General features: G+C 43.7%; 4 protein-coding genes across 4 annotated transcripts; 3 read left to right on the top strand and 1 right to left on the bottom strand.

The window, feature by feature from the left end:
* Positions 1–13,895: 13,895 nt before the first annotated feature.
* LOC115390760 (arf-GAP with dual PH domain-containing protein 1) lies at positions 13,896–33,318 on the top strand. Its single transcript, XM_030094757.1, has 11 exons — positions 13,896–14,367; positions 16,695–16,825; positions 17,585–17,676; positions 22,451–22,533; positions 22,648–22,760; positions 24,854–25,000; positions 25,732–25,815; positions 25,929–25,991; positions 30,163–30,234; positions 31,869–32,100; positions 32,839–33,318. The coding sequence occupies exons 1-11, from the start codon at positions 14,280–14,282 to the stop codon at positions 32,865–32,867; spliced, it is 1,134 nt and encodes a 377-aa protein (XP_029950617.1). The 5' UTR covers positions 13,896–14,279; the 3' UTR covers positions 32,868–33,318.
* Positions 33,319–37,066: 3,748 nt separating this feature from the next.
* Positions 37,067–38,140, top strand: uts2r4 (urotensin-2 receptor 4). The gene has a single exon (XM_030094758.1). The coding sequence runs from the start codon at positions 37,067–37,069 to the stop codon at positions 38,138–38,140; it is 1,074 nt and encodes a 357-aa protein (XP_029950618.1).
* Positions 38,141–42,638: 4,498 nt separating this feature from the next.
* Positions 42,639–45,450, bottom strand: lgals2b (lectin, galactoside-binding, soluble, 2b). The gene is made up of 4 exons (XM_030094418.1): positions 45,418–45,450; positions 43,904–43,977; positions 43,648–43,819; positions 42,639–42,923 (listed from the first exon to the last, which is right to left on the bottom strand). The coding sequence occupies exons 1-4, from the start codon at positions 45,418–45,420 to the stop codon at positions 42,777–42,779; spliced, it is 396 nt and encodes a 131-aa protein (XP_029950278.1). The 5' UTR covers positions 45,421–45,450; the 3' UTR covers positions 42,639–42,776.
* Positions 45,451–46,905: 1,455 nt separating this feature from the next.
* Positions 46,906–59,189, top strand: LOC115390820 (GTP-binding protein 1-like). The gene is made up of 14 exons (XM_030094829.1): positions 46,906–46,955; positions 47,183–47,373; positions 48,188–48,299; positions 50,169–50,349; positions 50,924–51,107; positions 51,827–51,991; positions 52,060–52,183; positions 52,663–52,777; positions 53,264–53,408; positions 53,745–53,927; positions 54,087–54,222; positions 54,307–54,485; positions 55,639–55,770; positions 57,249–59,189. Exons 2-14 carry the CDS (start codon positions 47,185–47,187, stop codon positions 57,378–57,380), a joined length of 1,977 nt encoding a protein of 658 aa, XP_029950689.1. The 5' UTR covers positions 46,906–46,955; positions 47,183–47,184; the 3' UTR covers positions 57,381–59,189.
* The last annotated feature ends 11,665 nt before the right edge of the window (positions 59,190–70,854 follow it).

Below are 70,854 nucleotides of genomic sequence, written 5' to 3'. Positions count from 1 at the left end.
ACAACAGAGCCAAGCACTGTCAGTGTAATTTCCTTAGATGTTTTATTTTGCAGGACTTAATGAGGTCCTTTGTGGGCCAGCAATGATAATTACATTTTTTTGTTGTGCATGTTTTTAGAGTTTAGGAGACATGTTAATTACACGGTTGGACTCCAGGCAGCTGAAAGCACAGCCTCCAGTTTCAAACTGGATATAGATCTTGCTCTAAAGCAGGTGCCTACAGCAGCGTCTATTGGAATTAGGTAAAGGTCGAGTGTTTCCTGCAGGTCAGAACAGCCCCAGAAGGAAAGGCCAGTCAGCAACAAACCAAACCTCTGTTCACCACAGTAATGAGCACGAAAGCAGCTCAGTGTCAGTATTATTACCCTGCACTGGCTACACATCACAGAAACTTTCCCAGAGCAGCCAGACGTTCTCACTGGACTCCCTTTCATCATTGGTTGCTGCAAACATTTTGAGGTCAACAGTGATCAAGTCATCCAGCGCATTTCCACACAGCAGGAGTTGAACAGAGAGCAGGATAGTTAACTCTGAGTTTTCCATGCAGTGGTAGCTGATGCTGCATCCCTTCACCCTGCGACCGGTGCTTCACCTGTAGAACGCTCTGCCTATAGATAGTGTGAGAGTCATGAATATGCTGTGACGCAATCAGAAAAAACAGAATAAAGTGAAAAGTGACATTTTTCACGAGACAATCGGCTCTTTCCATGGTGCTGTGTAGAAACCTCACCTTGCAGAGTTTGAACTGATTCCAGGCCGGACTTGGTCCAGTAAACTAATGACGGAGCGTTAATTTGCAAACATTTAGAAATCTGTCTTTATATTTCTTCTCACAATGCAGACTGACTTCATGTTTTATTTACAGGGACATTTCAAACTATCTCTGCTGTGATGCGTTTCATTCAAGCACTCACTTCCTCTTCTATAGCCGAGACAGTTGAGTCTGAGACATTTCACCACCTTTAGTCTGTCCATAGATAAATTATTCAGAGATGGTATAACTGTGTGTTTGTTTTGTTTTTAGTCGAACTTTAGTTAAGACTAGAACGAGCTCAGTTGCATGTCATTTTATTGCGTTGTTTTACAACTAATATGATATTTAAGAGATTCCTGGAAGTTGAACAACACTAACAGTTCATTGCCATGGTAACTTTATAAGCAGTCTTTATGCAAATTCATTGAATGACTTTATTGTTGTTGAGTTGTGGAAGCAACCACATCGAGATAGTAATTACTTGCTGTTAAAGACAGGGCAAACAAAAAAGGCCATCTTCACTAAAACTGGGTGTAATAAAGAGTAAAAGTCCTCCTGCATTGGCCTAAAGAGCTAAACAGATGAAATGCAAAACAGATAAATATAGCTTGTGGCTGCATTAACATTTTCTGGTAATCTGACAGATGGCTGTTGGATAAAAACTGTCTCTGAATGTGGATTTGCATTTTTTCATTGATCTGCAGCAGCTGCCAGAAGGCACCAGATCAAACATGTGATGACCGGGGTGGGAGGAGTCTCTTCTGGTGGCTTTTGCTCTTTTAAAGGTAACATGCTGTTGCAATAGCTTTCAGTGATGCAGCCCATGATGACCTTCATCTCTCTCTGCAGATTTTACATTTTGGCCAAATCGGTATGCGCTGCTGTGATAATGGGAACCACATTTAAATTCCAACCAGTCGCCTTTGTGTATTCACCACCGTCTGTAGATCCAGCGTGCTGTTTCGGGAAGGTTTGATCGCAGTAGGGCCAGAGCACCGACAGGATCTGATTAGAGCAATGAAAAATAACAAGAGCAGGTTGAAAACCATAAACCTTCAATGTTCAGGGCTGTTTGACCAGCAGCAAGGCCTCCCCAGTGGCCAGCACTCTGGTCTCACAGCGAGAACAGTGTACCTTCAAATATTGGCCAAACCTTTCTGTGTGGAGTTTGCATGATCTTCATGTGCATCAGTCGGTTTCATCCAGGTACTCCAGTCCTCCCGATGGATTTCTCCATTTCCTTGTAGTGGATGAAGCAGCTGGATGGACTGGAGTCCGTTCAGCAGGCTGAGCTGAAACCCGCAGTCCAGGCATGAAAGTTTATCTTCTTACAAATGACTTGTAAAAGAGGGATTGTCCGTCAAGCGGAGGGTTGACGGTTCACTTCTCATTCTCTCCCCTGTACAAGTTTCCTTGAGCAAGAAACTGAATCCCAAATTGCTCCCCATGAGTGGATGTGTGCCGTGTGTGTGTGGATGTAAGCGTAACACACTCTGGGGCACTCAAGCACTGTATCAGTGAAATCCATTTACTATTCCATTTTATTTATATAGCGCCAAATAGAAAAGTCATTTCAGGGAGTTTTACAGAGAATAACAAACAATTTCACATGAGAAAGCAGGAGACGGTGGCAAGAAAAAAGTCCTTTAACCAGGAAGAAACCTGAAGAACCAGACTCAGAGGAGACGTTTTGCTGTTCTGGTTGCTGGTTCAGGATCGATTGTTCGATGACAATACAGATTGTGGAGAGAAATTAAAACTCTGGTTGGAGAAACAGCAGACAGATCCACTCACTGCAGATGGAGGAGAACTGGAGGCTCAGACCAGGAACTTACAGTTCCACTGTCAGACATCCTGTGGGAAGGAATAGAGAGAGTCAGGAATGTTAATGACAACTAACATTCATTCATTCATTCATTCATTGTTTATTTATTTCATTCTTTGAAAAAAAATGAAAAGGAGCAGAAAGAAGTAAAACTTATCGTGTCTGCCCCTACCAACACAAAATAATTGACAAAACAATAGTTTACATCAACATCATCAAACTGAAGAGGTATGAATACCTTTGCATGTCGTATTTTTTTCGTCTTCCTTCCCCTTCACAGATATGTGTCATATTGAGTACGTTGATCACACAAAAAATCCCAATAAATGCAGTTACATTTGTGCTTTCACAACCTACTAAATTAAACAGCTTTCATCACAGCTTAATGTACCTGCACAATGGGGGGAAACAAGACAAACAGCATTAGACTTGTGTCTTTCATTCTATTTGGTTTTCATTTTAAAATAATGTTCTCTGAGAGTTAGAAGAAAACAGGGATGATGAAATATCCTGTAAATGTTGAACATCACGGAATTATAACAAGCCACCGTCGCACAGCATGTTGGTGAATAACTTCACCACGTCTGTCCTCAGATTAACAGCTGAATTTTATAAGAAGCACATGGATAAACAAAAGGAACGACTGCGAACAGCAGAGTGTGGTAGAGAGCCTGAACCGGAGCCAGATGTGTGGAAATGAAGACGTCAGACTCTTCCTCGGAGGATGTGATTAATTCCACAGCGTCTCATAAAGACACCTTGATCTGCCTCCTGTCTCTGCTGCCCTGTCAGAGGAGCGAAGACTGGATTCATGCAGACGGAACTCACTGCTGTTTATCCAATGTGGGATGAAGAGTTTGGAATTGCTGTACTTGTATTCTACGTCTGACTTCCATCTTTTGCAAATGAGTACGACAAGGCCTTATTTAATTTGACATAGTGACAGAATTTCATTTAGAGTAACAGAGACTTGCCGTTTCTCTGCATACTGGTGCAGCTATAGACCACTCTGAAGACCTTTCATGACATTTGGAACAATAAAAATATTGAGCACAAAGACATAGCATCATTATGTCGTCCCATCATCCCACCAAGGTCTGGAGTGAAATGGAGGGACGTTCACCAGACAAGAGCTGACCCGCGAGACATGCAGTTCACTGGCAACACATGAGACACACTCCACACCAGAGAATGATCAGTACACTGTCATGGTCGTTCCTCCTCCTTTCTGATGGAACTTCCACTGGCACTCACCATCTGAGCCGAGTTTCTATCTTTTTCTTCACACCATCTGAGTTCTCTCTCCTCCAACGCTGGCCTCGTTGTACGTCTCCAGGTGTGTTGGGGTCTCCCTCTCTTCCCCGGTGGGTTCCACTCAGGGGTCCTCCTGGTCACATGTCCGTCTGGTCTCCTTGGCTTGTGGCCAATTCAACCCAGTATGAATAAGGACATGAAAAAGCTCAAAACTTTTAGAGGACATGGATTCCCGATGCCAAGAGGAGCATGGAGAATCCACATGAATCTTAATTGTAAACAAATTTGATGCTCTTATTCCAGTTCGACCCAGTTCCTCCATCTCCTACCCCGGCTGGGGCGGCCCTGGTTTCTCCTCCCAGATAGACTCCCAGATAGCGGCTGGTCTTCTTACACATTCCTGCCTGGATATATTTGTTGTGCCATTCTTTCCTGGTTGGTAATCTTCCATTGATCTTCAATACAGATTAGAAAAGACTGTCGGATCTCAAGGATGGACCACGGGCACCGGCGAACAAACACCTGGAAATGTCATGTTTTTGGTTCCCCTCCAGGTCTCAGCACCACAGAGTACTGCTGCTACGGCCGTTTTAATGGAGAGGACAGACACTGCTGAGATGAAAGTATAGTCGAGACACATTTTTTTCATTTGTATGAGCATTTTCTTTTTCATTCATTTTTTTTTTTTATGCATGCTTGTTCGCTTGTTTAGCTGCTGCTTTTTTCCCAGTTGTCCTCAGAGTACCTTGTAAAAATCATGTTACTGCTTTTCCACTTGGTTTCTGAATGTAATCTAAACATCAAAGTGACATTTTTGAGATTAAATAACAAATTCGAACTTACTTCAGAAAGAATTCTCTCCTCTTTTCCTCATGGACCACCCATGCTAATGAGCACAACTCACCATGATTTTTATGCAGATCTAAAGTTGTGTCTTTATCACAAAAATCACTGAAGTGGCAAAGTTTCCTCTGAAAAAAGAAGCACAACAAAAGGAAAGCGACGAAGACAGTCTCGCTCGTTTGCTGCGCCTAATTCTTCCCCAGTCTGACTGGAGGCGAGACGTTTAATTGCGCAGGCATGAACGTTGTCTCTGGAATCAATTACAGGCACTGACTGAAAAACAAGGAAGTTGTTTTCCTCCTTCCCTCCTCCATGAAACTCAGAATTATCAAGTGTTCGATCTTGCTCAGTACACACACACTTTGGATCGCTCAGCTTGAGTTGTGCTCACCCTCCGAGCGAGTTGAAGAGAAGCTGTGATAATGAAGTGAAGGAGGAGGACGAGAGTTGGGTTCGTTTTTTGCCTTGTCTTGTTGTCTTGTCTTCCCTCATGTTGCTTGGTGTTGATTCCTGCCTCCAGTCCAGTCAGAAGCCATCCTGCCCTGCTCCTCCAGTTTTCCCAAACTCCTTATCTTTGTCTATTAAGTTACAACTTGACTTTTTTCTCCACAGGATTTCGGATTTGTTTTGTTTCTTTTTTCTTTTCTGGGAACTTTTCTCCTGTCAATAAATAGTGTGTTTTGAGGTCACTGGAGGAATCTGCATTTGGGTCGGATCTGTCACCACGTGGAGGACAGGAATGTTCTCCCTGTGTGGGCTTCTGTCACGGAGCCACTGGTCTCTATTGGCTCATGACAGTCCTGCTTTGGATCAGTGCTGAGGTGAGAGAAAGGTTTTCAAGTTTCTTGAATTGCATACACATATTTCATTTTTATTTTCCATGTACATAAAATGTCAGGTTTTTCGGGTGAAAAAGAAAGGATGTTGCTGGAAAAGTTTGTTTCATGTTGGTTAACGGTTGAATCTTTTTAAATAAAAAGGCCATTTGCACACGTCGGGACTTCGAATTGTCGATCTTTCTGTTTTAGCCCTGTTCATCGTGAACTCTCTATTCTAGCTTCACTCATCTGCCCTCTTTGTGGGTAAAGGTCATTTCACCTACCTGCTCGCCACGTGGTTTATAAATGCACATTTATTTTTACACTCATATCAACTAAACTTTCTCATATTTACAAGTGACAGAATGCACCACACCTATTTAAAGATACTGTCATAAGCATAGTGTAGTGCAGTGAGGCAGTTGTTTGCCTGAATAGGAGAGAATTGAAATGAACACACAGCAGTTCACATTTAAAAGACCGTGTTAATGTCACATTTCTCCGGTGCTCTGGCTGATTTCTACTTTCCAGTAACCCACGAAGCTTTGCTCCCAGCAGATGCTTGTCAGTAAGTCAGTAAGTAAAGCTGGAAACCAGGGAAATAACGCCTTCTGGTTGAACTGAGAACAACTGTAGAAATATCACTTTGCCACTTCCAAATGATTCCTCCATCTTCCCACCATCACTTCATGTGGAGATTTACCAGTTTGCACACAAAACAGAGTTTCAGGCTCCATTTAGGGAGCAACATTTTCAAGTGAAAACAGAAAACTGTCCGTTTACACCAGAACGGTGCTTGGAACTGAAAAAAGCAGCTCTTTGAAAAGAACTTGTAAAAATTGTTCCGTCTGTGTGGATCTGGGGTAAAAATCAGGCTTTTTGAAAACGTTGCCACTGTACACCTGCGCCACAGCCGAGGTAAATAGTTCTTCTGCACATGTTCAAGTAGACTGACAACAACGTTTTCCTCCAGAGTGTCGTGACTTCTCTAAAACTGCGCTCCTTCCTCTATCAGAGCCTTGATTTGTGATTTTAAGCTGCTAATGTAATAAAAGCTGCACCGTCACAGGAAGGACGTGGTGGAGGTTTGAATGGGAGCGAAGAGCCGGCCGTTGGGATTCTTGCTGACGTGGAGAGGAGGAGTGTTAATGATCCCTCTGTATGCAGAGGCTACGGTTCAAAAGGCGCCAGGATGATAGGAGGTGGCAAAACCCCATTAACTCCATGACAGAGTCTGCCACAACTAATACGCTCTCTTCCTCCGCCACCTTGTCTCCCTTCCTTTTGTCCCCTCTCCTCTGGCCTCACCTTCTCTTTTGTCTGCCTTTTATTCAGAACATGCTCCCGTCTCCCTTACGCTTCCCTCTTCCTCGAGCCTCGTTTTCTATCTCCTGATGTATTCTCACCTGCTTGTCAGGTTTCCTTCAACTTCTCCTTCATTCATCCAGGTTGTGTCATTAAGTTTCCTTACTTTCTCTTTTTCTTTGTATTTTCAACCTGCAGCTTCAACTTTAACAGAACCGACTTTTTTATTAACCAGCTATTTATTCATGCACTCCCAATACTCCACTGTCCCGATGGACAGTGACCAGATGAAGAGCGACCCCCTGGCCCTCCCGGTTGGGGTGGGACGGTGGGTTAATAATTCGCTCCTGCGTTGCACTGATACAATTTCCACCATAGAAACTAAAATTAATTGATCATTGTCTTCTTGCCTTTCAATCCTGCATTGAAAGACCCGATCGTACACCTGGACTGCACACAGCGCCCGTGTGAGTTTATTCATTCTTTACCCAACACGCAATTAATGATTCAGAGACTTAACTTTCTTAATTACAGTTATAAAATAGAATCACGCCTGTGCCCAAAGCTTTATATGTATCATTAATGGGATTTAAATTAGAAGTTGTGGACATTTATTCACTTTTTGAATCCTCCCTAGTTGTACGACTTGGTTTGTGCATTCATATCATCCTAAATGGTCTAGAAGGTAATTTTTAGAAAATTATATAAATTGTATTAACATTATCTTTGGGGCTCTCATCCCAGCCAGTCATTTTAGTAAAATGGATTGAATAGAAAATGGGTTTCATTTGTACAGCTCTTTTCAACTGCTGCAGCAACCTGTGAAGCATTTTGTTTTTGTTTCATGTTCACAGTCGCACACCGACGATGGCGGCTGCCATCCAAAGCACTCCGTCCACTGGGAGCCGTTTGCTTTGGGGTCTGTTCACTTCCTCAAGGTCACTTCGATATATACAGGCGGGAAGATAGGGATAAAAGATGAAACCCTGCCCCTAAACGACAATCCTCTCCTCTAACTGAGCCACGGGAGCCCAGATCACCTCATCGGCCAAAGCTACCAGTAACTAGTAGTGATGGTCTCACTGTTTTTCTCAAGGGCTTTCCAAGTTTATTATGGTGAGACAGAAGGTCAAACTGCTGGAAGACCCGATTATACCACGACTTTTTCAAGTGAAGACAGAAAACTTTCACCTCTGCCTTTTCCATGTAAACTGACATCGTTTTCAAATTGTTGCTGTATAAATGTAAAACTTTCTGAAGTGAAGATGCATAAAAGATGTTTTAACTTGAAACGTTGTGTGAACAGAGCTTTCAGTTCGTCTCCTTATACCAGTTTGAGTTCTCTTCAGGAAAGTCTTCAGAAGCCAGATGCTTTCAAGAAAACGTGTTTAGACACCTCTTATACCGGGATTTCTAGGAGAACTGTCAGTAGCTGGAGAATAACAGCAGCAGTTTCCTACTATCTTCCATCACAAATCAATCCAGGAACAGGCAGACCGTGCCCTTTAGACAGTACCTTTAAGATGAATAAATATCGGCCAAAACATGACATTTAGTTACAGGAAATCACTGAAACTGACTGCAGCGACCTCGGTAGGTGTAGACATGTCCTTTGGTCTCTGACTGTTGAGGCAGAATCAAATATCCAAGGGGACAATGTTACACATATTTGTTAAAATTCATATTTTATTTTCCTTTTTTTTCCCGGTCCTCTCAGAGACCAGCTATTCTAAATGTTTTAAGTTAATCCACTGAGCAGCAACAACAAATCATCAGCAAGATAATGATACCATCAGGAGAAGAAATAAGTCAAAAGGGAATGATGGAATGAAAATAAATGGTGTTCGGATGGAGTAATGAGCGGAGGCTGAGTGGTGTACAAATAAACTGACTTTAGGGAGTTGCATTAAGTGGAAAATGTCTTGTCATCTGAGCCTCATGATTCCTTCAATGAGATTTTAATAAATGCAGAATTTACTTTTATGCAATTAGTGCTTTAAGCCTAAGCATCGACCTCAGCTGTGTTCAGAGTCAGGGATTCATGCAAAGAGACAAACGTTTTCTTTTCTTTTCTTTTTCAGCGTCAAGTGAATCAGTGTTGATCCGAATATAGACTGAATACTTTGAGGATGGGATGAAGGAACTGGAACTGATAGAAAACGTCTCAGCAGTGGTTTGTTATCCACAGTGCACAAGCATGGCTTTAAAAATAAAACGGCGGCTCACCCCGACGTGACGCCATCGTGCATCAGTAGCAGCTCCGCTTTAATACTTAGACACCGATTCCGTTTTTTCTGGTTCTTTTATTACAAAATGTGCATGTTTCTCAGTTGGGGTTTGTCTTTAGCTACAAAGTGTTCATAAATGCTAAGTAGTCAAAGTGAAGACATCATGATTTGTCATGAGTTCAGGTTCAGTTTGGTGAGATTTACCAGCTCGCTGTGTGCCACACACACATTCCAGCTCTCTGTTAATGAGTGTATCAGTCATACTTCAATCATGTGTAGCATGTAGCATCTCTGATGTGTGAGCTCCAAGACTCTTTAGCATGTAGCATGTAGCATTAGCACAGCTCATTAACTCCTCCTGGATCCACTGAGCAGTTGAACCGGTGAGCGACATCCGGCTAGCTGTGTCTGGTGAATAAGTCGCTGGCGCTGAATGACGAGGATTTCTCTTGATATTTTGGCAGAACATGATTTACAGTCTGTATTACTTCCATCATTCTCGTTGATTTAAGGAAACTCCAAACACACATCGCTTGCTGTCTTGTGCTCTACCTGCTGGTGACGGACGGTGACGGACGCCGTCTTGACAGGTTGTGTTTGGAGTCATTCATGAGTCCAAGTTGAGCAGTATCAGATCCAATGCACCCATGTTCTCAGCTCCTTGTATTAAAAATAAATATTTTTAACTAAAACTGGTCAGAGTAACTGAACTTTAATAAAGCTGTCTCTCCTGATCGACGTTTCTTGGCTTCTTTGTTGAATGGTGGGTTTCTTTTGAGCATCAGGCCCTTTCTTCTGTGTTGATCCAGAGCCTTAATCCAGGTTCTCTCAGCTTTCTCCCTGCTGTTATGGATGGCTAACCTCGGTTTCTCACCGGTGATTCCACAGAGGATGACCTGCTCAGCCACTGCCCTGTGAAGCCTCTGCATGCCAGTCAGGCCCTGATTAAGCTTTCATGTTTCTCTTTCTTCCCTCAAAGGTCGGGTGTGTCACGTCTTCAAAGGCACAAGTTCAGCTCATTGTTTTATGGTGTGAACTGAAGACTTCTGATGCGAGTGGAGGTTTATTTCGAGATTCATCCGGGCTCATGGTTTCTGCTGGCACTGAAGTGAATGCAGCACTAATGGCGTCTTTCTTTGGTGACAGTTTAAACATTTTGAAAATGCTTCGACTCCATCTCTGTGGACATGGAGGAAAGAGCAACTTTAGTAAACCGTTCTTCTGCACTCTGCTGTGTCCATCGGGGTTGATGGACAGCAGCATCATTTACCTCCAGACTCCCAGTCCATCTTCTGATGGACTGTGTAGTTTTACAGTTAAGAGTCACTCTTAACAGCAGTCCGACTTCATCCTCTGTCTATACAAATGGCGCCCACTAGTGGCAGGCATGCCAACCACATTGATTTAATCATTTCTGCCAGTGAAATTGACATCCGTTTCAAAATGTTGGAGTGTAAATGCAAGACTTTTCTGAAATGGAAAAACAAAAACGAAGCATTTTCACTTGAAGCATTGTCTCGTAAAGGGAGCCTCAGCCAGTGCAGTGAATCATCTTACAGTGACCATTTTGGCGGTTTGATTCTCCAAGTCTTCCTGACCCTGTGTCGAAGTATTCCTGAGCGAGACGCTGAAGCCACAGTGGAGGCAGCTGCTGCATGAGCGTGTGAATCTGACTGAACGTGGAGAACATTTTGTTTCTCCTAAAGCAGTGAAGTGGATCTATAGCATAAACAGACTGGGAGCAATCGGAAGCTTTTACAGTTCACGTTTTTCTTCCTCGAAAGTTTTGACATCAGTTAAAGAATTCTCTCAGATGTAGAGTCTAGAAGCGTTTAGTGCCCGACACACGGGATCGATTTAAACTTTCCTCAACAACTGCAGTCGTCTAATTTATGGCTTCAGGTCAGAGAACTGACCGTGAGTCCAGACTCAGAGGCAGGTCCGCAGCCGGGCCATGATATGTCAGAAGCGCCCAGCAAGACACATACTAATGGCCCGGACTGGCTGCCATTTAGGCCCTGTCATACCCGGCCAGCTTCAAAATGCCACCAGCAGCGTGCATAAATCATCAGGCGGGGAGGCGGGAAAGAGATGCAGTCTGCATTTTCAGCTCTGAATTGTTGTTCGGGAAAACGCAGCCATACATTAGGACTGTCAAAACACCTTTTCTGGTTTTTTCGTTTTAACAGAGGCCGACGCATTTAGTCACCTTCAGCTGTGGGGAAAAGACGACCGCAGGAGAGAAAGAGCAGATCCAGACCGTCGCTCACGAGGACGGATGAGAAACTATCAGAAACCCAAAACAACTTAATGGAGCTGTTTATCCACTGCAAGCCGTTTGAAGGGTATGATAACAGATGAGGGCCGCTCTCATCCTCCAAGCAGACTCTGACTGAAATCCATCAGGTCTTTTATAACATCGAGCTTTAAAACTGACGCAGAGGAAAAGAACATTTAACAACTGCCTGGTGTCAACAAATGATCCGAGTAGTGGAAACTATGCTTGTTTTTTGTTCGTTTTTTAATCAAGTAATTTATTCCAGGCACGTGAAAGGATATGCAAACAAATATCTCTATCAAAGTATGCACATGCCTATCTAGCAATACACACTTAAATACACACACATATCTAATTCAACATGTGAGATGGAATCAGTGGAACAGTCGGATGATCTAAAGAGCAAAAACACTTGATAAAGATGTTTCCATTCATGCACTTTCTGTTCGAGGTGGTTGATACACTATCCTGACTGTGAAGTTTGTAGTGTTTAAAAGGAGCCACACCTGGAAGACACAGGTCTCCTGCTGAACTCATCCAGGGAGGAAAGTGATTCACTGTTGCCACCTTCTGGCCACAGGAGGGAACAAGCTTTGAAAGGTTTAGGATTCTCTGTTTCAGCCTCCCTCTTCCTGATTTCACTGCTAAAGAAATCCTCAAGTGGGAAGAAAATAGGCTGATATGTGGAAACAAGGACTGGGATCCTCACTTTTCCCTGGTCTTTGGACACTTAGTTGACCTTTTACAGGTTCTGTCATGATGAAAAGTGACTCCTTGTCACAGATCTGTCAATCCCATCTATCTTAAACATTGTATTGATCTTCCTTTGACAGTTTCCAAATGGCATGAATTGGGTGGTGATTAGATTGAGTGATCATTTATTCCCTTGTCTGGTTTTTCTAAATATTTTTGTGATTATACAACTTATCTGGGTTCTATGAGTCCCGCTGTCCAAAAGCATGCATGCGAGGTTAACTGGTGACTTTAAATTACTCTTAGGTGTGTGTGTGTGCGTACATTTTTCTATACTTGTGGGGACCACATGTCCCCACAAGGATAGGAAAACCTGGCACGATGTGCCTTGTGGGACCTTTTTCCAGTCCTAATGAGGGGAAACAGTGTTTTCTTGACCATGTTGTTGTTACTGAGAAAAAAGTAAAAGGTCAAAAACATTTCTTTAGGGTTAGGCTGTGTTGTGGTTAGGGTTAGGGTTAGGATAAGGGTTAGGGGCTAGTAAATGCATTATGTCAATGAGTGAGTGTGTGTGTGTGTGTGTGTGTGTGTGTGTGTGTGTGTGTGTCCTGCGATGGACTGGTGACCTCTCCAGAGTGAATCCTGACCCTACAGCTGGGCTTGGCTCCTGCACAGGATGGAGAGGTGCAGAGGACAGATGGTGTGTGTGTTCACATGTTGAAGAGTCATTCAGTACATACACATAAAAGTTGTTTATGCGTGCAATCATGAAAAGTCATTTTGAAAATGACTGTCAAAAAAACAAAAAGAAGATAAAATGTTTATTTCAGAATCATTTTCACCATGGAGCCACTATAGAAGGGCCAAAGAGCCACATGTGGTCCCAGAGCCACAGCTTGAACACCTCTGCTCTACATGTTGATATTCAATATTACTTATTTAATATTTATTCTTAATTGTTTGATATTTTAACTTTTGATTGTACTTGTTTTATTTCGTTTTGGTTATTTTGTTCTTTTTTATGGTAAGCATTAAAAGTAAATACATTTATCTTATACAGATTATGAAAGAAAAACAAAAGAAAAAGCAAGTACATACCATGAAGTAAAGAACAGGAGTAGGTTGAAGAACAGTGTCTTATTTAACCCCTACCCCATTCCCGTAACATAAATACAATATTGTAAAAACAATATATCGTAAAATACATAGATGACCTTATGTGACTTAAATCATACAGTGTGAAGAGAACACAAATATACATCTTAATTTTCACACTCTTTTTCATATAATTGCATAATTGACTGTTTAAACTTAAACTTAAATTGATCAATATTTAAACATTTTTTTCATTTTGTTGTCAGTTCCATTCCATGTTTTAACGCCAGCCACAGAAATACACAGAAATATACTTGTGAGATTAATAAAGTATTATAATGTACTGAGTGAAGGCCCGGGGTGTTCAACCTACGGCTCTGGAGCCACATGTGGCTCTTCAGTCCCTCTGTAGCGGCCCCATGAAGCTTTCACGTCATGAAACGTGAATAAATATTCAACTTATTTCAGAATTATTCAACTTGGTTCTAAAGGGGCTCAAATAAAGGTGCAAGTAAAAAAAAAAGGAAAACAACAAATGGGGGGGGGGACATATAGAACAGCTTAAAACTGAAATGTCAAGAATAAAAAAAAAAAATGGAATATGGCAGGAAAAAACACAAAGCTGTTTAAAAAGAGGTAGACTGGTTTGCGGCTTGGAAAGTCACTGCAGGTCTTCAGTTGATGGAGGCTGCAGACCCTGCTGTTCTCCTGCTGGCCTGCAGGCTCCGCGGCTTTTTGCACGTCGATCTAACCTCCAATTATGCGGAAAAGCAAGTTGGAACAACCTCTGCTGCAATTCACTTCACTTCCTCCTGCGTGGGTCCAGTCTCTGCTGCGTAAAGCGCCGCTCGGCTCCAGGACGGTGATCAGGCCGGGAGGAGGAAGAGGAGCCACCTGAAGCCGCGCGACACGTCCCGGTGCCTTCAAGGAGAAACCACAATGGACTGCTGCTGGAAAACTTTCTGAAAAAGAGAAGGAAGGGACGTGATTTGTTGTTTTCCTCTTCTTCTGCGCGTACCTGTGCGGACTTGCCTGCGCGTCAGAGCGCGTGGAGCTGCGCGCAGCCCGGTGGACACACCTTTTTTTTTTCTTTAAACGCGGAGCCCCCACTCAGAAGTCTTCCTCCTCTCCATTTCTTTCCTTTTGGCTGTCTGAAAGCGGAGGAACGCGCGAGCTGCACGCCGACATGTCCGCCAACGAGAGATCAACGCGCGCGCTCCGAGAGATCCTGCTGAAGCCTGGAAACGACGCGTGCGCAGACTGCGGCGCGCCAGGTGAGTTCCAGTCACCTGTGGACGGAAAAGCGACACTGTGGACCTCTTGAAACGGGTTGAGGACGCGCAAAGCAAAGCGTTCTCACTGGAAACGTGTCGGAAGGCGAAACTTTGCATCTTCAGCTGAAATATTTGCGTTTTGTCAATGTTTTGTGTTTACATGTCATTGACATGGAAGGTTCAAGTGGAAACATTAGGTTTTGAGTTTCTGCAGCCAAGTTTTTTGTTCCTATGTCGTTTCAAGTGAAAATGCAAAGTGTGGCAGGAATGCAAAGTTCTGTTTCATTTGAAATATCGTGTGGATGTGAACGTTTTGAAAAACAAAAACTTGAAACAGACAATGGAAACATTTTTTTCTGAAAATGAACAACTTTTCTGAAACTTGATAAGTTTCTGCCTTTTTCTAAGACGTATTTCTCCAATGTCAGTTAAAGAATTCAGTGTTCGTTACATGAACTTTACCATGAAACAACACATGTTGTAAGATACTACAGTAGTGGATTAATTTTAGTAGGGAATAATGGGCTGATGAGCAGGTGAAGCCTCCCTGGAGTTTCCAGGTGAAGCTCTGCAGAAGAAACCTTCATAGCTGAGCAGGTCTGAACATGTGGAGACGAGGACTTGAACCCTCATCCTGCTGAGCACAAGGCATCTGAACATCTCTGCAAAGAAGTGTCATGCAACATGTTGATTTAAGATAATGAAGATGGGCGATTTCGTTGTGTTAATAGTTCTGTTTGGTGATGGGGGTGTAGTGTAAAGCCCTGTTGCCTCACATTCACAAGCACCCTGCCTCCAGCTGAATAATGAAAGCCTTAATTAACATCCCACATGCAAAATTCACTTTCTGATGGTTGTTTAGCAGAAATTGTGTTTAAGGCGTCAGAAATTAGGAAAGTCTGTCTTCTTCTTCTGGCTTGCTCCACTTTTGTGCAGATGTTTGCTCAAACAGGCGATCAGAGTTTTTCCCCTCAGGATGTAAGTTACCTTTTACCTCACATTCTGCGTCACAGGACGTTGACACCTCTGTGAAATTGTTGAAAAACTGTATAATATGGGACTTTGTGTTTTCAATGTAGTATTAGATTTTAAAAGTCTTGTTATTTATAGTAGAATAGCTGCTCAGCTGGAATGACATCACTTAGAAGTTGCCTGTCTCTTTATCACACATGTATTGTTTAATCCCTTCACCCAGATTGAAGATTTTAAAAATGCTCTGACTCCGTATCGTTGACAAAAAGGGAAAACTTAACTCTTCTGAAATGCTGCTAATGTGCACTCACATCACGGCCGAACTGTACATGTGTGAAAAGATGGACCAAAACAGAGTTTCATGACTCCAGTCCATGTTCTCCTGGGACTCCGTAGTTTTCTAGCTGAGTTTTTCCCGTAATAACATCCCAGCCTGGTCGTCTGTCCATACCAAATGTCTGCGTTCTCTCATTGTTAATGTTTATTCCACTAATGCTAACTTAAATTCCACTAACTTGTGACTGAGTGCAGGCGGTTCAGTCAAATCCTCGTAAACATCCTCTGCAGTGTCGATTTTCTTGCTGTACTGCCCCCCATGGGCTTTTTTTTTTTTTGTTTTGTTTTTTTTTTTTTAAATAATTTCAGGACCAGATGTCAAACAAAGAAAATCTCACCGGTTTGTTTGAGGTCCTTTCTGAAATACACGAGACGTTTCTGTCATTGTCAGACACTGTCATGTGTGCATCACACAATGCTCCATTATCGTCGTCTCCCTGATGCTGCCAATAAATTCAGGCAGACGCTCCAGCCAGCCAGGCACATCCTCGTCTGAGGTTTACGGTTGGGACATTCACTAGAGCGCTCCTCGCTCAGACGTCTGAGGTTTGACGCGACGCAGCAGACGCTGTCTCTCACACACAGAGAGGTGATCTGTTCCCCGGCTCGCCGTGCAGAAGGTCAGCAGGAAGTTAAGACAGGTGCGGTTCCTGCTAAGACGATATTTCTTGAAGTGGAAGAGGAAGAAGACAGAGAAATTAGCCTGTTCGATTTGTGGCTTTGTGACAGCGATGGAGGTGAGGCCCCACGCTTCACACGTACAGCTCGTATTGATTTGGGTGAATTGATTTCTCTCTCTAGTAAGTACTTTGAGTTGCCATTATCCAAAGTACAGAACTGGCAGACAGAGTCCTGAATGTGTTGACGTTGTAGGAGTTAAATAGTCTATGATGACGCGACTGTTCAAGATATCTTGTGATAATAAAGGGTCGTCTTTCAGGAAAACGCTCCATCACCCTGACTTTGCTCTCCTCTCCCACACTTCATGAGCTTCATCTCTCCATCCGTTCCCTCCACAGATCCCAACTGGGGTTCCTGCACCTTGGGGGTCTTCATCTGTCTGGCCTGTTCTGGGATCCACCGCAACATCCCCGACGTCAGCAAGGTGAAGTCCCTGAGCCTGTCCCGCTGGGAGGACCACGAGGTCCAGGTGAGGAGCCAGAGCCGGCAGCAGTCACACATTACCTCCTCCAGGTGTCAGGTCCTGTTGGGTAACAGCATCAGGCACCCGGAGATCGCAGTGGATTCTCTAAATCAGAGAGAACCAAAAATCTGTTTTGAAGCCAAAATAAAGAAACCTCACTAAGGCTCCGTTTCCATGACAACGTTTCAGGTGGTAACTTAGTTTTTCCGTTTCAGAGAAGTTGAGCGTTTGCACGTCTTTGGATTGATGTTCTGATTGAGTCTTATCTCGAGCAGCTGCATTTCAGAAAAGTTTCCTTTTCCCCGTTTCCACAGAGAGTCAGAGCGTTGTTGAAAAGTTCCACCTTGGAAGCCAGTTCAAAGAACTGTTGTCATGTAAAAACTGACACCCCAAAACGTAATGAACAAGAATATGAAAACCTTTTAAAGTGTTTAACTGTAAATATCTCTTTCACACACATTCGGCTACCCGGTGTTTGAGTGGAGATTTTTTGAAATCAAGACATCATTCCTGATCTGAGGGAAACATATTTGAAACATTAGTCCGTCTTCTCTGTGCCTGGTACATTACGCACCCCCCCGTTCAGGAGACTTGGGAATCAGATGATACATGATAAGGCCTCTCTGCACGTCTATCTCTTCAAATATTTGTAGTATTTATAATCTTGGCTCGGGGTTTGTTCAGGGAATCCTCTCGTCCGGTCGAAGCTGTAAAGCCGTGCGGCTCTGAAGCAGCGTGTTGTTAATTCCATGTGTGTTTTATTAGTTCATGGCTGAGAACGGAAATGAGCTGATGAAGAGTAAATACGAGGCTGCTGTTCCAGTCTACTACTACAAACCAACCCACAAAGACTGCCAGTGAGTAACCACACCTTCCGCTTATGTATCCACTCCTACACTTTAACGAGTCCACCTGTGCTTACATGTGTTGTAGCTTCCTGCAAAGTAAACACTTTCAGATACTGAACATAATTCATGCTCTTACAATGCAGCATTTATCAATGTGAAACCGGTACCGTTGAGTACCAGTTCCGGGTATTGGTGCCGTATCGGTTCAGATGTGTACGGTACCCATTCCTAATTATTTTTATGATTATTGGATGAATCGTTTGTTTGTGGTTCAGCCTTTATTTACCCAGGAAAGTTACTATGAACATATTTTCTCGAAGAAGAAAACAAAAACGCGAGAATGGGGCATTTTACAGCATTTCATTAAAATAATTTGTCTAAGACATCTTAAAAGGAACAAAATGAGCTGAATTAATGCCTAATGAACAATAATTAGACACAAATATAAACCTCTGCCTCAACCTTGTCTCAAAATGTTCTGTGAAGATGCTATCCTCCCACGTTTGGCCAGTTTATTAACACAAAGTTTTCAGATCACACGTCTTTCTGAGGATTTTGTGGGGAATTGCTTTCACACTTTGGATGACTTTTTTCCTAAAGCTTTCTTTTCTGATGAATTTATTTTCTCCTGTTTCTTGAACGTTTCGCCAGCTGCTTCCACCATCTTCCTGACGCCGTTGGCCGTGCTTGATTGAACTGATTGTTTGTTTGGACCTAGAGTATAGGTGATGAAGTTGGATCACTGTTACGGCCGATTCTCAGCTCCTGCAGTTCAGAGAAATGAGTCGTAGCTTTCAGTACTGCTCAATCATTCTGTTCTTCTGTCAGGCTACAAGGTGTAGATCACTCCTGGACACCGTATTGCGACTCATTATTATTTTAATAATAATTGACTCTGATCAAAGTGGTTAATTATTAACGTGAAATCTTGACTGAGTCGCACTTTGCTCACAAACTATTCAAGTTGCAATAACATTGTTTAATATCACAGTGATAACATACCGAAGTCAATACAAGTACTTAAAGAAGGGGTCAAAGATAAGGCCCGTGGGGTCAAAACCAGCCCACAAGAGGCTCCAATCCGGCCAAACCAGCAAGAAATTTGTAAGAATTTCAAAGCAAACAGGTTTTTTTGTTTTGTTTTGTTTTGTTGCTAATTGCAAAAGATTAACGGACACAACACGAACTGAGACCTGAGCTGAGATAACAGCGATGAAAATTAACTAACTGGCATTGGCCTCAAAGCCAAGCTGTCAGGGTGAGTTTATAACAACCAGCATAATGCAACGGCTATAGGAGACGTTTTACCCCAGAAGGTTTCATTAAAGGTATAGTGGACGATTTTCTCAAAAGTCGAAGCCAAACGTCTGTTACTTGCTTTTTGAAAAACGCGCACGCGCCAGACCATCCTACCTGCTCTGCTGTTTCCTCCCGAGGAAACGTCTATCAATGTCGGAAGCGTGCGAGCACGAGCTCATCTCCCCCGGGCGTGCACGGCTCTGTTTACAGCTTCTGCAATCGGCCTCGCTCATAAAGCTTATTTTCCGAAACAGTTACAGTTTCATTATGTCAGACTCGCCATCGGTAAGTACTGGCTGAAACCGAAGCTCACGGGCTCCATAAACACTCTGAATGCGCATGCGCAGTAAACGGGAAGGAGCGCGCTTGACGGCGTTACGCAAGCATTTCTCCAGCGTGATTGACATGGTGGAGGACCAATAGTTGAGATTCGCATCCCGCATCCCATAGGCTGAGAACATCGTCCACTATACCTTTAAAATGGGATTTATTCAGAGATTGTTGTAATCTTGGATTGTAATTGTTTATTTTTGTGAAAATATAGATGTTTTAATCATGGATACTCTGCGTCAAAAAATTAAAGGTTATTTGGGACTATTTTACTGTTCTGATCTACTCAAGATTGAGTTTGGCTGTGTGTGGCCCCTCAATTAAGACGTGTTTGACAAGCCTTATGCAGATGATGTTATTTTATATGTGGATTTATCATTTTTCTTTTATATCAAACATTCTGTAATTTGAAATTTGCATGAATGCAAAGTGAATGGAAACAAGTCAGTTTAGTCCAGTCAATCTCTTGAAATGTCGGACTGTCTGTCTTTCCATGTCCCTGTCTGTCTATGTCTGTCTGTGTCTCTGTCTGGTGCATACTGATATCACAGTAACGCTAAAGTTTCAGTACATACTGCCTCAGTTTGGAGTGGCGTGATGGATGCCTCAGTACAGGCCCAGTTTATTGCTGTTTAACTGAAATCTTGGTCTAAATGATCCCTTCAGTCATTTAACGATTCATTTTTGGAGTCACTGGAAGTTAAACCTAATTGTTTCACCTGTGTTGGATCATAGTTTTCTTCGCCCTTGAGGATTCAGCTTTCTGCTGTCACATCCGAGCGTCTTGTGCTTCCTTTAGAAAGGCCCCAGTGAGAAACGCCCATTCAGTCCCCGTCGTGCCTTTGGCAGCACTGCACATGTCTCTTGGATGTGTTTCTTTTTTGGGGATTTTCTGCTCCGCCGCCCGGCAGATTCTGCTCAAGCTTGGTCAAGTCATCCAGGGCGTGTTTGATTCATTCCACAGATCACAGTTCAAGCTCTGACTCTTGATTTCTGGCTCAGGCTCAGCCTGATCCCAGCTTGTGTTTTGTTGAGGGTTAATTGTGCTGCAGGCGTTCAGTTTGCATCATATTTTCATATCTGTAGTTTCATCTATTACTCACTTCCTGTTGAATGATTCAATGAATGGAAATGAAAACACAAAACATCCATGTCTTTGTCTTATCACTGTTTATTGTTTGAGTACTCACAGCTTTAATATGAAGGATAAGAAAGCGTATTTTATTGATCCTCTTGGGGAAATGGCGTCTCGGCATTGAAGCCATGCTCTTCACTGTTTGGCCGCCACGGTGCGGATCCTGGGGTCAAGTGTCAAGTTCAGGGACCCACAGCAGTAACCTGCGAATTTCAGATCTCACCTCTGATTGTTCACCTTTTTCCATTCTGTTGTTGTGTCAACAGAGTCTTTGCCTGAGTCAGTTTGACTTTGACTTTCTATAATTAAAACCCCTAAATTTTGCAGAGCGAGACAATTTATAAAGTCTTTTTTGAAAGAATGTTGAAAATTGACTCGTTGAGATGCATGTATTGTAAGACATGGTGCACTTTTGAAAAGGTAAATGTAGATAGGACATTTAAAAATATATAGGTATATAGGATCTGTTCAATATAAAATTAGAAGTGTATTTGAAAGGATTAGTTTAAAAAAGCAGAAGAAGTGACTGTCCACATGGGGAGTTCAAAGAAGAGGGGTGGAGTAGCAAATGCTGGTAATTCTTCTCAAACATTAAAAGTGACAGTAGTAATATGAACTCTTTACCTGAATTCACTTTGATTGTCTCCACTCCAAGCTTTTCGAGTTCTTCTGCTGGGTCAGATAACCAGGAGAGTCGTGTTGCCTGTTCACACACTCTGCTTGTGTCTCAATCTCTTGTAATGTGCCGGCCTAGAATGTGAGGAATGTGAGGAATGTGAAGAAAGGGACGTTTGGGAACGAGTCGAACATCTCAGGCTGGGTGTAAAATGCAGTCGGACCCTCGAGATGCGTTCATGTGGGGGAAACGGCAGGTTTCTGCCCTTCAGAGAGTGAAACTGAGACAGTGCAGAGGTACGAGGGTCAGTTCATTCAGTCGACATGAGCTTCACCCCTGAAAGCTCCGTCTCCTCCAGCTCTTCATCACAGTCCTTCACCTGGGGCTTTATGTCCTCTTTTCCTCCTTCCATCTCATGGCAACTTTTAATTTCCTGCTGTCACAGACTGATTCTTAATTCCAAGAGACACGTTCGCAATATAGATCTTTTCTCCACATTTCTCTTCATTTCGGATCTGATTGGTAACAAAAAACCACGAGAACAATTATATGACATGAAGATAAGAGAGTAATACCACAAAGGAAAAGTAAATCCGATGTTTTAAAATCAGAGAAAAAAAAGTGAGACAAAACTAGAATGATAAAAGTAAAAGTATTTAGTGAAAATGATAAAGATAAGAAGAAGGAATCACTTTAAAACTACAAACATGCTAAAATGATTGAAATAAGAAAATCATTTATTTACTTTATGAATTTCTATTTCTTTCTCAGAAGGTTGTTGTTGTTTTTTTGCTAATGGCTCAGATTTAAAAGCACCCATCTCCTCCTCCCGTCCTTTTACCCTCCAGGTTCTCCAACTTCCTCCCTCAGGCCAAAAACATGCATGTCAGGTTAATTGGTGACCCGAGATTGCCCCCAGGTGTGCATGTGAGAGTGCACGGTGGTCTATCTCTGTGTTGGCCCTGAGACAGAGTGGAACTGTCCAGATTGAACCCTGCCGTCGCCCAGAAGCAAGTGGGATTAACTCCAGCACCTCCTCCAGCATCCCGCCACCGCGACAGGGATAAACAGCTCAAGAAAATGAATGAACGACGAATCACAGCAATGATCAATACGCATTAAGGTTACACAATAAATGGCAAATAATCAACGTGTATATTGCAGCTATTGTGACAAACTGAACTGAGATAGAATTAAATACTTTTATCCTCTGGGAACTCAAATGGACGCAATCCTGAATATTGAACTGAAGGGAAAATCTGCCAGGCTGCTTGATCTGAGCGGTTTCCTGCTCTGATTCTGTGCTAATCGATCCGCCCGTCCTGCCGCTCAGCGCCGGTTTCAGAGTGGAGACGGTTTGCAGCGCCGTGGCGTTGACGTTTCAACGCCGTGTGTGTGTTCAGGGTGCTGCGGGAGCAGTGGATCAGAGCAAAGTACGAGAGGAAGGAGTTCTGCGAGCCCGGGGGGAGGTTCACCTATGAGGAAGGTGAGCGCGCACAAACGCACACACACACACACACACACACACCACACACACACACACACACACACACACACACAGTGTGCTAGCGTGAACTAACCCTGCCCTCCCACCCTGCAGGAACTCGAGACGGCATGTTGCTGAAAAGGGGGCGGGACAACGGGCAGTTCCTGAGCAGACGGTTCGTCCTTTCGGAGAGGGAGGGGACGCTGAAGTATTTCACCAAGTATGACGTGAGTGGCCCTTCAGCCGCAGAGGCATTTACCCCCGTTTCCATGGAGATGGCGTCTGTGTTTCATAGAAGTTGTGTTTTTTCACCGTCCCCACGGAGTGGGAGTCAGACGGTTTTCTAAACATTCTGTTTTCCCTCATTCAAGCAGAAAAGTTGCATTTTCCCTGACTGCGAGCGCCGTCGTCATGTAAACACACACCCAAAACACGGCCAAAGTGTTCCGCTGTTGTTTAAATGGAGCCTCAATCAGATCACAGAGTGTGCTGCAGACTTGATACATGCACACACAACCTCAGCTGTGCAATCAGTGTACCTGCCAGGAGACGGCGGCGTGCACGGCTGCTGCAGCGTGCTCAGACAAGCTTAACCAGCAGTCTGCTCTGTGGACTCACTCGGATCTACACCACCCAAACCAATTAGGCCCGGAAGCAGTGCCAGCGCTTTGTTAGTCACAGTGAAACCAGCTCAGGGAAACTGGGAATAACGTATTTAAAGGGAACTGTCACTCTGCTTTGTGAAATCTGCATTTCCGGAAGTGTTTCCAGCTCACAGGTGAATGTTTCTCTTTCCACTTGGTATTCTCCGAGTGAATCTGCCGACAAACAGGCGAAAACAGAAGAGAAGCTGCAGTCGGGGCTGTGATAAAAGCAGAAACGGTGTCAGCCGCCGCCGCTCGGCTGCTCCGGGCTCCTAAAGCCTTTGAGCTGGCTGGGATTCAGAATGGGTGCAGCATCGGGGCACGAGTCGAAGCCCTCCGCCAATTTGTCACCTTCAGTGTTGACAGACACGAGTGAATTATCATCACAAGTGAAATCTCCTGCAAATTGCCAAAGCTGTGTGTGTTTTCCCCTGAAAACGGAGGAAAAGAAGCAAAGACCCGGACGTGGGCTCGGCTTCCTCAGTTCCACAGCGTGGCGCTTCGCTGGGATCAGTGTGGCTCCTCAGGAATGATGGCCACCGCTGACGCTCAGATAATCGCTCCTGCTGTTATTTTCATGGATGCTGAGCCGACCCTTCTGTGGTTAGAGGCTGTGGTAGAAGAAAAATCCTTTCCTGCGTCATTCAAGTTCATTTTGTGAGCCTGAGCCTTGAAGTGATCACAGAGAGAAATACTGATTGACACTAAAGATCACAAGGCGTGGATGAGTTCAGCGTGGAGTGTCAGAGTCCTAGAATCTAAGGCCACTCTGACTTTTATAAAAACATTGCTCTAACCTCTATGAAAGTGTCACACTAATGTTTTACTCCCATAATAACATTATGCTCCGTTTGACCCCACAGCGCCCACTAGTGGCCCAACATGCTGACTACAGAATTTTCAAAATGTTACGATACGAACACGAAACTTCTCTGAAACAAGAACGAGAAAAGCAATAGATTTTCACTCCAAGTATTGTCAAGCCGCCGGGGCTTCAAACAAATTATTGCAGATGCTGTAATATCTTTGCTAAAAGGTTGTTTTGGGTTTTTTTTTTTGTTTTTCAAACATGTTGGATCCTAAATCCCAAAATAGTTTCTGTTGATTTCTCTTGTCGGGAGTTCTATAACTGTTTGAGTCATTGATTGTTTGCAGCAAATAAATACAAAGCAATATAGCAATTATTCCTGTGTGAAGCAGCTTCATGCTGGAACGAATGAAGGGCTGGAAGCAGCGGTTAGTTTTATCATTACTGCATCAACATTGGCTGATTGTGGCGTCTTACTTTCCGAAACGCCCATCTGTAACGAAGAGGGCACGATTATCTCGGCTGGACTCCAATTATCTTTGTGTGAACTTTCAGATTGCTGCTGCACTGAGCGGTCCACTGACAGCTATCTCATGGTCGAGAGTTCAGCAGGATTTCAAATAAGATTCAATCCTCAATATAAAGTCATTTATCAGTCTTTAGGTTTTTATTTTGCATGTTTGTGTGCAGCATTTAAAAAAGCTCTCTGAACTTCAGTTTCTTAGATCTTAGAAGATCCTCATGGCCTAGATACCAGGTTGTTTAGCTGTGAATTTTAACAGTCATGCATGTGCTTCTCTAAAACTATCTGAGTTGGGAACAAATCGACTCAGACGTTTGACATGACCACGTTTCCACGTTCTTTCAGGCTAAGGAACCCAAAGCCGTGATCAAGGTGGACACCATCAACGCCACCTTCCAGCCGGAGAAGATCGGAAACCCCAACGGCCTGCAGATCACCTACCTCAAAGACTACAGCACCCGCAACGTCTTCGTCTACCACGACAGCGGCAAGGTCCGCCTCTCCGTCGGGCTGTCAGCCTTCTCAAGGCCTCGGAAGACTCATTTTTTCCCGTTTGAACCGGAACTGTGTGGGACGGCGAGATATATTTGAAGGTCGCTTGACGGAAGCCGTCGCCTCTTTCTTTCCCCGGTCACTCCTTAAACCAGCTCCGGGTGGCGTTCGGATCAAACTCCGCCGCCGATCTCGTCAAAACACTGAGAAAGTTGTTGTTGAGGGAAAGTCTGCAAACCTTTGCAGAAGCATCTGTGGCTGCCGGTGGAATCCATTAGCGGATCAGGCTGATGCACAGCATCCATCTCTCTGTGTCTTTTGTAAACACGCTGAAATATATGAAGCAGATCCGCGTCGCCGTCGGGAGGAGGATTTATCCGTGGCGTTCTGAGACGTGTGAGTCTGGGGAAAAGTCTGAGTCACAGTCGTAGAATAATGTCTCATTTGGGAGGTCGTTTTTCCAAAAGAACAGTTTGACTTTTCTTTCTTAAACACCTCGAACTCTGGAGCTGAGTTGAGTAATCTGGTTCGATTTTGAGCTAATTCTATATCTAACTGGGAGCTTTGTGTGAGTGTAGAAGTCGTGTTGTTGCTGTTTATGTTCCTTGTATTTGACTGTCGCTTGTTCAGCCCACCTGTGAAGCTATCCGTCTGTAAAATCCTCTGCGACTCTTTGTCTGAATGACAACATTGTGAAGAAACGTGTCTTTATTCTTTTCCCTCTTCCATAGGAGATTGTCGACTGGTTCAATTCAATCCGAGCAGTTCAGCTTCACTATCTGAAGGTGGCCTTTCCCGGGGCAACCGATGCCGAGGTGAACACACACATACTCTCACACACACAATATCTCTATGTACAGTATATATGTCTCCTATATGCTTCCCAGGTATCAACCAGTGACCTGTTTTTGTTGCTGGTTGCTTTCAGCTGGTCCCCAAACTCACCAGGAATTTTCTCAAGGAAGGATACATGGAGAAGACGGGGCCCAGGGTAGGACACCCCTCATCTAAAGACATGATTTAGATACACCAGAGGTGTCACACCGGTTTTATTTCAGGGGCCACGTACGGCCCAATGCCCGGCGAGTGGGTCGGACTGGATGAACTTTAAATTTAATTTGACATTTGTCTTTGTGGTGGTGCAGAGCACACGTCAGGGGTCTGAAATCTTTCACATAACAGGAGCTGTTTCAGTCCATTTCCTCCAAATAATATTCAGCTGGAGCCACAAAACATGTTAAATCATCAAGCAGTTTTATGCAGATCGTGTCACACGGTCCGAAAGAACAGAATGATCTTCAGCTCCTGTGACAAAATCTGAAAAGTCTCTAAAAATCAATACTTTAAAGGCAGGAACTGGTTGCTTGGATGGTCTAAATAAAACAACTTTACTTCTGAGATTTCATGGAATGGAAGGCAAAGTATTGACATTTCTAAGTAGAAGTCTGCATACATGTTAAAAACAGACTCTGATGAAAGTAAAGTATTGATTAAATATTCGATATGCTAAGAGCTGCGATCGCAACGTGACTTGGATCAACAAGATTTAATGTTTGGATTTGGACTTCCAGTGTTCTTTCACTTCTGGGACTCAGCATTTTGTTCTGGGATTTATTTATTTTTTTATCTGACGTTTCCATCAGCAGCATTTCTTATCTTTGCTGTTTTTACATAATTTTTACTTGGTTTTTGGCGTCTGTCTCCTCTGTACCACGTATGATGCAACATTGGAGAAATGAGGTGAAATAACGATCTGTCAACGCAGGTCTGAGCGCCGGAGCGCAGTCTGATCGGTTCACATGTGGAGCAGCCACATTTTACAAATTGATCTCACAATAACGCGTATTTCAGATATTATTCAACATGTCAGAAAACTGGCTGGCCTTTATTTTTAAAAACCAAAACCAGGAAGTTTTAGCATTCAGACATTATCAATGTAACTTTTAATTCCTTTATTGACCCTGTTATTGTCACTACTGTAACTCTGGATCATTGGTAGAGATTAAAGTCTGTAATGATCCAGTTTGACGAGTGTAAGGAGAAGAAAATAGGATTATTTGTGTGGGTCAAATTGAGAAACAGAGCAGGTGACAAATCTGAGAAAATCAAATCTGCTCAGTCAAGCGAAGTGTCTGATAGTCAGTGATCAATCATGTGATTTCAGGGATGGCAACTTAAATCAAGTTTAGGTCAAATATCTGATATTTACTTTATAAAGATCTGCAGTAAATAAAAATCTAACTTTCAGGCTTCTTGCTGTCAAAAGCAACAAGTGGTGTACAATTTAATGTTCAAAAACACAACTGGGCTAAATGCATCTTTTGAAAATGGTCCAGCCCAATTTCCATATATATATCTGTCGAAAACGCAACTTTTTGGAAAAACCGGAGCCGTAACTGTTACTGTGGCCTTGGTGCACAGTAGCAGCGTTTAAAAAAAGTGAAGTTTTGCCCTCGTTTATAACCTGTGGTTTCATGATAAAAACAAACAGCCCAACATGAAAACTACACAGTGAGCAGCGTGAGGTGGCACGGTGTGGTTTGAGCTCAGCTGTGACGGAGAGAGCAGGGAGCACCTGCAGTGAGTTCTAGTAGCTGGCCGGGTTTAACAGGGGGCAGCTCCAGGGACGAGCGAGCGAGGCTCCGGCTCTGGGAGGAGGAGCGAGCGAGGCTCAGGCTCTGGGAGGAGGAGCGAGGCTCAGGCTCTGGGAGGAGGAGCGAGCGAGGCTCCGGCTCAGGGAGGAGGAGCGAGCGAGGCTCCGGCTCCGGGAGGAGGAGCGAGCGAGGCTCCGGCTCCGGGAGGAGGAGCGAGCGAGGCTCCGGCTCCGGGAGGAGGAGCGAGCGAGGCTCCACAGAGACGACAGCAGGCGCCAGGCTGACCTGCTGCAGCGGACGACTGACGAGGAGAACTTCAGGCTGGTTGTAAGGCGGCTTTGCAGGGTTCTCCAGCATTTACGTCCAGCAGTGTCTCAGACACCAATAAAACTCTGGGCTGTGTCTGTCCTGTGCAGGAGGACTCACATGAGAGAAAGAGTAGCTACACAGTGTTTCTGCCGTGTGAATGCAAAACATCCGAAATGGAAATGTAAAAACGATACGCTGTCAGTTGGAACATTGTTGATTAAACGGGGTTAAGCTGGCCAAACCTTTAACGATAATGGAAAATCTCTCATTCTTTACCAACAATATCTCTGATTTACATTTCGGTTGTATTCAATAAGGAAGTGAATGAAGAATAATAATGGCTCCTGTGTGTCCCTCCTTAATGTCTGTGATGGACAGAGAGAGAGAGGATATAGAACAGGTTGGCTATGGGAAAGAGAGTTAAATCCCACCTTTATCTGATTTAATAATGTCTAACACAAAGTAAGTCAATGGTAGCATTTTCAGAATGTGAAGATGCGTCATTGCTTCTGAATCAAGGAGAAAATATGTAGTTTTAATCATTTGTGTGTTTTTTAGTTAGCCTGCAGTCTGTCGGAGCGTCTTTGGAGCGAATGCAGCTGTTTGAACCTTGAAAACTTCAGGAATGACTGGAAGAGGAGTTGCGCTAACAGGCTACCTGCTGCTTCCTCCTCCACCTCACAGACCTGCCGCTCTGTAAACCCGCCTGTCCGGCTTTCTAATGAGAAATGACTTGTTTGAAGGCAGACATGTGTTTCGATTGGGGATTTGTTGCACCTTGTTCCCGATGCTTCATTTGGACTTTATTGTTTTTGAGTGTTTGTGTTTTGATTAATGGCAAAAAAAGCAAACTTATCACCTGCTTTCACTTTTTTTTAATCATCCTGCAGCCTCCAGTTGTACACTTGACTTTCTCAAGATGTATAATAGAAGAAACTTTGTTTTTGTTTGTCTTCAGAAAACGGTTTGTCTTTGTGTGTTTTAGCAATCTGAGAATTGAAAACATTTCCTCCTGTGTCGCTGCAGCAGTACTGTAATATCAGCTGATATTATCGACACAAACCTTCAGCTGGAGACGAATCAGGCTACGAGATGAAAGATCTGGCAAACTTTCCAGAAAGACGACGAGCCAGTCGGGCGCCGTCATTCACTTCCTTTACATCCGTGTGACACATACTTGTGGTGAAGAGCAAAACGAGTCAGCCGGTCCGTCCAAAGTCGTAATGAGAGCATCAGACACTTTTACGAGGGCGATTTGGCAGCAGGCGGGATCTGAGTGATTCTGCCAGGAACTGGAGCTGCTCGAGCAGCCACAGTGAATTCTGGGAAGGTACCGCGTTGCTGCTGGCTTTTGAAAAGCTGCGCCGATGGAAACTTTTCACTGTGACAAGTTTCTCTATGAAGGGCCCGCGCCTTAAATATGAAGCAGCAAATGTTTGCCACGCAGAAAACAATCCGTGGTGACAGGAGATCTTCTCAGTCTGCCGAAGAAGAACATTAACACTGACAGAAGACATCAAGTGAAAATCACTCGACAGTAACAGTTGTTTTCACCGACTCACCTTACCGGCACTGTGGCTCTGAGGCTCCTTTAATCACAACAAGCTCGATGTCTTTCATGAAAGCATCACTGATTCCTCAGCTTAACAGCTAACGCTGCTCTCTTAGAATTTTCTACAACTTGCCTGGTGGTTTGACGGGCCAGATTCAAGCCTTTTCTGGCCCGCAGGCCTTATGTTTGACACCCCCGGTGGATGACGGGGGCGTTAATGAGCAACCCGCTGGAAGGAATTTGACCCGTCAATAAAAGTAACGTCGAACGCTGTCGGCTGAAGATCAAAGCTGTGAAGCTGTTTTGGTAAAATGTGAGCGGCAGCAGCATCTCAGTCACACCGCCTTATTTCCACAATGGAAAACCTCCTCGTTTCTCTGTCCACTGAGCAAATATTTAGGGGAAAATACTCAGAAAAGGCCCCTGAAAACAACCGGTGATTAAGAGACGTTTATTCTGGAGACGTATGAATAAAATTAACCCAACACCCGATAACGTCCCATCAAAGGGAAGTGATTTCCTCATTTTCTGCTCCACGTTCGACATTCTCAGATCAGGAAACTGATGCTCTCCTGTAAACCTCAGAAACTCGGCGTGACTCACTTCTCGATGTAAACCTCAGACGCACGCCACGTTTCGCTCCGGCACAATGGCGCTTTGTGTTTCTCCCGCCACACGTCTGACTGCGTTTCCTCTCCTCCACGCAGCAAACGGAAGGCTTCAAGAAGCGCTGGTTCACCCTGGACCACAGACGACTCATGTACTTCAAAGACCCGCTGGTAAGGCGTCTGCACACATCACAGACCGCAATGCTGCCGCGTGGAATCTCCTGACCGCACATTACCAAACAGGGATTAGGAAAGCGCCGTGATGGATTCTTGCGCTCTGGAGAGAGAGGGACGAGCGCCGCAGAGGGCGGGGGAGGGTCTGTTCTCATCAAGTCAATTAGATGGTCTTCAACATAAAGTGCTGCGTGGCGTTGTTTCAGTCCCACTTTAAATAATCACACGTGGCATTTTTTGCTTTGACCTTGCAGAAGGGGTTTCCTCACCGTGGAGTGAAATGAAAACCTTGTGTTCAACTTTCATTTCATCTACGATCGGCTGTTGAGAGGAAGATTCTATTTACTGGAACCATTATCATGTAGACCGAAGGAGACTGACTGTCTCGTTCTGATCTGAACACTCATCAGATCAGCTCATTGTTTCCGCTGATGTGAAAGTTCAGTGAAAAATGCGATAATCGAAGGTGGCGAGTGACCGGAATGTCCGGTGTTTCCCTGAGAGCGAAGTGGTGAAATGCAGTGTGGAGCAGGAGGATGTAGAGGAATCTGCCAAAAGCAGCGAGGCAGAGAATAAATGATGCATGGACAAAAAGCTGCAACATGCACGTGAGTGGAATTGGTTATTTTGCACTTAAATGCAGTGAAATGTATGGTGGTTCTTTTAGAGTCACTGAAAACTAAACAAAATTTTAAATACAGTTCCCACGGAGGAACTTATTGATAAAACTGGATTCATTCAACTGAATTTTCAGTTAGTATTTTCAGTTATTAAAGGACTATCTTATTTATTGTGTTAAAGTAAAAAGCCTGTTTGATTAAATAGTCTTTCCTCTGAAGACAGTTCAAACAGCGTGAGTGAGTCGGTGACGACGCCATCGACTAACACTGGAACCGAAACTCAGACAGGAAGAAGTCTGGCAGACCCGAAGCCACAATCAGAGTCACACCGCCACTTTCTGACAGTTCAGAGTGTGTGTGTGTGTGTGTGTGTGTGTGTGTGTGTGTGTGTGTGTGTGTGTGTGTGTGTGTGTGTGTGTGTGTGTTCTCGTATTTCTATCCTTGTTGGGGCCAAATGTCCCCACAAGGATAGCAAAACGTGAAACGACATGCCTTGTGGGGACCTTTTTCCGGTCCTAAGTAGGAGAAACAGTGTTTTCTTGACCATGTTGTTGTTACTGAAAAAAGTAAAAGTGCAAAAACATTTCTTTAGGGTTAGGCTTTGTTGTGGTGTGGGTTAGGGTTAGGGTAAGGGTCAGGGTTAGGGGCTAGACATGAATGGGAGTCAATGGATGGTCCCCACAAGGATAGAAATACGAGACTGTGTGTGTGTGTGTGTGTGTGAGCAGCTTCAAGCACAGAGAAGAAGTGCTGGCAGACGTGTTGCTGTTGGTGGTTGTTGTCACCAAACCACAGAACGATATTATATAAACATTAAAAATGACGAGTACATGGACAAAATGATTACTTCCCCAGACGGTTTTTTGTTTATTCACTGCAACAGTTTTTAACAGAGATGTGAAAAAAGCATAAATTCAAAAGTGGGAAAAAAAATCAAGTGGAAATGTTTCGTCTTGAACCGAAACCCAGTGAAACGCTGACCTTCGACCTTCATTCCCTCCGTGTTTGAAGGACGCCTTTGCGAAAGGTGAAGTCTTCCTGGGGAACAGGGACCACGGCTACAGCGCCTCGCCCGGTTTGCCCGCCGGCACCCACTGCAACGGCGCCTGGCAGTACGGCGTCACCATACAGACGCCCGACCGCTGCTTCCTGTTCACCTGCGAGTCGGAGGGCGACCAGCAGGACTGGCTGAAGCACTTCAACGACGTCATGAGCGCTCAGATGTCCCCCCAGGAGTACACCAGTGAGAACTTACTCATTTCAAATGAAGCATTGAGAATTTCACAGCGTCTGTCTGGATCCATGTTTGAGAGGAAGCTCTGGGCCGGGCGCGTCGGTTCATATTCCACCGGAGAGCTCTCCCCAGAGGCTTGATTCTCATTCTGTTACATTTCCACCAACGCAGAACTGGCTCTGTTCTGGTTTGTAAAACCAAGTATTGATCTTAATACCAAAAAAGGCCTTGTGTTGGGAAGTCACAAACATTATGACCTGAAAAACAGATTGTGATGATGATTTTCACTCCTGGAACTTTGGTTTAGTTTAGCAGTAGTTATACAGCCAGGGTTGTGAATATAATCAGTGTTCTGTTTACATGGAAACAGCAGAAATGCTGAAAATGATGCAATTAGCATATCGGGCCACAGGTTCAAGTTGAACCTTAACTATCAGTATTTGCCCCTTGAAGGATGATTAGTTGTGCAGCAGCTACAAGAGGGTAGAGTACAGAGTTACTTTATTGATTCCAAACTGTAGAACAAGAATGTAAAAAACACAGTAAAAGCAGTAAAAACAGCGATAGCCACATTGGAAGAAATTTGTTTTCAGTGGCTCCACCATTGTTGTGTAAGCAGTCACCCAAAACACTTTCCATGTTCACTTGGGAATGGAAAGTTCCTCAATAACTTGACTTGTCTGTCAAAGTAAAATTCTTTTTTTTTTTTTTTGGCTCTAACTTTGTGCTCTTTCCTTTGTTTTTCAGTGGAGGCCTTGTTCAAGCACAGGCCTTGATGGATCAGCAGCTTCTGACAGACGACCCAACTCTGCCGTCAGAAACCGGAACACCGTCACTGATATGGTCACACTGGAGCTTGTTGCTAAACCCCAAACACACGGCCACGAGGTTCATCCAGAGCACACGGGAGAACCAGTCCAACGATGAGCGCTACTTAACTCCGAAATCCTGTTGGTGACAGATGTGGAACCATACTGTGTGCCTCATAAGCACCGAACATTCTGAACTACAGGTTTTCCTTTGTGTTTCTGTTTGTCTGGATAATAATCTACGGTCTCCTTTTCATCATGAATACCATCCATGTTAGGTCCTGTCCAAAAAAAACCAGTCAAAGGAAGTATTTATGTAGATTTATGTTAAAATGATAAAACAGGCTTTTTTTTTGTTCAGTGAGATCCTCTCAGGTGTTTCCAGATGTGATAACTATAAAGATACAGACCCGCAACACTAAATATTTACTTGTTTTTTGTTTTTTTTGTTTTTTTTAATTAAACTATATAGCAGGGGTGGGGAACCCTGGTCCTGGAGGGCCGCAAACCTGCATGTTTTCCATGTCTCCCTGCTTCAACACAGCTGATTGCAATGAGGCTCGTTATCAGGCTTTCTGCTGGACTTGGCCATGAATCTTGATTCGATTCAGGTGTGTTGAAGCAGGGAGACATGGAAAACATGCAGGTTCGCGGCCCTCCAGGACCAGGGTTCCCCACCCCTGCTATATAGCTTCATAATGTCATTTCCAGTTTACAAACTTTTTGATCCAAATTAAAGTACAATTTTCATCAGTGGCTTTCAGTATTTCGCTCCGACACTTTCAGAACCCCTGAATTAGTCTAATACAGTGGTGTGAAAGATGAGGCCTGTGGGCTGAACCTGGCCCACAAGAGGCTCCATTCTGGCCCGCCAAACAACTAGGAATAATTTAAAAGGAAACTGTTTTTAAGAGATTTCTGAAGAGTGTTGGTCGGTAATGACCGGTCTCGGACCTGCGCTGAGATGTCAGCGATGCTTCATGGAAGCTGTCAAACTGGAACCAAGCCTCACCTCTATCAGGGTGAGTGTGTAACAACATTTCACTTAACTGTAGAAGATATCTTTACAGTTGGCTTTATTTTGAGATTGTAGTCAATTTTGGAAATATTCTGTGCCATAACAAAAAAACAAAATCTTTAAAAGGTTAAATTTAAGGGGTTTTCTGGCTTATTTTACCACTCCTGAACTAAACTGCATGTGGCAGCCCTGGTCTGATAGTGAGGAATCCTGAGAGTGACGCACTTGACTGTTCAGAGATGCTGGGAACACTACAGGCCTGCCGGCTCTTAGCTGGTGTGGTAGCGCCTCCATGTGGCAGGAGGAAGGCTCAGTTCATCACAGACATTGGTTCAAGTTTCCTTTTTTCCCCCCCATCTTGTTTTTCTTTCTGTCTTTTTTTATTCTTTCTTTTTTTGGCTAAAAAGGTACTCTTTATATTAATTTGTTCATCTTTCAGGTATTTCTGTGTTTGAGCGTTGCAGATGGACATGGAATATAAAACTGTTAATAACCTTTAATAAATATAGTTCTGCCAATTGTCAATGGTTTGGTCTCTTTATGTAGATAATATCTAAATTTCTAATTTTGAGCCTGAAAATTTTTCATTTTTATGAATTAATGCTGCTGAAATATCTAATTCCAAATCTTTTTTGTAGATAATAATAACAATAGTAATAAGTTTTATTTATAACGTACTTTACATTTGAGGACAAATCTCAAAGTGCTACAACGGGCACAGATGATATCAGTTGTGTCCCACCAAAACACTCTGGTATAAAGTCAAGAAAAGCTCTGGTATTATTATCACATGGGAACCTCACTGCGCAATGTTTAGTATGTCCACACTCTCACATTGTAATATTTTAACATCTTTCTCCACAAATTCGAATTCTTCTCATACAAAACGGATTTTGAAGCTTGATCTCATTTTCCAACTTCGCCTTTTTTTGTAACGTTTAAACTTTTACTAGTTCAATTTATTAACATTCTACAAACATGCATATTCATGTTTTTATTCATTAATGATAAATGAGAATGTGTTCACACATTTCACAGGTTTTCACTCAAAAGAACCCAAACACACTTTAATTTATCACTTTTTATCACATTTATCACTTTACCATTCAAATCATTGACTGTGTCCAACTCTGGAACTTTATGGACAGTTAATGCATTTAAATTTCTCTTTTATACCTTCTACAGGATAAATTACTTAAAGATCTATTGGCTAAATAGTACTTACTGAATCTGAGTTGATATGTTGTGACTGTTTTCATGAACTCAGTGGCTGGTTAATTTTTTATTATCTTTATTTATTACTGACACACAGATACCACTTTTTAAAATTCCAATAGTAACGCTTAGCTGTTTGCCGATACTGAGTATTGATACTAGAACTCCTTAAATGCCATAAAACTTCATAGGTCATACAGAAGCGATGTTTGAAGGATGCTCGTCACCATGAACCACCTCCACAGCGTCTGTTGACGCTACACACACCTCCAGCAGCCTTACAGGCTGCAGTAGGCTGAGCATAGAGTGAAGCTTTAGTCATTGTTAGCATGTAGCATCAGTAGTGTGTGAGCCCCGGAGCGCTTTAGCATGCAGCAGAGCTCAGAGCTGATGAGCCAGTTCGGGCTGACTCTGTGTTGATTAACTCGTTGGTGTTGTACAAAATAGCTTTTGCCCCTTCTCTCGGCATTTTAAGTTTGAAACAATCTAAAAACCACTTTCATCACTCGTGCTCTCTAGTGTACCGGAGACGTCGCACCTGATACCCTGCTGGTTTCAGTGCTTGCCTGTTGATTTTCATTCAGGTAATGTTGAGAGAGGAACGGCAGGTCGTTGATTGCTACAATGGGGAGGATTTCATATACGCACCCTGGGGTTCTTCCCTATACTGCACTGCTTGTAATAATTTCTTTTTACTCTGCATCATACTGTTATTTTGTGCAAATAAAGAAGAAACAGAAACTACTGTCAGAAAAACGAAATTGAATTGATTGGTAATTGTACAACCACTATTCTGCAATGACCCATGTCTAAAGTGTCTGGGTACTCTCCGTGTGTTGTGTCTAGTGACAGGCAGCTGCCCTCGTCGGCCTTTTCATAGTGTCCAAAACTGCACCTTGGTGCTTGGAGACCGCAGGTTGAGGCCCGGCAGGAATACCTCATAAATCTGTGGGCTTGTGCTAGTTTTTCACCCTGGTGTGAAAAAGGGAGGACGGAGGAGAGAAGGGAGGCGAGGACTGTGATCAAAAATACCCCGTACGGTACGGTTCTGAGGGGGAAACCAAGAGTCCATCGGCCACTGAGGGAATCCATCGAGGTGTAGAACCAGCTTCACTGGAAATATCATGGATGATTTGGATAAATCAAAGGATCTGTACCTTCATCTTTTCAGTGCCCACTTGAGGAACAGCAACATAATGAACGGTGACCTGCTGCCTGACCTCTGCTGAGTAAATCCCACTTCGACGAATCAAGATAAGAAGTGAAAGATTTAAAAGAAATCCAAGGAAGAGCTGGTTTTATTCCATCTTGTTCTGTGGAGACTGCTTACTTTGGGGCAAGTAAAATCTTTATAGACACATTTTGACACTGCTGGACTTTATCAGTTCCAACAACAGTTTGTCCCGTTGACAGGTGTGTGAATCCCTGCTGCTTCGAAATGAGCCATGTCAGATGTGCTCCAGCCCTGCGTCCAGCACAGAAGTCCATGTCTCTCCCTGTAAGTGAGACATTTTTTGCCCTCGTGGCTCAAACCTCTGCTGGAGGGTCTGTTTGAGAAGCACGGGGCCACATCAATGAAGCTCTCGTATTTGGGGAGTAATGCTTGAAGACATGTCAGAGGACAACTTTCATCTGAATGCATTAATGCATCTGTTGATGTTCCCTGCACTTAAACTTACTTTTTTGATTCACCTTTAATAATCCAAATCTGCTAACTGGACAATGTTTGCTATGCATTTGGAATTGCTGACAAATCTTAATTTGACGACTTTTGCCATGTTCTGCTGCCATCTTCAACCTGTTCTTCACCTCATATCCTTCAGTGTGGATCCAGAATTGAAGTTTTTCTGGAGCCACCCATCGAAGACCTCCCTTTAAATTTGCTCTCTGAAAACTGGAGCATAATCTCTGATCTCACATCTGTGAACCTGCAATGAACTGCACCCCTAATGCCACAACCGTGCCCCAGCTGGGACTAGGCCTGAGCCCAGTGCCCGAAGATGGAGGGTCGCAAGAAAGTGCCAGTAATGCTGGAGGCAGCGGAGGCCTGTGGGTGACCTCGCTGCTGGGCGCCACGCTGATGATCATGTGCGCCATGGGTGTGGCGGGCAACACCTACACGCTGGTCATCACGCGCTCTGCAGCCTTGCGCCGGACTGGCTCTATGTACGTCTATATCGTTAACTTGGCTCTGGCCGACCTGCTCTACCTGTCCACCATCCCCTTCGTCGTCTGCACCTACTTCGCTCACGACTGGCTGTTCGGGGAGGCCGGCTGCCGCATCCTGCTGAGCCTTGACCTCCTCACCATGCACGCCAGCGTCTTCATTCTGGTCGCCATGAGCCTGGAACGTTATCGCGCCGTCGCCAGGCCGTTCAGCGCGCACAGGTCCTCGTCCCGCAGTCGACGGCTGGCCGCGGGGATTATTTGGGGCTTAGCCTTCGTTCTGACGCTCCCCATGATGGTGATGATCCGCCTCAGAGAGGGCAAACCCACCGTGGCTGGTTTGGTGAAAAGAATCTGCTTCCCGACCTGGACCCCCGAGGCCTTCAAGGCTTACATTACCGTCTTGTTTTTCACAAGCGTTTTAGTCCCTGGACTGGTCATCGTTGGACTGTATGCAGGGCTAGCAAGGCGCTACTGGGCAGCACAGGCTAGCTTAGGAGGAAGCAGTCGCTCGGCCCGGAGGAGAGGACTGAAACAAAAAGTGGTGACGATGATCTTTAGCATCGTCGTTGCTTATTGGGCTTGTTTTTTACCGTTTTGGGGATGGCAGCTAGCCAAACTTTTCTCTCCGGAGTCCCTCAGAGCTTTGTCTCCAGCTGCTCATAACTACGTCAATTTCTTCGTCACGTGTCTGACGTACGGGAACAGCTGCATCAATCCCTTCCTCTACACTCTTCTGACTCGAAACTACAAGGATTACTTAGCCCAGAAAGGTCAGTCAGGAGGATCGAGCAGAGTCGATCCTGGGTCAGTCGTAACCACGCCTCTCCAAGAACTTTAAGGGACATACAAGTACCAAGGCATTCACTGGTTTTGATCTTTGAATTTTAACTCTTCAAGCTAAGACATTTTCTGCACATGTTCTCTGGATTGACTTGTTGGCTGTTTCTTGGCCGTCGTTATGTGAATGCTCTCAACTGTGTAATTTTGTATTTCAAGAAAAGAATCTTTCCCAGTTCACAGCTAGATGCATGAAACGAGTACATAAATATAATGTTTCCAAAAGATTCAACTTGTGTTCAAGCATTTCATGTGTCACTGTGTTTAGTAAAGGACATTATGAGAATTTTTTAAGCTATAAGTGGGGTGCTCTTGGAAATCTAGTTAAGTTTTTCTTTGTTTCTAAAAAGAGGGAGATAAGAGTCTCATATAAGGCATGGAGGTAAATAAAGTCACAATTTTATAATTGCAAATATTAGTTTGAAGCTATATTAATTTTGTTCCATCATATGAAGTCATAAGACTTTCAGCTGTTTGTGATTTTCTTTATGTGTTTCTGTTTTTACGTGAAGTATAAATATGAATGCATTGCTATTAAATGTTGATTTGTGTTAACAATTTTCAAAATGTCGATGAATTTCTACCTCCATTGAGACTATAATCTGGTCCACATCAGGAGGACAAGGCTCCGTTGACACACATATTCTTTTACGTTTTCATTTCAGAAAAGTTCTACCTTTTGCAACCTTAATGTTTTGAAAGCCATGTGTGTTTGGAAACTACAAAAGGCTGAAAATGATGTAGTCAGCATGCTGCCATTGTTAATGTTGACATGCTGAGTGCATGGACATCATATGGAGGATTACTGTCCGTTTCCATGGAGACAGAGTCAGATCGACATCAAAGTTTTTCTTTTCTCCATTTGAAAATGCTTGATGATTGGAGCTGTTTTCAAAAAGCAGTGTTTCCCGCTGCTCTGAGCACTGTTGTCATGTAAACGCAACAGCAAAACACAGAAAAAGCTTTCTGTTTCACTTGAAAACACTGTGTGAACAACATCTCAGTTTGGTTAAATTTCACTCTTCTTACACTTTGCACCACCAAAATGTTTGAGTTGAATTTCAGCATCATCTCTGAACTCATATTTTCTGACCTTAAAATTCAAATTTCTATTTAACAATTATATACTGTGTTCATGTTACGTAAGCCAGTTCTGATCTAGAGATTTCTTTTTCTAATGTTTTGCATGAATCTGTAACTTTGTCTGCAGTAGCGTTTTTCCTGTTTTACAAGAGACTGTAAGATCTGTTGAGAGCAGAAACTCAGCAGGCGTGTGGACATTAAAGTGTGACTGCAGCTTCTCTGAGTGGCGTTCTCGCTGGAGTGAAAGACCGACTGACTCATTTTGTTGACATAGTTAGTACAGATTGTTACTGATGTGAAAAAATAACAAAAATGTATTTTTCTTTTCATTTTCACAACAAATAAACTTTGTCTGGCGCAACGTATTTTATCTGACTTCCAAAACAAAGGGAATACAGCTTACATTACAATTTTACCTTATTTTGCTTGTTTTAGCAATCTTTTGAAAGTTTCGTTGGCAGCTATTCCAGCAGGATTCTTTCAGTTACCTGACCCAGTATTGAGGCTGAGGACTCAATGTCTTGGACTTATTTTGGAATTTTTCTTCACTTCAAAGTGCCAAATTAGTCATTTTGTAAGATTCCTGCGTGTAATATGGTGAAAAATACAGGGAGCTAATCCAGAATGCAGAGGGGAACAAGAGATGCATGCAGCTCCAGAGGGAAATGTTGAAGTTCTGTGCAACAGATCCTTAGGAAAAAGCGTGTTTTCTCTCTCTCCCTCCACAGAATGTGGTAGCATCGTGCCACATTCCTCAGCCTCCGGACACAGATCTTTTGAGTGCTCCTGCAAATTGTCCGTGAAAGACTGCTCCACATCTCACCTCTCCTTTATAGAGTCCCTCTCTGTGCATCACCATCTTCAGTCCCCCATATCCTTGACATGAGCAATGGGATAAATCGTGTTTGTACTGTTTGGACAGAGTTAACATCAAGAATGACGTCAAACGTACTTCAAGAAATGTTTTCATACAGATTCTGGTTTTTAGTGCATCTTTTTTTAGGTGATTTAATACACTTTCAGTTATGGTCACTCTATAATTGCAGCATTGTCTTCAAAACAGTGCAATCTGAAATTACAAAGCCTTCAAAATAAACAAAGAAACCCAAATGAAGTAGGAATTAGTCAACTTTTGAGAATTTGCCTCATTTTTCTAACTTTGTGTAAGTCGTACGTCCAGCCGATGGTGGCCAGTACACTCATCTAGGTTGTAATGTTGGCAGACCAGGCAGCATTCGGACTGGTGAAGCCAACAGCCTCAACAAACTGGTACATTGACTTTTAGTAAAGAACTAAATCTGTACGATCCTGATAACCTGATAAGCTGAACTGAAAGCTGAATTGATAACCCCACACATGATTTGCTTCTGATGAGCAGATCATTCTGCCCAGCTACAGAACAGAATGATTCAGATGCTTCTTCCCAGCCAGCATGCAGGAAGTCCTGCTGGACTGAAATATGGGTCCTGTCTGTGTGGGTTTGTCCTCGGGTTCCTGTGGGCTTCATGCAGTACTACGCCTGGTCTCTGGTCTTGGTTGGGCCCACCAGGACGACGGGAGCAATTTGAGAGACAAGCTTGTGACGCCTGAGCTCAGTGGCTGAGCCAGCGCTGTGTTGGCCCTGAAACCTCCGCAGCTCAACAAATCAAGCATGCAGATCACATGATCCACTCACAATGTGCTTGGGCTTCTCTCTCCGTACAGCAGGCAATGTCACATCACCCCAATTTTAGCTTCTCGCCACCGGCGGCCTGCATTTCGGAATGATTCACTACCCTTAATGGAACGACTCTGAGAGCAGGTTTGTGAATATAAATATCTGGTACCAGGCTCAGACTCATGTCAGCCGGTGACAGCTCTCCACAAGCTGCAGTCTCTTTTCATTCTGCACACTTCCTCTGTAAACGAGGCATGATCACCAACCAGCGATGAAATTCACCAGTTCAAGCTCATTTAAAAAAAAAAAATACATCTTCAGTCTGTTACTGTGTCTCTGGACCACTGTGACTGTCTCCCTGTTATCCCCCTTTCCCACTGCAACTAGCGGGTCGACCCGTGTCTGCGACCCGCTAACTATCGCCTTTTTAGACGCCTTTCCCACTGCTTGCAGACCCGGGTCTCACCTCGCTGCGTTTTCCCGCACTGATGGTGTCCCACGTTGATGACATCATCAGCGCGACGGAGCAAAACGAAAGTAAACAATGCAGCAGAAAACAGTCCCTGTTACCTGTAGACGAATCTCCTCTTCCCCGCGGATCAGGGGAAGCTCTCTGGTCTCGCTTTCTTGCCACTGCTGGGTCATGTTGAAGGAAATCTCACGCTGTGTCCAGAAACAACAACTAGCGCGCTAACATAGCCGCGCTGCGTCGACGTCATCATGTAAGTTCCCGGATGTGTCCCTCCCACTAAAAGCCGCTACAAACTCACCCGGCAATTTACCGGGTCGATTGCAGGGCCAACGACCCGGGTCGAAATCCCGGGTCAAACCTTTTCCCACTGCCATGACTTAGCGGGTTTAAACGGGTTTTTTGGCCAGTGGGAGAGGGGTATTAGTAATGCTTATAGTGTATCTGTGTGTACTGTATTGTCTGGGCATGTGTGTGTGTGTGTGTGTGTGTGTGTGTGTGTGTGTGTGTGTGTGTGTGTGTGTGTGTGTGTGTGGTTTCAATCAAAAAACAAACAGCACCACCTCGTGGCCTGGCATGTTCACTACATTGTTTTTGGTTTCTGTCGTTTCGAGGAAACGGACCTTATTTCCCAAATGTTCTCGTGTTAACGTGAAAGTTTTGTGAAAATGCAAAACGTTTTCACTTGAATCCGTGTGGTGTAAACAGGTTTAATATTCTGACTGATACAGGCTGCTGGATTTCTGATGTTTGATTTGTAAAATGTGTCTTTATACTATAGCCTGCTAGCATAATCTGGAATCTGTTCTAATCTGAACTTAACATTCTCTTTTACCCTCTTTTGTATAATTGTCATTGTAAATATGAACTAATTAATCTTCGTGACTTGCTTGGTGAAATAAAGGTTAAATAAACTGGTTTTAAGATATTGATGATTCATTTTGAAGCTCATTGACCTTCCATTCCGGAATTGCTGATCATTCAGTTCTTCGGGGATCAAGGTGTCTCTTTCAGTCCAGGAGCTTTTGAATCCCTGCTTAAGATGCTTTTTTGACAATTTTTAGACATTTTACCAACATGTACAACTTCAGATTCACTCCACTTTTATGTCATTAGTCCAATAGAAGTGTCTTTATTATCACATGTAAATGTCCTTTATAGGGGAATTTGTGTTGTGATGAAGAGACAGAAAACAACATTTTCAGTTTTCCTTCCGCTTTTATTAACAAACCCACTGACTGATGGGATGCAGAGCAGAGCCAGCGCTGCGGCTCCACCTTCAGTCGACTTCCTGCCAGTACAGCACCGGCAGATCCGCCTCAGATGGTGGGATCCAGTGGATCTGAATTCAAGCTCTCAGTAATGTGAAAACAGACTAGGAGAAAGAGGAGTGGTGCCAAAGGTCAGGCGTCGGCAGCAGGTCACCCTCTACTTGATCTTGATGCCGACGATCCTGGCCCCGCCGGAGACGTCGAAGTACTGGTACTTGACTTCTCCCAGCCGGTTGGGGAAGTTCATCATGGTGCCGTCGGGAAGTTTGATGTAAAACTGCTCCATGTTGAAGTTTATGTAGAACTGGGACAAAGACGGAGACACAGACATGTCAAAATCTGCAGAACCAGAGACCGAAGCAGCAGAACGGACCGTTTGGAGCAGGAACGTCAAATTCATTTCAGTCCCGAGGCCACACGCAGGCCACACTGGGAAAATGGGGACATAATTACCTTTTAAATTAAACTTTAAAGTGTTTTTCTGTTGTGACGTCGAGGACAAGTTTCGGGAAAATCAATGTTTTGCTAAATGTTTTACAGTTCCAACTGAAAATGAAGACAATCTCAACATAATGCCAATTGAATTATACCTTCTGGTGCAAACTTCAGTGAGATGTTCATAAAACTTCTATACTGGCTGTATTTTGCATGCACATTTTTCCAAACTCGCTCTGAGAGCACAGATTTGAGGCTATCACTAGCCTGCTAGCAGTAAGCTAGCTATAGCTAGCTTGAGTCTCAACATTGGGATATGCCTGCTACCCTGAAGACATTTAGTTTTTAAAACATTCAACATTTTCTTGGTAGTTTGGAGCTCGACTGGAGCCCCTTGCTGGCTGCTTTTGGTCCTTGGGCCTTATGTTTGACACCCCCGCTCTTGAGACATCAAATTGAGGACGGCCTGTCTTCTCAGCAGCCGCTGCCTTTCATTGCCTTTAAACCTGAGCCTGGCGTTACAGCCTCGATTGGAACCCTTCATCAAGCCCGCTGCGCAGACAGGAAGCGACACCAGAGCGCCGGCAGCGCACCTTGCATTCCTCCCCCCGTGCGAAGGGGAAGGAGCTCTCCCGGCCCTCCTCGCCCCAGTTTCCCCCGGACAGAGAGTTGCACACGATGGTGTTGGTGTCTCCTCCGGAGTCGAAGCGGGGGTTGAAGTGCAGCGCGATGTTTTCAGGATCATGACCGATGTTGATGGCGAAGCTGAAACGGAAGAGGCGAGCCGTGAAGGCGACGTTGCAGGAAGGGGGGCTTTGTTTCTGTAATCTGTTCGTTCAGAGAACTCACGAGTTGCAGTCCTCGTCCGGCTTGATGCGGACCTTGAACTCTTGCCCCTCCTTGAATGTCATGCTCTTGACTTTCTGTAAACGGGAACATGAAAGGACACCACATCTCTCCATCAAACAGTCGCATTTGGAAGATGGTCGATTCGCCGTTCAAGTTAAACTGACTGCGTTGGTCTTCACATTAAAAATGACCAACGTCGGCAGATTTTAGTCGTAAATGGCTGCAGGGTCGATTTATGGTCAGATATGTTCTCCTAAAGGAGAAGTGATGAACAGTTCAGCTCTTATCGGGACTGTTGATGATCAACCAGGGCGAGCAGAGTCCCCGGATTGTAAACGTCCAGCAGGAAGTCATTGTGTGTATCGGTTGGCTTGTGCTTCTCGTGTGGGGAGCTGTAAAACCATAAAGAACCAGGCACACACAATGTGTGTGTGTGTCCAGACTCTGTATCTGAACCGCTTACTTATCTTTTAAACAAATGCAGAAACATGCGCTTTGGCCAAGCCATAACCATCACGAGACTCGGTTGGTTTCTGCCAGGCTCCTGAACCTGCTGCAGGAAATGTGCTTCCCGGTTCTAGTCCTCAGATCGTCACCGCTCCACCATTAGCACTGGTTTATCATTGATAACCGAAGTCTGACAAAATCCGCTGCTTGTGTTCCTCCTGACCTCCAGACCTCATCGGACATGTGGAGCCAGAACAAAGGCAGCCGGGACGTTTTACTCCGTTACAAATTAACCTGTAATTCGGAAGTGTTACTCATTAAACAAGACGCTTTCGGCGCTTTGTGACTTTCCCATGCTTTGTTCAACACACCTGTTTGCAGAACATTGATGAGATGAAATCGAACGTTAGAGGTAGATATACTGAATACACCATCAGCCTTTATGACCAAGAGAGACATTTTTGTGATTTTCAACCAAATCAAATTTACCTGAAACCACATTACATGTTTAACTTTTAAAATGAGGCTGAAGTTCAATCATCTCTCTTTTTCTGTGTTTTGATATTTTGCATAGAAATAATTCATGAACCCCAAAGGTAAGTTCCTCTAAGCGTTGTTCCACATAGAATAAACAGAAAGTTCAATATCACATCAGACCGGATAAACATAAAAATTATGATCAAATATCACAGAAAACAGTATTTACAGGAGGACATTTTCACCATTTTATCTCTTAGTCAATTTAGACCCCCCCCCCCACTAGTTTTTTATCATGTCTTTTTCAAAGCATTTGAAAAAAAAAAAAATAATATATATAAGCTGAAGTCTGAAGTGTTAATAATTTAGTGAGGGCTCCAGAGCTACAGATTGAACACCTTTGGCATATATAACAAAAACCTTTTTTTTTTTTTTTTCTGCTTAACTAAATGAAACTCCACCTTCTGAATTCCTCCTGAAGTTTGATCGGATCGTATGAATTCTTTAGGAATAAGTCAAAGACGACCCTGAGATGACCTGGGAAGGGAGAACGCCCCGAACAGAGGAAGCTCCTGACAGAATCAACTCACCATCTTGGCTGCCTTCGGGTGGGTCGCGGCTGGAGTGACGGACCTTTGCAGGCAGGTCAGTGGTTTATGTATAACAGCAGAGCAGGTGGCTTCACGGAGCAGCCAATAGGAATGGGGCGTGGGTGTTGATCTGTGACAGGAAGGATGTTCGAGAAAAAGACCTGCTTCAGGCGTGCAACACGTCTCAGTTCAGGGACCTCAGACAGCTCAATTTTGTCTTGAGTGGACCAGACTGCTAAAATAGAGTCATAAAAACCTTTAAATTTAAACTGTACATTTTTTTCTTTGCTGTGGCTCAGACCATATGGGATGAAAATGTTTATATTTTCACAAAATCTTACAGTTAATAGAAAAAAAAAAAACTATAATCTCAACAGAAAACCAATTTTAATGAACCTCTGGTGTAAAATACGGTGAAATGTCCAAAAACACTCCTCCTCCACTTCACTGGTGCATTATGCAAGTTTTTACAAACCCACCCTTACAGCATGACTTTAGATAATGAGAGTTTGCTACCTTTGATAGAAGCATCACTGATATCTCAAGTTGTTTCTTAGTTTTTTTGTTGTGTCCACTACTCTTAAGAAATGGGTATTTTTTATTCTTTGTAATTTATGACCATTTGCTTAGTGATTTGGCTGGACTGGAGACTCTTGCAGGCCAGTTTTTGCCCATGAGCCTTATGTTTGACACCCCTGTTTAAACTGATTTCACAGCAACTTGATCTCTAATGTGCAGCTGAGGAGCATCAGTCAGTTAAAAACATGGGTATTCTGAAGCAGGCTGTAAAGCGATACATGCCAGGCTTCCAGGACATACGTATAGCCTACACACATACACAAACATGCACATATATGCATGCATGTGAGGAGATGATTAAATACTGTACAGTTAAATAATAAAATGGCTGAGAGGACAAAGGTCACAAATAGCTACAGGCAGTTTTGCAAAAGGTGGGTAGAACAGCTGACTTATTCAAGGACTCATTCAATCCTCCAAGAAACAGTCATTGATTTTGCTCATCTTATGCAAATTACATCACTGCATCTTTGTATGTGAGCAACAAATATAAGTACTATGTTGGCGTCTTCCTCTGCTTTGATTAAATCAGAGGACTGACATTTACTATTTGGGAATGTGTATGTTAACACTGGACTTATATATTTCAGATGATTTAAAGATCTTTTTGAATCGTATGTTACACTTGAGGACTCTCCCAATATTTCCCTTTAAGATCATTAATAGCTCTTTAGATTTATATGATTTCTGCTTCACCCATCATCCATCTATTCTCGAATATTTTATACGAACCATGATTTTGACATTTCTGGAATTAATTTAATATCAGAGATGAAAAAGAAAACGTTGAAAAAAAATCATCTCCTGGATAGTAGATAATCCGCTCCTGTTTCAAGGTGCAGTTCCACTGGAGTCCACCAGGGGGCTGAGAAGCACCTTCATGCTGTGACAACACCAGTTGAAGCAAAACACACGAAGAAGTAGAACTAAGTTAGCTTATAGCTACCTAGCAACTCCCGGTATGCCCCCATTTCATAAATATTTAATGATATAATTTTCTTATAACGGGTTATATGTAGAGTTTTAAACATGTAATAAATATATAATGGGCACGGAGATGTTGTAGTCTCTTATATCTTTGATATTTAGTTACCAGTGGCTATCTTTGCGTCCCTGCTAATGTATTATTGTTAGCTAGTCGATTTAATTTCGTTTTATTTTCTATATTTTGTATTTGTTCTTCTAGATATGGCGTCGGTAACGACGACAGAGCCTCCAGCGTTATCCCCGGGCTCGTTACCGGAGCCCGTGGTGGTGCCCGCTTCCATGTTTGCACCGGAGCGGGGGTCTGGAGAGGATCCGTCCGGGGATGAGTGCTTCGAGGACGGCGAGGACACGAACGGAGAGTCCGCGGATCGGTTAGATTTAAGCAGCAAGGTGGGCCTCGCTTTTTTAAAGAAAAGTGAATTTCAAGATTTTTAGGAATCCTGCTCCCACTTATAGGTGCACCAAAATTGCGCACATTCCATTTTCTTTTTCTTCTGTTGCTGACTGTGCAAAACAGTGACACGTATGATGGATCCAGCTGGCAGGACGCGACGTGGAGTTTGTTTATATCATCGTTCTGTCGCTTCGCAAAGGTCCACATCCTTTACTGCTCAGCATTCTTTACTTTCTTCAAGATTATGTTAGTATTCCGAGCTTTAATCTCTGCTCTGGCTAATTGTGTGTCAAAGGATCCACTCCACCATGCTGTCTATAAAGCTACAGAAGCAAAACAGGCGAACCAGCTTTTAGCAGTATTGTTGTACTGGAGACCATATTTTCACAGTTTTGGTCTTAATTTGATTTGGGTCCTTGAAATCTTGGTGTTGGGATGCTCTGGACTTGGTCTTGGCTCGATCTCAGATTATGTGACACACTCACTACTTTTATATCAGTCCTTAAAAACATGATACTTTCTCAGACTCTCCATCAAACAATACAGTTTACTTATTTTGTTATCTTTATATTAAAGACTGTATTTATTGTGCCTTTCTTAATTGCTTAGTTTGAATGTATATCCCTTTGAAGTATTGCGACTTTCCTTGTATTTGAATAGAGACAGAAATAAACTTGCCATGCAAAGTTAATGCATAATCCCTCATATTGGAAGTCAGGTCCACACCTCAAATGCTTAGTCAGTTTCGTGTGGTAGTACCTACAGGTCTGACCTTTCTCTGTTTGTTTCTGTTTCTCTCTGTCCAATCAGCTTGTCCTCGTCAGCCCAACAGGGGAACAGTACGACTCTTTACTCCGAAATCTGAGGGAACGGATAGATGAAGGCTGTGGAGAGACCATCTACGTGGTTGGGATGGGCTCAGGTAAGAGTGAATAACTGCTGAAAAGTCTTATGAGAGCACTACAGAGGGTTTGTGGCACTGACGCCAAAAAAACACACTTTCAATACAGTCAGAAATCAACAGTCAATAGACTTATTATCATTCAAAACATCTGCTTTTTTCAATAATTTTTTAAATTGGTTTTTCAAACACTCCAACAAGAAGCAAAACAAAACAAAAAGTCAACTATCATACATTGCAAGTACAGTAAAAACAACAACTGCGACACAGCACTGTATACATAAATATGTGGATGCAGACCCTCCAAGTTGCTCTCTTCTTGAATGGCAGCTGTGACCGTTGTGTGGGTGACTGTAAATCCAAGCTGATCCTGCTTTATAGAAGTGAAGTAAAGCATTACAGTGCGCCATCATCACCACCAGAAATCCTCCTTTTCCCTGATGCTCCCTCCTTCAGTTCAGTTTTATTGGTGTTCACATGGGTCAATGTGTGCTGTAGTGCAGTGTTGAACATAAAGAATGCACATAAATACACAAATGTACAGCATTTAAAAATCCAAGAGAGAACGATAACACAGTGTGCTGAAACTACATCAATAGCCACCACTAATTAGCATCATAAACTAGGCTGAACCAGGTCGGTGGCAACAGATCTGCAAAGTGCTGTAAGTGCATATTCACTTTCTGCCCACTTGTGAGAAGCCACATAGGTTCTACTCCTCCTCCCCTGTCCAGAATTCAGAAGGGGTGTTTGTCAATGTTGAGGTCTGAGCCAGCAGCCAGAAGGAGACAGGTTTGGAGATTCTTTAAAATTAATGAAAATGATTTTCGAAATACAGACTGTAAATCATGCTCTGTCAGAATATCGATAGTTTGAACAACACCAACCGCTCAATCAGCAGAGGCGTTTGGACCAGCAGAGGTAACCTGATGTCGCTCATTGGTATTGATATCAGCGTATCCCTCGTGTGTTGTGTAACATTTTGACAGCATTTAAGATAAGACGTTACCTTATAACATCATCTAAAGGGCAGAAAGTCCTTCACAAGAGTTTAAAACTAGTTTGGTAATTGATAAATATCCTCTCTGGCAGGAGAGTTTTTCATAAGCCTGGAGCTGTCAACAAATATCCAGAAAAGAAAGACATTTTTAGAAGAGGTGGCACTTCAGCCTTCATGTTGGTGACCTCAGACAATCCCACAGCAAGTGCAGAGGTCCTGGAAAAACCTCTTCAAGCTCTCAGCTGTTATTTGATCCTCAGCAGCGGTGAAACCTGCTCACATTTCACTACAGCTTCTGTTTGAGCTGCAGGAAGCAACATGGAAATAATCTCCAAACTCTGCCAGTAAACACTTTATTTGGGTTTTTAACTCAGCAAATAGTTCCAGTCATGTGATGCAGGTGGCGAAGAGAACCTGCAGATGTCACCAGATACTCGTTCATTGACACAACAGCAAGGGAGCAGACTTCTCTGATGTTGCACAAAGCCACTGTTTATTTTCAGATTTATTACGTTTGGCCCAAAGGAAACAGTTACTGAAGCTTTTCTAACCAGAAACACACACTTATGTTGTTTCCTGTCCAGAGTGGAAACGCCGCAGAGCCGCCACTCCAGGCTGCTAATCCCATTTGTTTGTCCTTGTAGTTTATACACACACACACACACACACACACACACACACACACACACACACACACACACACACACACAGAGTTTTCCCCCTCTGAGCGCTTTCTGGCCTGCAGCATGTCTGACTCGTGCGGTATGTGTCAGGGTCAGAGTGCATGTGTGAAAGCGTGTCATTTGTCACTAGTTAAGGTGCGTGTGTGTGTTTGTGCGTGTGTGTGTGTGAATGTGTAATGTCCTATTTCCCGTCGTCTCTGGGCGCAGACGGAGGAGACTACGGCCTGGACGAGAAGGACATGGAGGCGTCGGTGGCCACAGTGCGGTCGCTGTGCGAGCAGGTGGAGGCCGACCTCATCTTCCTGAGAGAGCGGACGGAAACGGCCGGCAAGATTCAGGACTACCTCATCAGGCGGCGCGTGGGAGAGCAGGACTTCCTGGAGGTCAGGTAAGAAGAACAGGACGACGGTCAGGCAACGACAGAAACAATATAACTTCTGAATAAATTAAGTCTGTTTCGTCCCCTGAGATGAAGAGTGAAGCGATTTGCGGCGTCTCCTAGAATCGTATTCAGCTTCTGTGACTGAAAATCGAATAAAATCGATTTCCAGGTTGTGTTGTTACAATGCATTCTGCATCAACTTTGCTTATATTGTGAACATTTTGAGCTACTTTATGCTCTTGTTATTAGAAGAGATAATTTCAAGATGCTTCAGAGTTTCACTGTTTTTATAGTTGGAAGAGAACAAAAGTAACTAGTTACATTTCAGTGGCTGAAATCGTCTTCTTACGGTAATAATGTTAATTTTATACAACCTTTAAACAGACGCAATTTACATGATAACATTTCAAGTGAAAACACATAATTTGATACGATTCAAAGTACGACTGAGAGACTTCATCATTCTCCTTCTAAACTTCAGAATGCGGCTCAGGGAGCTGGGGAATGTGTTACATATGGAGAGAATCAGGTACATTCTGTCTGAAGAGGAAGTCTTCATTTCCTTGTGTCTGGTGTCCAGAGTGGCGGTGGTGGGGAACGTGGACGCTGGGAAGAGCACCCTGCTGGGAGTGCTGACCCACGGCGAGCTGGACAACGGCAGAGGCTTCGCTCGCCAGAAGCTCTTCAGACACAAACACGAGATGGAGAGCGGCAGGACCAGCAGTGTGGGCAACGACATCCTGGGCTTTGACCAGGAGGGCCAGGTGGGGGCCGTGCAGCCCAGAGGTGTGCCGGAGGGGCCCTTCTGGTTGGAAATCACTGCTTTTGCACAGAGGTGTTAGACATCAGTAACAGTGATAGTAAATACAGGTGGGCCCAGGATGGAGCCTTGGGGAACCCCAGATTTAATTTTACAGACTTCAGATTACCTAAAGCAAAGAAATCATTGACTTTAGCAATTCAATCAAGCTTAATAATGTGCCAGGGATGTCCAGTGTTAAAGTTGGTCCAACATGAGGGCCATGGGCCAAAACCGGGCACCGAACCAAGAAAATGTTACAAATTTAAAAGAAAATTTGTTTTAGAAACAGATTTCTTCATTGTGGACACAACACAGCACTGAGATGTTTCTGATGCTGCCTGGTTGCTGTCGGGGAGTTTGTGAAAACATGCAGAATTCCACAGCTGTAGGAGATTTTTGGGACGTTTCACTGGATTTTGCAGCAGAAAGTTTCATTAAAATTTTCAGTATTATTCTTTTGGTTTTATGAAAATATGCATTTTCATCACGTACGCTCACCGCCACAACTAAGAAAGACTTTAAAGTTTATATTTAAAGGTTATTTTGGTTTTAGCAGTCCAGGCCACTCCAGATGAAATTGAGCCGTTTGTGGCCCCAGAACTAAAATGAGTTTTAGAGGATGCGTTATTGATTTTTATCTCAGCGTTTTCTGATCTGCCTGTCCACGTGTCTCCCGGTCAGGTGGTCAATAAGCCTGACAGCCACGGCGGCGGTCTGGACTGGACCAAAATCTGCGAGAAGTCCTCCAAGGTCATCACCTTCATCGACCTGGCCGGCCACGAGAAGTACCTGAAGACCACCGTGTTCGGCATGACCGGACACCTGCCCGACTTCTGCATGCTCATGGTGAGAAAGAGAGAGAAACGGCGTCCAGGAACGGCCTCGCTCGTCAACCCCTCGCTCTCTTCTCTCAGGTGGGCAGCAACGCCGGCATCGTCGGCATGACCAAGGAGCACCTGGGTCTGGCTCTGGCCCTCAACGTCCCCGTCTTCGTGGTGGTTACCAAGATAGACATGTGTCCCGCCAACATCCTGCAAGGTAGAGACGCTTCCGGCGCTCCGTTAGCTCAGGGATCTGTCAGTGTTGGACGCCGCCATCTGCGGAGCTTCAGGAGGCAGCGGAGAGACGCTCCCATATGCTCGGCGAGAAGCAAACCAGCGTCTTCTCTCCCAGAAATAATCGCATTAATTAGCTGCCGATCTGGAGTCTTTACGGAGACACACTCGTCTTCTACACACCACTCGCTTTAATGATGTGAAAGTGTGTGTTAAAAAGGAAAAAAAGCCTCTGTGGGAAGATAAGGCGCTATATCACCAAACGCAGGAAATAAAGGGGAACGAGGAGAGTTTACATAAAGCCAAATAAGTCAAGTGGGGATAATTAAGAAAACAGTAAGCGTCCTCCCAGAGTCAGATGAAATATGCTTCAAAACCAGGAAAGGAGTGTGTGTACAGCTGCCACCGCCGCCGCACACTGAGGAAACCCGAGTCTCATGTGTTTTATCTGTTTATCCGCAGAGACGCTGAAGTTATTGCAGAGGTTATTAAAGTCGCCGGGCTGCAGGAAAATCCCCGTGTTGGTGCAGAACAAGGACGACGTCATCGTCACAGCCTCCAACTTCAGCTCGGAGAGGTGAGAGCGCAGGATGCCGCCAGGACCTCCCGGGGCTCCAGGACACTTTCAGAAAACATCACCATCATGTTGCTTTAGCTCCGTTTGATTTTTCATACTTATTTATTTTTTTTAAAAGGTCTAATCTGGGCTTGAAAACAGCTAAAACAGCCATAATATCTGGAATTCCCCCCAACAAAAACAGCTAGAACTGCTCTAATCATAATAATAATATTAAACAAATTGCACCTGTGACACTTTATGAAGTCTGCTTTTTGAAAAGACTCCATCTCTGTGTAAACGGGTGGCATACGTAACCTATTGAAAATGCTCGGACACTGTCTCCATGGAAACGGGAAAAGCGCAACTTGCTTGCTTAATTTCATTGCAAAGCTGGTCTCATCCCGGCTTCCCTGCAGCTTCAGAATCTCGGTTTAAGGATTGAAGTTGAAGGTTCCTCCGCCGCTTCTTGTTGGTTTTAACGCCTCCTGCTCTCTTCCTCCGCAGAATGTGTCCCATCTTCCAGATCTCCAACGTGACCGGAGAGAACATGGACCTGCTGAAGATGTTCCTGAACCTCCTCTCATCCAGGACCAACTTCAACAACGACGAGCCGGCCGAGTTCCAGATCGACGACACCTACTCCGTACCGGTGAGCAAGGCACTGCAATGACGAGCAGCACGTCCAGGGAGGCCGTCTTTCTTCTTCTTTTAACCAATCACATACCCAGAAGCTCAATTCGCCACAAAAAATAAAGAAAGCAACCAGCAGGCAGCTGGAGAAGCTTCAGTCTGAACGGTGAATGAAACCAGCCTGAGATCTGATGCTGTTCAGCCTCCTCAAACATCCAGCCAGCATTTATCAAATAGTTTGTGTTCGATTAATACTTTAGATTAAGCTAATAAACTCTGAGGAGATAAACCCAGACGGTTCAGTGTGTTTCCGATCAGACGGAGTGGCGTTTGTAACCCCCTGCCCCCCCTCCAGGGCGTGGGCACCGTGGTTTCAGGCACCACGTTACGAGGCCTGATCCGGCTGAACGACACGCTGCTGTTGGGCCCCGACCCGCTCGGCGCCTTCATCCCCATCGCCGTCAAATCCATCCACCGCAAGAGGATGCCGGTGCGGGAGGTCCGCGGCGGCCAGACGGCCTCCTTCGCCCTCAAAAAGGTCCGTAGGCTCATTTCTTTGACCCGGTGGAAACGTTTCTGCTCATCCTCAAGCTCTCCCCCGTAGTTTGAGTTCAGCTAACCGTTTTCTGATGCTAATCCCCGTCGTGGCAGCGGGCGGCGCTCGCCACTCTCCACTAATCCGCTCCGTCCTCCTCAGATCAAGCGCTCGTCCATCAGGAAGGGGATGGTGATGGTCTCTCCGAAGCTGATGCCGCAGGCCACCTGGGAGTTCGAGGCGGAGATTCTAGTGCTGCACCATCCGACCACGATATCCCCGCGTTACCAGGCCATGGGTCAGCGCCGCGCCGCGCCGCTCCGCGCTCTCAGCTCCGCCCGGAGCCGTGAAACGAAAACTGACCGCCGTGTCTCCTCTGCAGTCCACTGCGGCAGCATCCGGCAGACGGCCACCATCCTCACCATGAACAGGGACTGTCTGCGGACCGGAGACAAGGCCTCGGTCCACTTCCGCTTCATCAAGACCCCCGAGTACCTGCACTGCGAGCAGAAGCTGGTGTTCAGGGAGGGCCGCACCAAAGCCGTGGGAACCGTCACTAAGGTGAGACACACACACACACACACACACACACACACACACACACACACACACACACACACACACACAGGCTCATTTTACATGGGTGTTTTTTTCAGTCCGATTAAAAACAATCGTGCTAAACACATGTATATACATGGACGGTGCACAAAGCGATCCACGATGAATCCTCGTTCTCCAGGGTCCTGGGTGAAGCCGATTATACAGCACCTCTGACATGTGCACAACGTCGTCACCGCCGAGCCGAGTGTTTTCATCTGCTGGATATCTGCTCAAATAAGAGCGAGCGCTACCCCGGCCGGAGTCCCGCCCCGCCGAGGTGTAAAGCACCGGGGCTCTGCTCTGCCTGCCGACGGATGTTTCGAATGAATTGGTGTCTGTGTTAACTTGTGACCAACAGATGTTGAAAACCGACTGAAAGTTGTTGTTGTTCTAGTAAACGTCGGTTTTCTACAGTTACAGTAAATTTATAAGTTTAGAGTCTTTTGTGGGTCTTAATTTAACATCTGCTGTTAGCAGCATGTGTTTACTCAGAATTCCGCCGTCACTCGTTAACATGGGAACCAGTTAATCCATAACACCGTCAGGGCGGTCGCTTGTCGTCTGTTACGGAGCTCTTTGAACGACTCGCTGTTGCGCGATTTGCTTCCATCTTGCCTCTCCAGTGTTTGTTCTCTCGGGATTTTTATTAAAAAAGTGTTTTTTTGTTTGTTTGTTTTTTTTCCACCATTTCTGTCATTGTTCTGCTTGTTTTTGACTGCCCCGCTTCCCGTTTTCTGTGTACGTCGTCACGTCACTACGTACGACAGAACGCATGCGCTGAACAAATAACCCCCCGTTTATTCTGATCTACTGCCAGGCGGCGTTTATATGAGGAGCGGAGCGGATTGTCGGTCGGTGTAGACCACCTCGTACAATCGGCTCCGAAATACAATCCAGTCGGGAGTGAAGCAGATCCACTGGGGCGTTTAGGATCCGCTCCGCCCTACAAGCCGACTGTACGGGGCCCATGCAAACGTGGCTACACATCCAGACAGACACACACCAACGCCCACACACCCAGCCACACAGTTTCCTCTTCAAGAGGAGTTCAGCATGGTCATCTGTTTGTTTGGGTTTTTTTCTTTTTTATTTCTGGATTTTCCTCCCTTGTCAGCTCCTCCAGGCCGTCAACACTCAGGCTTCAAAATCCCATCAGTCCAAAACGGCGGCGTCCAAGAAGATGTTTAAAGAGGAGGAGGCGGGGTCGACAGCTCGGCCGCCCAGTCCCTCCTCCGCACAGCTGCCCGTGAGTACACACACACACACACACACACACACACACACGGACACGGACACACTTTTTTCTGTTTCAACTGCTGCTGGCATGTTTTCTCCTGTCGCTGTTTTCTCTCCATCACACACCAACATCACACACACACACACACACTCACACACTCGCCCTCTCCTCCTCCTGCTGCTCCGTCACGCCGCTCCCTGTGCTTCCTCTCTGTCTCGCCATGCTGCGTCAGTCAGCGGCCGAGGACGAGGCTCTCTGTAATGACAGCAACAAGGAGAACCAGGTAAACGCTGGACGGCGTGTTTCCTCAGCCCTCCCTGCATGAAGCCTCCCGTTCCTGACTGGATTCAGCGATTCAGCGATATTAATGAAGGCAGAGAGAGACGCTCCGCTCCACGTGCGCTCCACGTGCGCTGTAGACGCCGTAGAATAGTGGTGGGGTTTCACAGAGACAGTAAAATATTACAGTGATGATAATTCAGCCCCGATGCTCCGATGGCGTCGTGTGGATGTTTCCAGTTCACTGGTCAAACTGACCAGAAGCTTCGACTCGGAGCGTTCTCCTCGTGCCGGTTTACTTCTCGAGCCGCAGACTTTCAGATAACGATCACAAATTAAACACAGCCTGAATGACAGCAGAACCGTTCTAACATCTCGGCCCCGTTTACTCGACGTGTTCCACTGAAAACAGAACATTTTCGCTCCGACTCGCTGAAAAGGCAGCGTTTTGAAAACAGAATCCGTCTCCATGGAAACGGCACAAACACAGTATTTCAGCAGCCTGCCATCTCCATTGGAACGGAGTAAAGCAGCTTTCTGAGAACATAGATTTAGATATAGATTAGACATAACAGAGTAGAACATAGAACTTAGATCAACACGTCACACTCAGGTCTCAATCCGCACAGAACACTGTTGTTCTTAGTATTTCCCAGAAGCCTTTTCTTGTATATATTTTAGGATATTGTATATTTGACAGCTGTTTATATATTATTTTTTACTTTCTATTTGTACAGTTTAGTCTCTGCTCATATTTAATATTCTTTTCTTTTTGATCGCACAAATCTGACTGATGAAACGCTCCAGAATTCCAATGTACCTGTTGAAAAACTGTTTTTTAAGCTGTAGAAATGGCAATTAACTCTAATCTAATCTGGAACGCTGCAATGAGCAAACTACTTTTACCCATTTCTGTTGAAACTAGTTTTTAAAACGTTGCTGTCTGGACTTGAAACCTTCCTGAAACAGAAACACACAAATGATGGGTTTTCTGTGGAGACGCCGTCGTGTGAACGGGGCCTTTACGTTTTTAGATTTAATAGAAATGTGTTGGTTTTTACAGTAACAGTAGTGATTTGTGTTTCATTCTAAAACGAGCGTCCTGCCTTCTGCCGGATCAGACCAGATCAGACCAGATTTCGATCAGATCAGATCAGATTAGATCTCGAACGGCAGAAGAATCAAACTGACTGAATGTTTCCGTGCAGCTGAAGTCGGGAGGCGGCGGGCGCCGGAGAGGCGGCCAGAGACACCGAGGGAAAGGCCTGAACGCCGTCGCCGCCGCCGCCGCCGCCGCCATGTCCACGGCGCTGCCGGCCGGAGCGGCAGGAACCGCCTGAAACTCTTCATCCTCCTCATCCTCATCACTGTTGGCTCCTGCAGGGACGGAGCGGAATCTGTTCACACAGATCTGAGTTCAGACTGAAGACGAGAAGAAAACTCTTCTGTTTTATGAACCAAGTTATTGTTTTTTCATCTCTGGGCGTGAAAGTTTTTGACTGTTTCCCCTGAAGTTCGCTCATCCTCAGCATTTCGACGTCTCTCTCAGATTCGGCCCGTTTCCACTAAACTCCCTGAAACTTTCACCGTTTTCTACTTTTTCTAGAGTCGTGAAATCGTTTTGGATTCATGCTGAGATTTTTAACTTTAACAGCTTTTCTCATTTTTTTTTCAGAATTTGTATCTTGAATTTCTAAAAAAAATTCTAACGTTACTGAGGAAATCATATTATGATTTAAATATGAAGAAAAAAAATCCCAAATATTTATTTTGCGTTAATTGAAAATTGTGATCGAGCCTCTTTAAACTGATGGAAGTGAACTGAAGTGAGAGTTTTTCACATTTAAATTGAATTAAAGCCTCCAGTTGAGATTTTATTCTCAATTAACAAAATGTTCACTTTGTAAAGTCTGCCTTTTTTTGAAAGTAAACCGCTTTCTCATAGTTTTTTCCAGTGTGTTTCTTATTCCTTGATTTGTATTTTGAATTAAAAAAAAATGTCTAACTTGAAAAGGTTTTTGTGGAAAATTAGATTTTTTTTTTTTTAACCAAAATTTACATTTTTTAGTTAAATTTCTTGGCGCTGTATCGAAAAGTGTTGCTGTTTTTGAAAAAAGAAACTTTTTCAGCACAATTTTTTTCCACATTTTGTATTTTTGAATTTCTAAAATTTCTAACTTCATTTGAAAAGTTTTACTCAGAATTCCCCAGTTTTTATGATAAAGTCCTCTTTTTATTTCAGAATTTTCATTGTTTTCTACAATTTGTATTTTGAATTTCTAAAATATTTCATATTCTGTCACAATTCTGGAATCTGATGTAGTTGACATTTTGACTATACTTCCAGGTTTATAGAAAGTTCCTCCAGCATTCGGCTGCTCGGTTCAGAGTCTCCGGCTCCGCCTGCAGAAGCGTTTTATCCCAGAAGTCTGAGTTTTGGTCCGTCGTTCTGAAACTGCCGGGTTCGTTCGTCTGTTTTCTTTTGGTTGGTGAATTTGATGAATCACAGAAGACGATAAATCTTCTGAGTTCTGAAAGCTTTTCTGGAAGAATCCGAGACGCCGTCGCCTCATGAAGAACGAATCCTGTGTCAGAGGTCACGAGGCTCCGCTGGCAAACTAAGGTCATCCAGTCGACTGATGTCTTTGTTTTTTTTTTTTATTTATTTTCCGGGCAGTTTTCCCACACGGCGCCTCCAGAGCTCGGCTCTTCCAGCCGGATCCGTCGCTCTCGTGCTGCACATGAGAAACAATCAAGTGTTTAAAAGCGAAACGCGCCGTGAAGAACAGATTTCTGTCTAGCAAGCAACTCAAGACTACAACTTTATCTTTCTTTTTTTTTTTTTTTTGGACTTCTTTGATCCATTTTTTTTCAATTTGAAGGTGTGTGTTTGGTGTTTTGGGGGCTTTTTCCCTCATGAACCATTTAAAGCTGATCAACAGATTTTAAGGCCCCACTTTTTCAGACGAAACCGTCAGAATTCCCTTTTTTCCCATGAAACAGTGCATGACTTTATTTTTTTGGAGAGTTTTTTTTGTGTGTATGTATGTACAAAACCGAAGGCTTAAAAAAAAAAGAGAGAAGGTGCCATTTAAATTAAGTGGTTTCAGTTGCTGTTGTAAATCCTTTTAAATAAAGATGTTCTACAAGCGTTTTGCTCCAGCGGCTTGTTTCTGTTCCACCTCCTCCATCCTGTTTGTTTACGACGTTAAACTCAAACGTTCCAGGATTAAAGACCAGCGTAAATATTCATGTGAGAAGGAAAGATTCTTCTGTTTGAGGAGTTCACTCCCATCCGAAGTGTTGAATCAATGTTTGCACACAAAGAAAATACCAAGTCATGGAAAAGGTTCCATCGATTTAATCTCTGCGGCTTTGAAAAGAGGTTTTTCCCTTTGTTTTTTTTTGTTTTGTTTTTTTAAGTGTAGAAACTGTTTGGCATCAGTGAAAGATAAATATGAGGAAAATCTAAAGCTCTCATAATTCTGAAGGTAAATATGCGATGGGAAGATATGGATTCTTTACACAACATAAAACATTTTCAAGCAAAAACGTGAAAGTTTCCACAAGTCGTGACGCCCTGGTTAGAGAATGGCTGCATCAGGGTGTCAAACATGTGGCGCAGGACTCTGGAACGGGTCCACAAATGACCCGGGAAAGGAAAGACATTACAAAGAAAACCTGGACGTGAGAAAACAAAGTGTAAGAAATGTTATTTCTGGTTTGTTTACTGTGGAAATCTGTGCATATTAAGAATAAATGATTCAGGCTGCAGTAAGAAATAAAGGTTTTGGATTCTGAAGCCCATCACAAAACAAAATTCACAAATATATCAGCAGGTTTTTCATTTGAGTTCACTTTTTCTACTTTTATTTCAATAAAGATATTTATAGATCAATATAATATTCAATATAGAGAAAATGATCAGTGGAACCCCCCCCCCCCCCCAACAAAAAATAAATAAACAAAAAAATCTTTTTATTCTCAAAAATGTTATCAGTTTTGATTTATTAAGTGCAGCAATGGTATTTTTAAAATGATAAACCGTGACACTCAGGTCGATACCTGAAGATCAACACATCCCTCCCTCACTGGAATCAGACAAAACAGTCAAAGGAATTCTTTTAAAAACTGAAATGAATACTAAAGCTTCCATTCAGACGTGGGAAGGGAACTGTGGGAGATGCATTATGGGAAACCTGGACCTGTACCTGCAGCTGAGGTACGAGGATCATTTTCCTGGCTTAAGATTAGACGATAGCCACATTTTAGAAGTGAAATCTGAATCCACAACAGGAAAACACTCCGTCTTCACTGGATTTTCCTACTTTGCACTGACTCATCAGACTCTCAGTCAGATTAGTTCCATCCTCGTTTCCCAGCGTCCTGAAGGTTTAACGTCTTGTTCTGAATTTACTGACGGTCTTTCAGTCCGAGTCGACCAGCCGGACGGAAACGGGCGGCGGCGGCGGTGGAGGTCAGAGAGCAGCAGGTTAAGAGGAGATGTTAAGAAGGAGCTGGAGTCGCACGGCTCTCTGTTTATTCTCGCTTTTCATTTCATTTCCCGTATCCGTCTCTGCAGTCTGTCGGCGGATGATTTATTGTCCGAGGCGCCGTTCGGAGCGGGAGCTTCCAGTGTCGCTTCATGACAGGAGAAACCTTCATCATTTTCTGACTGCAGCCCGACATGCAAATACTGCGCTGAGCTCAGTAACTCAGGTCTAATGTTCTGCTTCTTACTTTTAGAGGTTTTTTTCTTATTGACAGCTAAGAGGCTGAGGCAGCAGGTTTCCAGCCTGTGGCCCGTGGACCACAGTCGGCCCCTCAGACGATTCCTAAACCGATACGCCACAGAAGGACGTCAGTGAGACACACCTGAATCCAACAGTACAACAGTCCTGATGTACTGTTCAACGGAATGCATTTCCAGCTAGAAATGACAAAAAGCCAGAAATCTGTGTTTCTTCTCGGTGCTTTCCTCCATCACCCATGGTTGAATAGTTTTGCCCGAGCAGCTGAATACGTCCTGGAGCCTGTTCCAGAAGCACGTTAACAAAGTCCATCAACCTTCAGCGACATTAGTGAAGTTTGTCAGAGGTGTTAGTCTTTTTTTGCAAGTTCAAGTCAAATCTCAAGTCTCTAAAAAATAAATCTCTCGTCTCTTCTCCACATTTTGATAAACTGAAGGGAAAAAATAATGAATGCCTTGACTATCAGCCTCTACATGATGAGTTTTGTTGGTGTGTTACTGCTCCTGTGCACATTACAGATTTTTCTTTTTGTTTGAGAAGTTTTGCTCTCATGTGCTTCGTTCGGTCACATCTTATTCATCTCCTGGGGCTCAGCCCCCGTGTTTAAACCCTAGTGACGCCCCTGCTGAACTGTAACACTTAGTTTCCAATTGAAATATGTTTATTCTGACAAAAGACTGTATAAAGTGTCAAATATAAAAAAGCACATTCCAGTATAAAATAGTACAAAGCAGTCAAATAAATCAGTGAAATAACAAAACCCTCTTTGCAACATGAATTAAAACAATGTGCAATATGTTGTAGAAAAGCAAAATGAAGTAAAATGTGCATTTTCAGAACAGAAATGGTCAATTATATCACAGGAACAAAGTCTAATTGCCGCTTCGTGCGTCTCCGTGCGTCACTGATCCAAGATGGCGGCAGCGCACCTGTATTTACGCGCAAAGATTTCTCCCTGAAGGATGAAGTCTCATTCACGTGTAACATATCATTCGAAAGCTGAAGAGATGCAGAATGTCAAATAACTTTATCTAAATTCTCAAGATTAACGACAGCGCAGCTGGATGGCCACAAGAGGCAGCAGATCAGATGATGGCGCATGACGCCTTTTTAATCTTACAGAGGAAAACACCTGAATCCTGGTGAGAGAGCAGCGGGGCTGGACTGGAAATGACCACAGCACGGTAAGGACATAAAATATATTGCTTTCAGTGATGGTAGTTTGGTGATTTGGTGAAGTTTTGTGTGAGAAACGTGCATTCTGAGGCGCTGGCTGTGAAATGTGAAGGTCTGGTTTCTGTTTGGAGACTAACGTGAGGTGGTCTCTCCAGAAAATATTCAGCTTGGTTTCATCTGAAAGTGCAGCTTTTCTAGTTTCACATGAGACCCAATTTGTTGATTTTGCGTTCTGTTGCGATTTGTTCCGGATGTTGTTGATGTTGGTGGCTTCTTGTTTTTTTTCCATATGTATTTAAAGTTGTTATAAAACAAATTCTTTAATGCCACAGTGAACTTTTAGTGATCAGTTAGTGGCTTTTGTTTGAGAAACAATTTGAAGATGTCATCCCCTCAACTTTTGAAACTTTTTACAAATGAAACTGGTGCCTACAGCTGCTGGATCTGCCAGTTTGGACAGAAGTTATTAAAACACTTTGTGTGTTTCTTCTCATGTAAATGTTATCACGTCACATTCCTCTTTTTGTAATGAGAATGATGTAAATACATCCTGGAGATCAACGGGCTCAGCTTCCACTGTGGAGAGTAAAAAACAGCAGGAGTAACTGATAGTAGTTGTTTTGTGTGCAGTTTTTAAATGACATTAAAAACTCTGCGACACAACGACAGCAGTCATTTATTTTTTAGACAGTCGCTGCAGCTGAAGACGGAGCTTCTGTTGGTCTCAGACAATAATCCCTCTTTCAGAGGTGGATCATTTAGACTCTCCTTTTAATTATCCTGGTGGAAAATGAACCTCTGACTGGACACTGCTCTTTAATTCTGTTGTAGTAATCACACAATGCCTGCAGACGCTCAGAAGTTTGAAGCACTCAAACAACCCGATTAATCCAAGTTCTTTTTACTTACTTTCTTTTTCAGAGAAGTGAACCGAAGCTGAAATCAACAGGCATCTGATCGCTGACAGGGAGTCAGGAGGGTAGAAGGTTCATCTTCCCAAAAAAACAAAAAAAACAACATAAAACAAAAGGAAACACAATTTTGAGTCCAAATCTCAACTTGAGGTAAACGGTTTTTAAAAATGAGATGATCCGTTCTGCTCAGGCATTCGTCTCACTGCCTGCTCTACATCTAGGATCACATGATGTCTGCAGTTTTGTGGGTTTGGAGTTATTCGCTGGCAGTTCCTTCTTCCTCAGTCTAAAGCACAGTTTTCCACAGTGTGGAACCATGAACCTGTTTCTGCAGAAAGTCTCCTCTGAGTCTGGTTCTGCAGGTTTCTTCTTCTTCCGTCTTCGTCTTTAGATAAACCCGCCTTGCCTCCAGAGGAAGTGATTCCTTCCCTCCGTCTCCTCTGCTTGCTCGGGTTTGCTTGTCATGCTTCCGTCTCTGAACAACCTTGAAATGACGGTGTTGATTTTGACGCTGTTGAGAGACAATTGAGTGGAATTGGAGACAAATGGTGACAAAACACCTTTCGCAGTCAGACAGGAAAGCTTGAGGCGGCTGTACTGAAGGTATATAACTCCAGCTTGCTCCATCTGCTCGGCTCCAGAAAGCTGGAGCGACTCTGAACGTCTGTCTGTGATTGTCCTGAGCTAATGGAAAATAAAACCCATCAAATGCCTCAAAAGGAGCTTTTCAGGTTTTGACACGAGCTCAGCCTGGAAAAGACAAACCAACTCCTGTAATTAGTGGAGGAGCTGTTTTTAACTTTTTTATTTTTCAAGTACCGACATCCACTTGCCCTCGACTGTTTTTCTGTCTTTCTGCTCGGGGTTGGTGAGCTTTTTCTTTCCCTTCAGGTAGTAACAAAAACCAACTTGTTGAAAGATTGATGTGAAATAAATTACTGACTGATTATAAAAGCTGTTGATTTATTGAGACAGGTTCTTTTTTTATTATTATGAAACAGTTTGATTTGATTGAAGTAATTAAATGTACTTGTCTTCCATTCATCATTAATCACCGACTCCAGAAAGGTGCTATTTATCATTTAAGGAAAACTTATCCTCAAAGTAAGAAAAAAAAGCCCTTCTTATCAAAAATGGAAATGATGAACGTCGTGCGGGTTTGAAAAACACGGTGAGGAAATGTCGAGTCTTAACAGAAAAGGTCGGTTTGAGAGGAGAACTCCCTCACTGCATGTGGACTTCAGCTCTCAGCTGAAACGTCTCCTCGTGACTCCAGACTGTGGAGGTCAGAGGTCATTCCTTTCTGAGAAACTGTTGTGGTGCTTAAAGTTTAACTTCATAACATCATATTCATTCATATAGGATTTCTGTTTTCACTTGAAAACATTGTCGTATAGAAGAGGCCGAAGGAACATCTGCACCGCTGAAAACACATTTTCAGAACAGTTTGCTGCAGGTCAGAACTCTTTATGGAGGAACCAGAAATGCCCCCTGCTCCCGTTTCTTTCAAACTGTCCATCGTCTTTCCTGTTTTGTCCATGCGAGGCGATGGTGGCAGCATAGAGAGCAGACACCGTTTAGATAAAAATGTTGAAGTTATCCTTTTGTAAATATTCAACCTTCTGAAGGTCGTGAATGTAAAGAGACGATGCGCCGTCGTTCCAGAGTTCGTCCTGGTGCCAGGTAAAAGCTGGAGCAGCGTGAGAATTTAGGGGGATGTAGTTTAAGGAGGGAAACCTTCACTCACTTTACTGAAACTGCCTCATGTTAGCTGTTAATGAAATGACACGAACTTGACAGCTGAAGACCTTTATCGTCTGCTGCTTCCAGTGAATTCACCGCAGAGTTTCCATTGATCAGCTGATTGCTCGCTGTCTCATTAGATCAGGCCTGGCTGTTGGTGAAGCCGCTGCTGCAGCTGCTCAGATCCTTCGTACGATCCACACAGCTGCCAAAATACAGAGTCGGAAACTCAAACCAGGTTTCTCGTCTTCATGGTTCATGTCTGCTTCTGTTCATGTAAGCAGGGCTTTTGGCATGCAGAACCATTCTTGGTGTCCTCATTTGCATCTGGTGCCAGTCATGGTGTTAATCTTCGTTGATCACCTGCGAACCAAACGCAGCCTGTCTTTGTGAACATGCAGTTTGGACCATCTTGTTCAGTTCCAGTCAGAGGTTTATGGCATTCTGAAGTCATTACTGAGAAGCGGATGATAGATTTGGGACGAGTATATGTGGATACGATCCGGTTTTTCCTGCAGGCTCGTGTCTTTGTTCTTGTGTTTGGCAGCACGACCTCTGATGCCACCTCCGTCCTCGCCTTGCAGTTAAAATTCACAGCGCTCTCTCACCCCAGAGCATCGCTGTTCATCCAATATTTATACTCAGATGTGCGTTTTCCCGTCAGACGGCAGCGCTCGGGCAGGAGTCTGCGTGCATCCTACTGGGCTTCCCGTTCTGTAAATCCATTCTTGCTGCAGTATTGTTGTTTAACTCTTACTGAATGTAGCATTTCCTATCGTATCCACATTTACTTATCTAGGTGTCACATTGGATTCAAAATTAACATTTAAGAGCCATATTAAAAAACTCTGCAACTCTCTCAGATTCAATCTCTCAAATTATAGATACATCAGACGTTCATTGAGTACCGAAGCCTCGTTTATGTATCTTAACTCTATGATTATGTCACGTTTTTTGTACTGTATGACTTCCTGGTCACAGGCGTGCAAAACTGTGTTGGAACCTGTCCACTCCTTATATAAACAGGCAGTCAAAATTCATGATAAAAAACATTGACGGTATCATCACTGTCCTATTCTTAGTAAATATAGCATTTTAAGCCTTGATAGCTTAATTGTCTTTGCAAATCTTTCTTTACTCTTTAAAGTTTTTCATGGTGCTGCTCCTCCTCTCAGAGCTTTTGTTTCTTTAACCTCAGAAATATCTACAAGAGTGACACGCTCATCCTTGAGAGGAGAGTGTCGTGCTCCCAAACATGACAAGGCCCTTGGTAGAAAAAGCTTTGCTTGTGTATCAAGTAACCTCTGGAATACTCTCCCAACAGAGATCATTACATGCACAGGATTTCCCACTTTTGCACGTCTGTTAAAGAAATGGCTGCTCAGTAAACAACAATGTGATCATTAGGAATGAAAATGATGGAGTGTGTATGATGTGGTGTGTGTGTGTGCGTGCGCGTCTTGGTGCAGAGAATAATTTTAGGATAATGTGTATTTGGATGTAACTCCGTTTTATGTTTTACTGGTCATTTTTTCCACATGCATTGTAGTAATCGTTTCTAGTCTAGTTAACATCAACCTGCCCAGGGACTACAGGTGTAAATTAGCAATCTGCTATAACCTGGCACTAAGCATCTTTCCAAACTTTGTTTTGGTCAATGTGTTGTTGTGCACTGTCCCTGTTTAAATAAACGCATACCATACCATACCATACCATATCAGCTGTGTACGGTATGCAACCACTTTATGTATTTTAGAGTATTTAAGAGGAGCCATTTGTTTGCTGTCCCCCGCGGACATCCAGGAGGGAACACAATCCCTCACACTGACAGACATTCAGTTAGCTATTGATCGGCAGTCTGTTCCTGAGGCCATCATAGTGTAAGTTATCCGTGGGTAGCTTTAACAAAACGCCCTGGGACACGAGTTCTCGGTCCAGGGAAATGATGCTTACAGCTCTTTTTATTCAGATTGCTCACCTCTGTGTTACAATTCAGATTGGAGTTTGTTTGACAAACAAGAGGCCAGGGATCCAAAATGGGCCTGAGAGAAGCTCCAGTCAGGCCCACCAAACCACCAAGCAAATGCTAAAAAAAAAATTTGAAGTCAAAGTGATTTCTAAATTCACTGTCAAAATACAAAACAAGCAAAACAAAAGTGCACTACTGCCTAGTCACGGTCATGGAGATTCAGTCTCCAACATCTTGTTTTTGTGTGGGGTCTGGCCAGAGGACTTCATCTACATCGCAGGCAATATTTTCCCTTGCCAGAAAACGGGGGAAGAACCCCTCTGGTGTGCCGAACCCAGCCTTGAAAAGACTCATAGACCTTCCATCACCATGCAGAGAAAAACTCCTCTATTGGACTCAGGAAGGGGCTGTTGGGTGGAAGGAGAACCTTGATGAAGTGCTGGTTGTTAGTGAACCACTCATGAATCAGGACAGCATGGTGAAACCTCACATTGTCCCAAACTGTGACATATATAGGATGCACTTCTTGCTGATTATGCTGCTCACATTCAGTCATAACATTCTGTAGACCACCGAGAAATGCCACGAGGTGTTCAGTGTTGTATGGCCCCAGGTTTACATGGTGGTGGAGAACCCCCCAGTTACTCATGGCTGCACAAATGGTGACATTGCCACCACGCTGGCAAGGGACTTCCACAATGGCAGACTGACCAATTATGCTCCTGCCTCTCTGCCTCCTTTTTGCCAGATTGAACCCTGCTTCATCTATGAAAATGTATTCATGGGGCCTTTCCATGGAATCCAGTTCAAACACTCTCTATGAAAATAGATAAAAAAGTAGTTTAGTACAATAAGTAATGCACAAAGCCTACAGTAACAGTAACTCTGAGCAGAGAATAGTACTACAACAGTGCGGACAGTGTGTAGATTACACTTACCTGCACATACTGATACCTTAGATCTTTGACTGTTGCGGAGTTGCGCTCAAAGGATACCCTGTACACTTGCTTCATGCTGAGTCTGTTTCGTTGGAGGACTCGGTCAACAGTTGACACAGAGACACTATTGATTCCATCAAAGTTGACATGTTCTTCAGTCACTCTCTGCTGGATATCCTGGAGTCAGATGGCATTATTTTGAAGGACCATGTCAACAATGAGTCTTTCTTGTTGTTGGGAGAACATAGAAGGCCTTCCTCCCTCATGTGGTCATCTTTCAATTCTACAAGGAGGAAAACACACTTACAAACATATCCAGCCAGTAAAAACAATATTGTAATGAGCATTATGGTACTTACAGTAAAATACAGTAAGAGACATACACAGTAAATACATGTATGTCAAAGACACAATTACCTGTTGTCTTCTCTGAATGTCCTGATAATGCCGGCGACCGAGAACCTGCTCAAATTAGGTTGGACTCTTTGTCCTGCCTCTCTCATTGTCATCCCGTGAACAAGGACATGGTAGACAATAGCTGCCCGAATTTCATCCGTGATGACCGTTCTAGGTCTTCCCCTTCATCGTCCTCTTCCTCTGCCTCTTCCTCCTCATCCACCACCTCTCATGCCAACTCCTCTGCCTCTCTGTATGTTTCTATCCATTGTCCATGGAAGCACGTGCTACCTGTGCACTCTGAACTGGCTTTTATCCTTCCCACTTGGTCTGATCACATCATTAGAAACGTGTTCAATTTTTAGTTGTTTTATGTAAAAGATGACAGCTGTGTTGGAGTTGTGTTCACATTTTGCTGTCAGTGATTACAATTTTGCAAAAAATATTGTGAAATGTGTTTAGTGACTGAGAATGTGTCTAAGGTTTTGCAAGAAAGAGCAGATGGGTTTTGCAAATTGAGCATACGACCTGAACAGTGTTTAAGTTTTTGCCAAAAGAGTGTAACTGTAAATGAAAGTGGGCCCATAATGGAGCCTTGAGGAACCCCAGATGTCATTTTGTTCATCCCAGACTTGAGATTACCGAAAACAAAGAAGTCCCTGTCTTTTAGAAAATATCCAAACATGTTTAGTAATGTGCCAGAGCTGCCCGGTGGTGAATTCGGTCAAGAACAGGTGTCAAACATGGAGCCCGTGGGCCTAAATGTGGTCACAAGAGACTCAAACCCAGTCTGTCAAACTACAAAGCAAATGGAAAAAATTTTAAAGATTACGTAACATTTTTGTTTAACAACAAATTAGTAGCGGACGCAAAAGATGAAAATGGGTTGCATGTGGCCTCTAAACTGAAAGATGTCTGACTGCATCTATCTACAACATTCTTTCTGTATTGAAAGTCTTCAAGAAATAAATCTGTAAGTCCATGAAACAGACTAAAACTCTTATGATTTTCTTGGACAATATAGAAACACAGAATGGAGAGAGTCTCCAAACCCAGCTCACAAGCTACCCTTGGTTACTTTTGTTAGGCAGCAGTCCATTCGTTTTGACAGTCACTTGACTCCATCTACCGAGGTTCAGTTCGGCCAATGAAAAGATTCCCGGCTTCTACAGAAAGCTGCTTTTGCTCAGTGTTTGCATGACAAACACGACAATCTGCCGGAGATGAGCAGCGGGGATGGAAGGTGACCAAGCCGACTGTGGTATGAGCTTCACCGAGAGGAAGAACAAACAGACTGATAGGCAGATGGAGAGGAATCGGCTGGCAGTGGAACAGGCAGAAGGAAGAGTGTATTGATTCGCAACACGGGTAGGCGAGGAGCGAGACAATCACAAACTGAATGACTTAAAACGACAACAATGAAGAACACTTGACTGTAGAAAAGAAACAATGACGCCCACACAGTGTGGCTCGAGACGACGGCAGGACGAGAAGCAACTTTAAAACCAAAAAACAGCAACTTTCAGTTCAGGGACGGTGAGAGTGAAGCGCTCACATTATCATTCCTGGCATGTTGAAGTCATGTTTTCCCACATGGAAGAGACGCACGGCGCTGGGTAACAGCAGGCATGGGACCGAACAGACTGGGTGGTGTGGTGCATTCTGGGTAGACGAGAAAGGCTGCTGCTCCAATCTTAATGTTCTGCTGGGGGCGTCGTTTGATACTAGCACGATGGAGCTGGCATCACACGCACTTCAAACATAACAAACCCGTTTTATGTTGATTGTCAAAATCGCAACTGTTGTGCGACATTAACCATGTGTCCGCAAAGAGACGGCAGCAGCTGAGGACGACAGGATGTGTCTCCCTGAATGAGGGACGATCCGCGGATAAATAAGGTGGTTTCACCACAAACAAAGAGTTTTCCTGATATGATGGCCGTTATTCCCAGTCTTCTCAGCTGAGTTTATCATTATATTTATTACATTTCACATGTATTATGTTTGCCATGTTGTGTTAACGGTATCAAACTCTGAACAAGCTTCGTGCAGATTGCTGCTTTAAACTAAAACCTACAATAAGGCAACTTTAATTGTCACTATAATCATCAATACAATCAGAAGTTCATAAATGAATCACTACAGTAACTGAAAGATGAGAAGATTTCTGGATATAGATAATCAAAATCCCCAAATTTCTCATCTAAAATCATATTTTTGTGTGAATCTTTTTAGGGACGATGTGACGAGTCTGATAATTTTAGTGGCAGCAGACATTGTTTATTATTCGCCCACATTTAGACCCGCCTACATGATGTTTCAAATGAAAACATCGTTTTCACGTTTTAATTTTCCACATTTTGAAAATGTCAACGTCAGTATCCACTTAAACAGCAGAAACACTTAAAATAAGTCCAGTACATGAAAGACTTCAAGTCTCACACACACACAGACAACAAAACACTGTAAATGTTAACAGTAAGGAGAACACGGACATTCGAACACACAGACGACCGAGTTGGATTATTATTTCAGTCACATTCAACTATAAACTACCGTCCGTTGCGTTTTTAGTCTCTCTTAATGAAAGTTTTCTCTTTTCATTTAAAGACGCCGTCTTGTAAACGGGACCTAAATCACTGAGCTGCTTTGCAGGATGAGAAAATGTAGAAAAGGTTTGAATCATGCGAGCTTTCTCCACATTAAACTCTTCAGGTAAACTTGGACTGAAAACAGTTTTTTATATTGTCAATATTTATACACTACTTTTCATGTGGCGGGATTAATTCCTATTGAGGTGTTTTACTCAATGAATGACATAACTCATTCACTATAACCACAGTTTGTTGATTGATGAGAGTGTAGTTTCAGCATTAGAGTGTTTTTTTTTTTTTTTTTTTTTTTTAATGTGTTGGATGATTGTCCTT

The sequence above is a fragment of the Salarias fasciatus genome, chromosome 6 (genome assembly GCF_902148845.1).
Source record: "Salarias fasciatus chromosome 6, fSalaFa1.1, whole genome shotgun sequence".
In the NCBI taxonomy this organism is placed as follows: Eukaryota; Metazoa; Chordata; class Actinopteri; order Blenniiformes; family Blenniidae; genus Salarias; species Salarias fasciatus.
Note: the sequence above shows the minus strand (reverse complement) of the source record. Positions and strands in the feature narration are given on the sequence as shown.

Coding starts and splice junctions, on each gene's coding strand:
- LOC115390760 (XM_030094757.1), top strand. CDS start 14,280: ATGTCCGCCAACGAGAGATCAACGCGCGCGCTCCGAGAGATCCTGCTG. Junction 25,001..25,731: donor TCTACCACGACAGCGGCAAG/GTCCGCCTCTCC, acceptor CCTCTTCCATAG/GAGATTGTCGACTGGTTCAA. Junction 25,816..25,928: donor CCGGGGCAACCGATGCCGAG/GTGAACACACAC, acceptor GGTTGCTTTCAG/CTGGTCCCCAAACTCACCAG.
- uts2r4 (XM_030094758.1), top strand. CDS start 37,067: ATGAACTGCACCCCTAATGCCACAACCGTGCCCCAGCTGGGACTAGGC.
- LOC115390820 (XM_030094829.1), top strand. CDS start 47,185: ATGGCGTCGGTAACGACGACAGAGCCTCCAGCGTTATCCCCGGGCTCG. Junction 53,409..53,744: donor ACGACACCTACTCCGTACCG/GTGAGCAAGGCA, acceptor CCCCCCCTCCAG/GGCGTGGGCACCGTGGTTTC. Junction 54,223..54,306: donor CCCGCGTTACCAGGCCATGG/GTCAGCGCCGCG, acceptor TCTCCTCTGCAG/TCCACTGCGGCAGCATCCGG.
- lgals2b (XM_030094418.1), bottom strand. Junction 43,820..43,903: donor CCGGACGAGGACTGCAACTC/GTGAGTTCTCTG, acceptor CTTCCGTTTCAG/CTTCGCCATCAACATCGGTC. Junction 42,924..43,647: donor CACGGGGGGAGGAATGCAAG/GTGCGCTGCCGG, acceptor TCTTTGTCCCAG/TTCTACATAAACTTCAACAT.